Consider the following 72,089-nt stretch of genomic DNA (forward strand, 5'->3'; position numbering starts at 1 on the left):
GTGGCTAAGCTGAAAGAGCATGAATATGCCTAGGTGGTAAGTCAACTTTAAGAATGGACTTGTTGGGTTGAACTTTACAGACAATATAGGGATAGTTGTACTGCTGTATAATTAGTGTGGGTTCTTTTATCTGACAGGTTCCCTTTTAAAGGTACACATAGCTGTACTGTACAATCATACAGAAACTTGTGGTATTTTATTTTAGAAACCCAAGGGTAATTATCTCTACCACTGCAGATATAACGCCCTGTAATGTTCACAGTGGCTCTCAAATTCTTGACTGCTGTGCATTGCATTAAGGGTGTGAAAAAAAACTTTTTACATAGGTTCTACTGGGGGCATGTAATATAGTATAACATTACCTACCAACACAACCTGAAAAATGAAGAGATCTACTCAGCCAATCACTTGACAATATATAGTAGTGCTTTATACAACAGGATTTAAACTGCAACTTTTTCCCCCCTGTGTCTTAAATTAAAACCAAATTATAAACTTTTTGATTGAATGTTATGTTGTTTGTTTTTTGAATTGGATCTTATATATTTAGTCGCCATTATGTAAGTGCAGGTTACTCACATCATTGAACAAACACGTAAACAGGTGAATAGTGAGTGTTTAATGCATGGAGTGCAACTAATGTAATACTGTATTTCCCAAATGAAGGTCTTAAAGTGGCTTCTTTGTGTGCATTGTAGTCAGTTGTGTTCTTCTATGTCCGGACTCCTCAGAGATGCATTGTAGTGACTAGAATGAAAACACTCTCCAATAACTCATTAATTATTTATTACATGTACAGGACACAGAGAGATAATTCAGCCCTAGCGACAGAGTAAGAATATAGGCCTCTACCTTTAAAGTAGCACAGCTGTGAAAAGGTAGGTCATACATCTTAGAGTGTGTAATGGTGGTCTATGCCCACCATGGTCCCAAGGGAGTCCTTGCATCCTATTAATGTGTGATCATGGACTCTAGTCCTGCACATGGCGTGCAGTCCATAGGATCTGACCAACATACACGTGCAGCCGACTTATTCTTACTAATGTGGTAGCAGAGCAACCTACAATAAACCATCATAAATGATCTGTGACTCATTAATCCAAAGAATACTCCCTAATTATCTCCTTGTGTCAGCTATGTTCAATAGGCTGAGTTCACATGTCTGATGTTATGTATTACAAGGTGTGGCAATAGTCTGTTTTGCACACCTTAACTCAATGTTAAAAACTTGGGAAGAGGTACACCTCAACTTTTATATCCGTCTAGCTTTTAGAGAAAATTAAAACCAACATCTTTAACTTATCAGGTCAGGTATTAAATAAAATCCAACTTCTACACTCAAAATCAAATTTTTCTTGTCTGCTCTTATGTTGGCCAGGGGTAAGTGGGAGCCCTTCCGCCTTGAATCATTCACTTGAAAACTTAACCAGGTGTCCCTGAGCCCTTCCTCCTTTCCTTCTGTCACCAAATGTGAAGAGGAGTATGTTGATGGAATTAAATTTATGGAGAAAGGAGACTCCTCAGCTATGGCATGGTTTGGCATTGATACAGACATTGAAAAAAACAAAAATATGTCTGGGTACAAGGTCAGGAGAGTACTAAGCATGTGACTGGGAGAAAGGGCTTAAATTTGGTCGACACTTGATAAAACTGGGTGATCTGACATACCCTCATATATATCCTAGTGCTAATAGGATTTGAGGGGATGGGAGTGACACACATTACTAAAATGTTTGGAATTTTACTTTGGAATGTATGTAATTTAAAAAAAAAAATTCAAATGAACAACAACATAGAGATCCATTGGCAGTGTCATCACACAGATTCATTGGCGTTCTCTTTATGGGGAAAAAGAGAATCTGAATTGAAATGTTCAGATCCTGTATCTACAGGGATGGTAATTCTCATAATGAAACCCATGAAGTTATGCAGGACCACATAGATCCCCACATAGATAAAAAAAGAACTGAGGAACTCTAACATCCATGCCAAAGTACTTCTGTGTGCAGAATGTGACCTCATTCACACTGCCATTGTGGGGATGTATGTACGGTCTGAAGCTTGTGTCTGCCCCATAGACGGTAATAGGCACATGTAAGCGGTACGGTGCCACATGTACCGCACCGTACACGAGAAAAAGTCATAGCATGCTCTATCTTTTTCCATATGTTCACCCGTGCACCTTTAGGGTTACGTCTTCTCCTCTGCCGCGTGCCAACATGTGCTTACCCGGGCTACAATCAAGCCTTAGCTGGCGCTGATATTTGTCTTTGTGTTTCACTTCTCAGTTGCCCGTGTGGATTTGAGCTTAACTTGCTGGCTGATTTGGGGTTGATTTGAAGTCTTACTTGTCCTGAAACAGATTGTTGCTCCAATCACCTGGAGTAAACTAAAACACATATAAGTGTTTGGTTCCCATTCAGTCCTGTGCCGGTTGTAACTTTGCTAGACCTGCTTCCTGCCCTGCTAGTGACTTAGTTTTCTGCTGTTCATGTGCTCTATATCTGACATCTCTGGTTTTCTGATCTTGGCTTTCCTATATTGACTCCCCCCCCCTTTTGTATCCGCAATTTTGTACCTTATCTACCATCTCTGCTGTGACCCGGACCTCTGACCACAGCTTATTGTGTTTTTCGTTTGTTTATCTTGTGTCTACGCCTTGGCCTAAGGAGGGAATGGCTCCTAGTTGTCCCGTATCATCTTAGGAGACACTGAGGCAAGCGGGCAGGTGACAGTTTGGTGGACTCAGTGTAGGGCTCACTGTCCTTTTTGTCCTTCCCTGGTCCAGAGCCGTGATTACAAAGAAGGTGGATACTGACCTTACCTTATGTTCTCTAAACTATATTTGCACCTACAGGACACTAATACAATTTACAACTATGACAGCTTTTCTTTAAATGGACATTCATAGAAGAGCTGTGACCCACAGATATATACATGTATATATACACATATATACATAGGAAATATCTTGTGCACCCACCTATCAGTTCATGGAACCCCTCTGTCATGGGTTTCCCTACGATCCATGTCTTGGATCGCAGGCACACCCGTGTCCCTCTCTGTAGAGGCGCAATCCCCCACCCTCACTTACATCCTTCTTCCTAGGGCGCTCTCGAAGATTTAAAGGGCCAGTGCACTGGCCAGTGGCGCTGGCCACTTCTGGGTTTTATACATAAGCCAGCTGCTCCCATCAACCCCTGTCGGGTATTTGAGCCATTGCCATGCATGCAATTGAGAAAGCTTCCTGAGAGTATTCCCTGTATTCCTGTTTTGACCTCCCACCCTGACTCTGCACCTCTGCCGCCTGCCTTGAACTTCTGCCTGCTTCTGACCACGAGATTGCCTGCTGTTCCCGTACCTCGACCTTGGCTGCTACCGCGGGCTAGTCACACCTGTGGAATGACCTGGTGATACCACGCCGCAGCAAGACCAACCTGCTTTGCGGCGGGCTCTGGTAAAGACCGGGTGCCACTTAGACTCCAGTCCCAGGTGTCGGCTAGTGTCATCGTCCGCGGTGGTACAGGAGGTTCACTGACCCCGAGCCCTGACACTCTTATCATTTGCAATATGATGTTGCTGTTGATTATTTTACAATATCTTCTTCACTTTTTTTTGTACCCTAATGTTAGCACATCATTTTTTTTATTCCTATTCACATCTCTTGCGAGGATATAATATCTTGCAGCGATGTTTGATATTTCAAATTCACAAACCAGCCTTTATTGCTTCTTTTGTAGCAGATGAAGAAGCGGCACTTTGTTTTTTAGATACAAAAAAGTATGTCTATATAAAAAAATAACCCCAGGTAAGAAAAAAAACACCACATTCAGCTTTTGTATAGTAGTGTCTCCTCCTCTTCTGCTCTGAATAGCCTGTCAGGCAGTGCCACCTGCATGAGTAAGAGCTACACCCAGTGACAGACTATCATCAGTGATATTCCGTGACCCTCCCGAGCACTTCACCTCCTCAGCATCGACAAATACGGACACAAAAGATAGTTCTATACTTCACGTCCTGACAGGTTCACCCCAGACTCAAAACAGCGAGACAGTACTGATACACAGCCAACATGGTGAGTACTGATGCAAAAAAAATTGTATGCAATGTAAATTGTATTTTTAAATCATTATTTTATTTTCCTTGAAAATATACCGTATTTTAAACTGCTGACTTTTCTTGTAGTTAACATTATTTCATTTAGAAGTTTATGCATAAAATACTTACAATACATTTAAAATGGTTCGTGTTTACGATCAGTATTGATAAAAATTAAGAAATAATGTGGAATTCAAGTTCACATTTCAATACCTGCTAAGATGACCCTATTTAAAATGTGGGACATAAAACATATTGGTAGATGAGTGTCCTGATCAGGGCCCTTTACCTGTATCAAGTAACAATACATTTGATGCTCATAAAATAAATTGTTCTCACTTTAAGGCGTTTTAGAACCATACTGTAATTATCCAAATGTCCAAATATGGCAAATCGCTTTCAACATGTTTATCTCAATAAGAAAAATCTTTATTTCTAGCCTGCAGTGCTTTACATATCATGGGGTGCATATACAACAAAATAAGATATGGTCAGATGAAGCAATAGTAGCGATGGCCCTGCTTACAAGAGCAGAATAAGTTGTATGGCCAAAAAACTCATGAACTTATTGCAAAATTACGGAGCAATGGGAAACTAGTTTTGCTTAATTGCACAGAAACGCATCATCTAAGGATATATTTTTTTTAGACCATTATGCAAAATTTTATGCAAATATGACTGCCTGTTGAGATGCGAAGCATGTCGTTCTTCAAAGACAGATGACATTGAGTTACAAAGGGAAATACAGGTCATGGTCATGGTGGCCACCACAGATCTTCACTAGCCTCAGTGGTGACATGTCCACAAATGGCATGTGACTGGCTATCCTTGGATCCGTGAAACAGGACACATTTTTTTCTATGCCTGGCAGACATCCCCTTTTAGTGTTCAATGCAATATATTGCAATGGATACAATGGCCTGTCTTTCAGCTACAAAACACTTTATTTACAAGAGGTTCTCCCAAGGGAGGACACAAAATGACAGAACAAGCTACAGAAATTTCCCCTAGGCACCACGATCATGAAACGATTAACCAATTGGATTTTGATATATTTCTCTAAGTGCAAAGTCCTGTATAACATTTGTATAGCTGAACTATGTTCTATTTATTTTACTTTTGAAAATGTGGGTATAGTGGGGAGATTTATCAGTGCTTCTACACCAGTTTCTGGAAATAATCGCAAAATACTTGTGCGCTGCAAGAATTTGCAATTATTAACATGACTACGGCACCTCCATTCCATGTGGGTGTGGAGTGGGCGTGAAGGAGTGTGGCCATGTGGGGGTGGAGGGGGCATGAAGGGGCATGATCATGAGGGTGTGTAGGGAGCTCTGCCATGTGAGTATGGAGGCAGCACGTGCCTACGTACATTGTAAAAACATGCAAACTTTCATTTACAGGTTTTTATGCAAAACTATACCAAGTTAGACCTAATGTACTTTTGCCCTGCAGCCGTGCCGCTCGATGGATACATCAAGAGGCCTAAGCCTCTGAATGCATCTGCCAGAACATGAGGGGCGTATGGCCTTTATCACACAGGAGCGTATGATAAATTTCCCACATGGTTTTTTTCCAATAGGATATTTACTCCTTTGCAACCAATTGGCAGACATTGTTTGTGAATCTATTACTTTTGCAGTTAATTTCATTGGATAAAACTTGCTAAAAAATGAGAATGTGCACACGATTTCTTGTACACAATACATGTATGGTGGTGACATAGGCTATAGTGGTCTAAACTGCTGCTTTCAGCAGTTGAATGATTCTACTGTACCAAAATTAAAGTAACCTTGTACAATGTCTCTATATATTTTACACCCTTATAGTCTGATTCTGCAATCATACTCTTTTTACAACTTGAACATATACTGTAATGTGTGGGTCGTGTAAAAAAGGCTGCCGCGAAGGGGCATGGGTAGTTTTTCATAATGCAAGCTGTGTGACAATGCTGTAGGTAAAAATACAATAGAAGAGGCCCAATAAATGTAAAAAGGTGAAAAGAGGCAAATTTACAGCTAGGAATAACAGGCAGTGCACAGGTAAAGTTACTGCTGTATTTTACTTTTTGTCTTGGGTTAAGTAGGGTAGTGGGGGGGGGGCTTGTGTATAAGTAGGACGCTTGCTTTATAAAAGGAATAAACTATTATTTTAGATTAGACTATGCAGGTTTTTTGTGGTCTGTTACTATAGTGACGCAGTATAGAAGCTGTATGCATAAAGTCATAGATCAAAGCTATTCGGAATTGTTGAATTGCTGCATCTTTTCTTTTATGTTTAGTCATGAAACATATAATCAAGGAAGCCACTTGAGTGTGAATCCACGTCATTATCACACATTTTACTGTATTATATATTACATGATAATCTGTGGTATAAAGAAGCCTTGCATTCGTATGATGAGACCAATAACACGGTTCATCTGCTCTTCCTGGTTCATGAACAGTAAAGTAAATTTACAATGAACACTGACACACAGGAAAAGAATTCAGTGGAGGTGGGTGGAAGGTACCACAACAATGCAGCTATATAATGTATGACATTCAGGGCTAGTGGAAAGCTGGCAACAGCCCCAGTGATCATTGTATGGCTATACTAATGGGTGTAACTCAGTCTGTGTGAGTCTGTTCCCAGGTTTTAGTAAAACAACATTTTCATATATATATATATATATATATATATATATATATATAAAAATGGCTATTGGTGGGAGGTTTGGCTCCAGGTTTCAGTAGGCCCCTGGGTGACAGAGCCTCAGTAGGCCCCTTTGCAGTAAACTCACGGCATTAAAAATTCAGAAACTAAAACAGTTCACTGTTCACTAAAATATTCCCTAGTTTATCATTCCAAATAGCCCCCTCATAGTTATTTTATATACAGCTCCCCTCACCCCCATGGATTCTTTATGTACAGCCTTGTGTTTCCCCCCTCCCCCCCAGCAGCTCTGGGCCTAAGCACTTTCCCCCGGGCATACCCAGTGCTGGCGCCAGCCCTGAATGATAGTGTAGTATAAAGAAATTTTTTCAATGTTTTGAGTCTGCATCTGTTGCTAACTACAACACCTAGTATGTTTGTTATGCTGGCATTGAGGACTGTGGTTCTGCAATAGCTAGTAAGCCAAAGACTTCACTTTTCTTTCAATAAAACAATAAAAATGGTATAGCTTTGAATAAAAATCAATTTTTCCGCTTTGAGTATAGAGCTTCTATTCCACTTTAAGTAAATTTATGGATACAGTCTACAAGCAAACCTTACTCAGAGTATAAGCATACAAATACACCATTCACCTTGTGGCCTATATACTATTGTGTTATATTTTGGACTAAAAGTTTAACTTTTTCAGGACATTTTAAAGGCTTCCAACCTGGTACATTTATCACATGAGTGGTAAGGCGTGGACATACAGCAGAGTGAATAATTTATCAGAGTTCCAGGTGCATCATCAATGTGTTCTGCATTATTCATTAGGAAAAGTATGTATAAACTACAACAACCAATTATTGTACGTACAAAGTACATCGCCTCTAATTGTATTATATTTACTACCAGCAGTCATATGCTGTTCAGGTAGAACATATAAATGAGAATGACGGCCATCATACTAAGATCATTTTCTTATTGCTATGGTGACGTCTGTTCACAGTTTGTTTGCATGGCACAGGGATAGAGGCATCACTCCTCATATTGAGTATACTTTCCAAGCAGATCTTACAAAAAGATTGGGGGACATTTATCAGGACTTGTATTCTAGTTTTGTGATGTACAAGTGCTTAAATAATCTCAATTACAATCGAATCGCTAGTAATTGAGATTATTTTCTCCTTTACGCCAACTCAAAGCCAAATGGCCGTGAAGGTTCATGAAGGGGTGTAGCTAGTGGCGTAATGGGCCATTTGGGGTCATTCCTGTCCTGCAGTTATCCATTGCTACAGCCTCTGAACTGCCGCAGGGCCTATAATTGTTTGCGGGTGCAGATGATTTTTCGGAGCTGATGGGGCACCAGCATATGCTGTCATGCACCAGCATATGATTAATGTCCCCAAATATTTGTATATTATCAAAAACTATTCATAATGTGTATTTTGGAAATTATTCGTAATGTTTCTATACCAATAGAAAAAGAAGACGTTGACAGCAGTGACAGCAACAATTCACTATTCAAAAATAGATTCCTAGTACACATTCGATCCAAATGTATAAAACATATCAAACAATTTGTCACTTCATGGCAAGCTATTTAGATGGCACCATTTATCAGTTTTGAGGCCAAAAAAACAGAATGTGAATAAAGGGCTAAAGCTATACAATACAGCAATGTTTCCATTCTGTTCTAGGACAACATCCCCAAAGCTAAAGGTGTTTTCTTCTCACTTTCTGTTTCCCATAGGGTTACATGCACAATGCTAGCTCCCATTATTTATAACAGCGGAAATGATGGGGCCTGCAGTGCAATTTTTTCCACTGTAAATAACAAAAGGAAATCACAGCCACCCATAAATACAAGGGAGAATTTAGCCTTATTGTGGATGAGTCTGAGACTCTTTTCTACTGCGTTTAAATCTGAGGACATCGTATCTAGCTTTACTGTGCAAGTACCAGATAGTTAGTACATGCGCAGTGTGTCAGTGGCTGTGGCGCCATATAAAAATGCATGTATGACTTAAATTGAGAACTATGCAAATATGTTTTCCAGGTTGGGGTAAGGAAAACATTGCCTCTTTCGCTACCTTGTAAGGAAACCCCCTTAACATGATGTCACTGTTCGTTTAGGGACGAACAGTCGGAGTCTCTATGCGAAGAGTCTGTGGACCCTCTGGACCACCACGGGAGATGAAGATGGTACTAGCCAACACCCGGGACCGGAGTCTAAATGACACCTGGTCTTTAGCAGAGTCTGCTGCACAGCAGGGTGGTCTTGCTGCGACAGGGTGCCACCAGGTTGTTCCACGGGTGCGACTAGGCCTGCGGTGGCAGCCAAGGTAACAGGGATGGAGGACAAGATGCAGGCCACAGTCCGAGCCGGGGATTACAGCAGGAGTACGGCTTGGAAGCAGGAGTAGGCACAAAACACAGTCAGACAGGAATGGACAGGCCTTTGCTAATTAGGGACGCCTTGTAGGCATGTGGAAACTTACAGCTACTGATGCTCCAGAATGATATAGGGAAAAGATTGCCTCTTTTGTCTACCTTGTATATGGGACTAATCTCCTGTAAATTATGGAATTCATTTTCTCAAGAATCTCTTACAATTAAAAGAGAAAGCTGCATAGTCAAGCCCACCTTTCCAAAAAGCCTCAATGCACAGAACTGGAAACATTTTATCGTAAAATTAAAGAGGAGAATCTTGTCTTTTATATGACATCTTGGATGCATTTCTACGTGTTTCATGCACTGGAGTTAAAAAAAAGCTATTTTTATATTCCAAAATGTAAATTTAACAGTAAATATATTTGTTACACTTAGAAACACAATCCTGATGTGATAATAAGAAGAGGATTTAGTTTTTTAAGGTGACACCAGAACTCTGCTTCTAGGTGCCACATTTCAGAAATGTGCCCCCCTCTAGCCCACCAGCTGAAGGCAGAAAGTAAAAGGAGCTGCAGGAAGATGCAGCTTACAGTTTGCAAGAACTCTCTATAGCAGAATGTGGGGAAGGGCAATGGATTGACGGCCGTACTTATTTTTAACATATTTTGATAAAGGTTTATTCAATTTTACTACTTTATTCACATTTTTAGTTATTTGTCAGCTAAGTCATGAAAAACAAAGTAAAAAGTGCAAGTATATGTAAAGCTGTTCCTAGGATATAATCATTTGAGGGGGCCCATAAGATGTCACTTTCCCGTATGAGACGACTAGTACAATAAATCATACATTATATGGGGGCCTGGCAGAGACTTTGCATGCAGGCCCATCAGCTTACAGCCACTGAAAGGGTTATGAAAGGGTTAAAAGAAACAATTTTGGAGTCTTCTGTTTAAAATAATTTGGGCCAAATGGGTGGGGTGCTGATACTAATGTATAAACTAGAAAGTAGCCAGACTAGTTTAACAGCCTTATTAAAAGAGGTATACAAACATTTTTCAAGAAGGAACATAATGTTCTTATTAAAGCTTTGGAGTAGAGATCCTCTGTAAAGAGGAGACCATGAAGTGCCAAGTTAGCTTATACAGATCACAATGTGCACTAAGAATTGCAATGTGATAATATAATTGTCTATCCCGCGTGTTATTTGTAGTAATATTTGTGATGCTGTACACAGATAGCTCCACCATTCTTCTCTGTCACTTTATTATTGAATAATTGGGTTGCATTGCATTAGTCTCCTTTCCCACTGGCGTCACAGAGTTTCATCAGTCTGATCAGGGTGCGATTAGGGTTTGGTCTGTGAAAAACTGACAATTTTCATCAGAGTTCAATCAGTTTTCAGTCAGAATTTGTTCAGTGTCTCAGTTTTTTACGTGCACTGTGTTTTCTTGCACAGATGGTGCACTTCAAGCACATGTGAAAAACACTTATGACTATGGTTCATCTTTTCTTTGGCAATTGATCAGTTAAAAAATGTGTTGCACTTGCATGTGTCCCAGAGTGCTATGCGTTTTTGATGCCTCTCCATAGATTTGTATGGGGTCTTTTTCATGTGCTTGACTTGCAAAAGTAGAGCATGCTGAGAGTTTCATGTACGGAAAAAGTCTTACAAAACCAATGGTTCAGAGTGCAATGCAAAATCCACATGTCAAGAACATGCGCTGGAAAAACTAGTGAGAAAGGGGTCTTAAAGAGGACCTGTCACCCACATTTTCAGCACTAGGAGCTGCTTACTAAAATAAGTGCAACATCCCCCACCGGGGCCTAGCCTTTTCTTGGGGCCTGGAGTCAGCCGGGGCCCGCAGTACCTGAGTGGCTGGCGGTTGCGGCCACTTGCTTGGTATGGGGAACCGGAGGGCTGTCCTACAGCCTGGCAGGTCTCCAGCAGGGTGGTGTTGGCAAGAAATGATGAGGGAGAGGCTGCTATAGCGGTTCTCCCTGGTGTCTAGAGTATGAGTCTCTGTGTGGTGGACAGGGTGCCCGTGATGGTGACAGCCGTAGTAGCAGGGACCAGACGGAGGCAGACGTTGAACAAAAATAACTTACAGTTCTTTATTGGAACCGACAGGAACAGTAGCAACGTGCCTTGACAAATGATAGAATGCTGGAGATGCAGTTGGAGGGAGCCACCGGAATGGAACATCAGCCTGGATGCAATGGCAGGCTGGGAGATAGCTGTGTCCTAGTAGGATGCTTCAGCTTGTCCTGGGTTGCTTCAGATATCACCCTTGAAGGTAGGATGATACCCCTTTCCTCTAACTAGCTAACTCACTCCACTCAGGCAGGGAGCTGAGCTCTCCTGCTCTGGACTGGTGTGCTGGCTGCACTCACTTGCTTAGCTGTACTGAGCTGTGTCAGCTCCAGCCTAAGACTAACTCTAGAAGTTTCCTTCTCCTCCAATTACATCTCAGCTCACAGATATAAGGTATAACACATGTGATTGGTTGACACATATTACATCACATTTAATACTTTACTCCTGCCTTACCAGGCAGACTCTACCGCTGCAGTGTTCCCCTGTGTTATGTAGTGACCTGCTGTGGGGTTGATCAGACCCTACACAGGCTGCAAGCTACATGGTGGGACGTATTCACAACAACCCCTCTGCCTTGCATCGGCAGGGGTGTTGCATAAGCAGCTCCTAGTGCTTGAACAAACGCTGCAGTGTTAGAGTGATAGCGTTACCAGAAACCTCCGGTAACGCTATCTAACACTGCGACGGGGTACAATGTAATCAAAGCGGTCCCATGTATTCATGAGGGAGCGGTCTGAGGCGCTGCCTCTTCCCCGGACAACCCCACTCGCTCCAAAGGCCGGCAGTGACTGCCGCGCGCCAGGCGGCAGTCACCACCCCTAGCCACGCCCCAACCCCGCCCCCTCATGAATATGTCAGACAGCTTTGCAAGCTTTAGTAAGCAGCTCCTAGTGCCGAAAATTTGGGTGATAGGTCCTCGTTCGCTAAATTGGTCCAAATGACAAAATACTTAGAATGTTATAACATTGAGTTATAACTTATGGCTCTGGCCACATATAACAGTTTAACATGTTAAGTACAAATTCCCTAAAAGATAAACCTCTATAACCTTCCTTTTCTGTACCATAAAAGCTGCAGGTCACATGTCCCACTGACAGCCAATTTAGGGAGTTCCTGTGAAGTTCTGTATCTTGCAGACTTCTAGTGGGTAAAGTGGGAGGGCAGATTCCATTACATTGCTCTCTTACCTATAAGAAGTTCAACTTCACAGGTAGACCTCATGCACACAACAGTTTTTTTAAACGTAAATAAGGACACCGCAATTTTTTTTTTGCGTCTAAAAAAATCTCCATTGACTTTAATCAGAAATATGGCTATGTATCTATCACTTTATTTCTCACCGCAACATGAACTGGCTGCGAGACTGCAATGTAAAAAGTAGGATATGTCCTATTTTTTGCTGTTTTGTGGTACAGGTGTTGCCCACCGTATGCAGTTCGTTTTTGTGGTGGGTTGCCCAGGAGTTACAGCCAGTTGACGGAGGATAATGGGATAAATAAGGGTGACACAGTTTTTGTGGACAAAAAATGGGACCGGAAAAAGCATGTGACCTACAGGTAGAAGAAGAAAGGGGGAACATTTATCATGTTAATTACAATATCCAATAGATTCCCCCATATTGTACTAGCTCTGGTATACTTTTACCTTCTGAGACCCACCATCAACTGCTTTTAGGACCTCCTGGGAAGTTCTGCAGATTTCAGACTTCCAGGTCAGGGGCCCCCAACTGCCCCCAACAACCCAGAAATCGGCAGGAGATAGAACATCACAGGAAGTACAGAAAATTGCAGCTGGTGGATCATATTACCGACAGCACCTACGAGTAGAAGAGGAAAGTGTACCAGGGTAAGTACAATATGGGTGACCCTTTAGGATACGGTTCTTACCTTGGTAAACTTTCTTGAAAGGGGTTGGCCAACCCCTTTAAAGTTCACCATTAACAAGAGTTCATAACAAGTCCTCACTTCTCACCGCAATGATCATTTTGAAGAAGTGTCCGGAGCCCCATTCCTTCTTACAACATTTATCACGATAAATAAATGTTTATTATAAGACAATCCATTTAAATGTGGGATGCAACTAAAGATTGGACACATAGGATCGAAATGATAGGTCATCCATATCAGAGGCAGTAAGACACTTATGAATCTTAGTGATCAGGGGAGTCTGGCTTCTAGCACTGAAATAAACACAGAGCAACAAGGCACAGGAACAGCACCATTTTCTGTGTAGTGGCTGAGCTGTGTTACTGCACATCACCTGTAATTCTCTTGAATATATATTTTATGGAAGAAATTATACAATAGATGACATTTTTTTAAAGTACACTTTTTATTGATCAACTTTGAATAAGGAGCTGCAAGGAACGTCTCCCTCGAGACCCTTCTACCTGATACCATTCACTATGAAGTTTTAAAGATAAATCTACTCCCTTGTGGTGTTCTCCACTTTCTTGGAATTATCATAGGATAAAGGCACAGTCAAAGAGAGCATTTTTTAAGCTTACAATACTCAGAACATGAGTACAGCATGTGCAATCCAACCTTCAGAGGTAGTCACTGTGATACTAGAGGGATATAAAACATTGGCCCACAGCCTAGGAAACCATTCAGTCTTTTCTAGGAGAATGACCTAGTCAATTGGTTTTAAATTACCCCCTAGCCCTTTATGAAAGGGTCTCACTGTCTTAAGTTTGTGCTAAATAGCAAAACGTGATTTCAGTTCACTTTCTATTGCATTGTGATTCTGTATTTGTCGAAATGGAATATATTTTAGAAGTTCTACAAAACTGGTTACAGGATGTTTGGTAATAACAATGAGAAATTTTAAGTATTTAAAAAATATATATATATTATCCTTATAATTATTAACTAATCGAATAATTTACTTTATAAATAAAATTTTGTTTTTAAAGGGGTTGACCACTTGAATCCTTCTTTAATTTTGTGTTTTACCAATATACATTAATAGTTCTATTAATAGTTCTGTGTGGTTTTCTACTAAAGTAAAGCCCCTGACTCAGAAATGTCTTTTACCTCATTCCTGTCCATAAATTGGCTGGAATGTGATCTCTAACTATATATGTTTAATCTATCTTCTGGGACCTGATGATAATATATTAATATTCATTACTTTACAGGGGTTGTTACCCCCTGTGTACCAGCATAGGGGGTAACAATCTGATCAATGAGGCTCCTATTCCTGGGATCATCAAAGCAATCCATTCTTACTAATGTGTGGAGCGGCTTTGTCTTGCTTCTCCATTTAATAGTATGGGAGCGTCGCCCAGTGCTCTGCTATCTTTGGCATTCCTATTCACTGTCTAAGTACGTGCCAAAGATGCCCAATCAGTGTGCTCTTCAATTAGTCACACCACTAACTGCACGAAACTTCAACTTTCGTTGCTAACCCATTCTGTGTCCTCCATTCCTGTCCTCCTCAAGCAAACGGCAGATACCAAGCTCCAGTCTTCTCTGCTTTCCTATTAAACTTGGACTTTGTAAATAAGATGGTGGCTGATGGCTGGTTCAAGAAGCAGTATCTTTACTTATTATATTATTTTATTTTGTTCTATTCCCTAAAGAATTGCTGGACCATTATCCAAGCTTTTTACCTCTTGTGTCACCCCCACATCCTCATAGATTGTTAGCTCTTGTGAGCAGGACCCTCACTCCTATTGTTTCATATGAACGTTCATTTGTATATGTCCCCTGTGATATGTAAAGTGTTATGGAATATGATAGTGCTATATTAATAAAGATTATTATTATTATTTCTGACATTCTATTGATTGGAGTGGCAGGACGCATGCTCTACTTGACCCGTTACCCATTAGTAAGAGGGAGGGCTCTTACTTCCTGACCTTAGCTGTGCTCCATGAGGACAACTGAGCAGAGCTAATAATAAACAGGGGGGTAAAAAGGTTGCAAATATATGCAAAAAATATATAGATATATGCATAAACCGTATTTCCTATTTTATTCTAGTTCAGTAGTCATAAAGCACGGGAGTACATGAGCTAAGCTTCCTATATACATTTTAATACAATGATTTGTTTCTAGTGAAAGGACTCATGTGCATGAATACATTCTTTGTGTACAGTTGTCGATCATCGGTAACTGTGCTTTTCTCTCCACACAGGCATCCGGTGTCCAAGTTGATAATTCAGTCACAGTGTTGTTCGAAGAAATGAGGCTCAAGAAGTCTGGGAAGAAGGCAGCTTTCTTTGGCTTCAGTCCTGATGAGAAATTCATCGTGGTGCAAGAGGGGAAAGAGATTTTGTCATGTGAACGTTCAAATTTTTTTCAACGTCTAAAAGCGTTATTACCTGAAAACAACTGTTGTTATATCCTGATGGATTTAGAGTACGTGACTGGAGAATCAAAAAAACAAGACTTGGTTTTTGTTATGTGGTAAGTTGAAGTTTTGAAGGTTGGGGGGAAAAAATAGCTTTCTATTTAACCATCCGAAATTAAAAGTGAGGGCTGGGGGGGGGGGGCGGGGGGGAGGGGTTACGAAGTACATTCCAACTCCAACTCTGGTACATCTGAGTAGATCAAATCAAAAGACGAGGGGGCACTGTCTGCGTCTGGAGAAAACAAGGTTTAATCACCAGAGGCGACAGGGCTTACTATGACTTACTAGGACTTTACTATGAGAACTGTCAATCTGTGGAATAGCCTGCCTCAGGCTCTGGTCACAGCAGGGACAGCAGAGAGCTTTAAGAAGGGTCTAGATGCCTTTTTATACCTAAATAACATTAATGGTTATGTTATATAGAATTGTTATATAGAATTTGTTTCCTATTCTGGAATAATGGAAAATCCTAAAAAAAAAAACCTTGCGGCTGCAATTTTCACTGTGTTACTTTTAAAAATTTTGCATTTAAGAATCACTAATTGTGTCATTTTCATAGGTGTCCAGAAGAGGCACCTATCAAAAAAAAATTACTGTATGCAAGCTCAAAATCGTACATGAAACAAGCATTACCAGGTATGTACAAATGTTATGGGTTGAACATTTTATGTGTAAAAAAACATACTTTATAAAAATATGACATAAAACCTCCTACTTCACTATCATTACTAAACCTTATGAATTAGGCCCAATGGTACCATGTTGGCATCATGATGCACAAAGTGATTTAAAATAAATGTGTCCCTGAATGAATTGTAGTTTATTCATTTACTGATATGTAATACTTAACACATTTAAAGGGCATCTACCACCAGGATATAGGGTTGTATACAAATGAGCCTGAGGGGCTCCATGCTCCTGCACAGCCTGTGAAGCTACAGCACAAAAGGGTAACATCCCGGAGCCTTTTTGGGTCTTTAGCATAGATTTTAAAGTTGATTTTAGAAGGGAGGAGGGAATGGATAACACATATAAGAAGATTACCACGGTCACAGTGCCTGGATCTATGAGTAAGTGCATACCTCCCAACTTTTCAAAAATAGAAAGAGGGACATTAACCACGCCCTTAGCCACACCCCTCCCCACTATTCACAGTGATTGCTTTCTTTCAAAGCTATATTTTACAGAGGTGACCACATAATTTTTGAACGACTCAGAGTGCGGTTACACGTACCGCTAGTGCTGCAACAAACGCCACGCTAGTGTATTGGGCGCGCCTCAGCCTAATCGCATTTGTGTTTACAATGAAACGCATGCAATCGGTAAGCAATCACATGCGTTTCACTGGAAATGCAAATGGGATCGGGCCGAGGCCTGCCCCCATCTCCAGTGCTGTCGTGTGTAAATGCTGCACTACTGCCAGTGTGATCGCACCCTGATGTGTATATATGCAAAGGTGCCCTCCAGAATGCCCACACTTGCCCCTCTGCTTCTGGGCGCCATCTGAATGGTCTGCATTAGTCTAGTATGGAGTTAGTGACATTAGTTTAACCCCTTGTCACTAATGCCCTTTTTCATTTTTGCATTTTCCATGTAGAGAGCTGTGCCAGGGCTTGTTTTCTGCGCAAAAATTGTATTTCATAGTGACGGTATCTAATATTCCCAGCCGTGTATTGGGAAGTGGGGAAATAATCCAAATGTAGTGAAAATGGTGAAAAAATGCATTTATGCCTTTTTTTGTGGGCATCATTTTTACAGCTTTCACTTGTCTACTTTATTCTTTGGGTCTGTGCGATCACAAGGATATATACATTTCTAAAGTTTTAAAAATGTTTTCATACATTTACAAAAATTAATCTTCTGGCGCTAATAACTTTTTCATACTTCGGTATATGGAGCTGTGGGTGGTGTCATTTTTTGCGAGATGAGATGCCATTTTCAATGCTTCTAATTTTAGGACTGTACAACCTTTTGATCACTTTTTATTACATCTTTTATATTTAGCAAAATGGTGGAAAAGTGGCATTTTTTGACTTTGGCTGTTAGTTTCCGTTACGGAGTTAAATTCTGGGAATAACCGTTATTATATTTTGATGGATCGGGCATTTTGAGACATGGCGATACCTAAAATGTTCATGATTTTTACTGTTTATATTTATATCAGTACTAGGGAAAGGGGGATTTGAATTTTTATGGGTTTTATTTATTTATTTATTTTTTTCAATTTTTCAGCCTTTCTCTAGGTTGTCTGATTGATCCCACCACATGCTGCCATACTACAATATGGCAGTGTATGGGTATTTTCCACATCATCTATTACTGCGTGCCAATCTCACATTGTAATAGATCGGCTACAATCAGATACGTGTGGAATTGGTTAGTAACCTGCAAACTTTCAGTCATGAAAGTTCACAGGTTCTAGCAAGGGTGCAGGGAGAAGGCGTGAGGAGCAAAATAATCGCAGTGTCTGGCGGTTTGCAAGGCGTTGAGATTATTTCAGGGCTTGTACGCAGGGCCGGATTAAGGTTGGTGGGGGCCCCTGGGCGCAAAATCTGGTGGAGGCCCCCAATGAGTGCAGCGTGCACACACATCCTCCTGCTCACTATCCACTATCCCCGCAGTAACACCGCTACATGCAGCCGCCTCACCCCCAGTAACACAGCTCCATACAACCGCCTCAACCCCAGTAACACAGCTACATACAGCCGCCTCATCTCCAGTAACACTGCTACATACAGCCGCCTCATCTCCAGTAACACTGCTACATACAGCCGCCTCATCCCCAGTAACACAACTACATACAGCCGTCTCATCCCCAGTAACACAGCTACATACAGCCGCCTCGCCCCCAGTAACACAGCTACATACAGCCGCCTCGCCCCCAGTAACACATCTACATACAGCCGCCTCGCCCCCAGTAACACATCTACATACAGCCCCCTCACCCCCAGTAACACAGCTACATACAACCGCTTCACCCCCAGTACCACAGCTACATACAACCGCCTCACCCCCAGTAACACAGCTACATACAGACGCCTTGCCCCCAGTAACACAGCTACATACAGACGCCTTGCCCCCAGTAACACAGCTACATACAGACGCCTCGCCCCCAGTAACACAGCTACATACAACCGCCTTACCCCCAGTAACAAGCTACATACAGCCGCCTCATTCCCAGTAACACAGCTACATACAGCCGCCTCATTCCCAGTAACACAGCTACATACAGCCGCCTCATCCCCTGTAACACAGCTACATACAGCCGCCTCATCCCCTGTAACACAGCTACATACAGCTGCCTCATCCCCAGTAACACAGCTACATACAGCCGCCTCATCCCCTGTAACACAGCTACATACAGCCGCCTCATCCCCAGTAACACAGCTACATACAGCCGCCTCATCCCCAGTAACACAGCTACATACAGCCGCCTCATCCCCAGTAACACAGCTACATACAGCCGCCTCATCCCCAGTAACACAGCTACATACAGCCGTCTCATCCCCAGTAACACAGCTACATACAGCTGCTCGCCCCCAGTAACACAGCTACATACAGCCGTCTCATCCCCAGTAACACAGTTACACACAGCCGCCTCATCCCCAGTAACACAGCTACATATAGCCGCCTCGCCCCCAGTAACACAGCTGCATACACCCGCCTCGCCCCCAGTAACACAGCTACACACAGCCACCTCGCCCCAAGTAACACAGCTACACACAGCCGCCTCACCCCCAGTAACACAGCTACATACAGCCGGCTCATCCCTAGTAACACCGCTACATACAGCCGCCTCATCCTCAGTAACACAGCTACACACAGCCGCGTCACCCCCAGTAACACAGCTACATACAGCCGCCTCGCCCCCAGTAACACAGCTACATACAGCCGCCTCGCCCCAAGTAACACAGCTGCATACACCCGCCTCGCCCCCAGTAACACAGCTACACACAGCCACCTCGCCCCAAGTAACACAGCTACACACAGCCGCCTCACCCCCAGTAACACAGCTACATACAGCCGGCTCATCCCTAGTAACACCGCTACATACAGCCGCCTCATCCTCAGTAACACAGCTACACACAGCCGCGTCACCCCCAGTAACACAGCTACATACAGCCGCCTCGCCCCCAGTAACACAGCTACATACAGCCGCCTCGCCCCCAGTAACACAGCTGCATACACCCGCCTCGCCCCCAGTAACACAGCTACACACAGCCACCTCGCCCCAAGTAACACAGCTACACACAGCCGCCTCACCCCCAGTAACACAGCTACATACAGCCGCCTCGCCCCCAGTAACACAGCTACATACAGCCGCCTCGCCCCAAGTAACACAGCTGCATACACCCGCCTCGCCCCCAGTAACACAGCTACACACAGCCACCTCGCCCCAAGTAACACAGCTACACACAGCCGCCTCACCCCCAGTAACACAGCTACATACAGCCGGCTCATCCCTAGTAACACCGCTACATACAGCCGCCTCATCCTCAGTAACACAGCTACACACAGCCGCGTCACCCCCAGTAACACAGCTACATACAGCCGCCTCGCCCCCAGTAACACAGCTACATACAGCCGCCTCGCCCCCAGTAACACAGCTGCATACACCCGCCTCGCCCCCAGTAACACAGCTACACACAGCCACCTCGCCCCAAGTAACACAGCTACACACAGCCGCCTCACCCCCAGTAACACAGCTACATACAGCCGGCTCATCCCTAGTAACACCGCTACATACAGCCGCCTCATCCTCAGTAACACAGCTACACACAGCCGCGTCACCCCCAGGAACACAGCTACATACAGCCGCCTCGCCCCCAGTAACACAGCTACATACAGCCGCCTCGCCCCAAGTAACACAGCTACACACAGCCGTCTCACCCCCAGTAACACAGCTACATACAGCCGCCTCACCCCCAGTAACACAGCTACATACAGCCGCGTCACCCCCAGTAACACAGCTACACACAGCCTCCTCGCCCCCAGTAACACAGCTACATACAGCCGCCTCGTCCTCAGTAACACATCTTTATATCTACCTTCACCCCTACCAGATATGCAGTCCCATTTAAGATACACCTCAGCCCGCACCAGACATGCAGTCCCTCAGTTTATACAATTACACACATTTATACACTGATATATACACACCTTTATATACACACATAAAGTTCTACACTTGTATGCTTGCACCTATATATATACAAGTATACACACATTTATGTACCCATATACATTTATACACTTATACACAAACTCATAAAGTATATACACACATACAGTATATATACACATCACACATACGGCATACACTTTATATGCAATTATATATATATACACACACATACAGTATACACTGACCATACAAACACATACATGCAGTATAAAAATACCATATACACACATGCTGCATATACATACAGAATATACACACATACAGCAAATACACACACATTCAGTATATACAGCATTTTCACACACATACAGGAAATACACACACACATTCAGTATACAGAGCATATACATACATACCACATACACAGCATATAGACATACATCATATATACATATATGCATATGCATATATTTAAATGTGCACATATATATGCTTATACAAATATATGCGTGTATAAATACAGTATATGCATCTATACACAGTATATACATATATACACAGTAGATGCCTATATACACATACACAGTATATACACATACACAGTATATACACAGTATATACACAGTAGATGCCTATATACACAGTATATACACAGTAGATGCATATATACACAGTATATAAATATATAGACAGTAGATGCATATATACACATATACACAGTATATACACTGTATATACGTCATATATACACACATAAATACATATGTAATGTATACTTACCCTTTTAGGGTGACCGGCCATTGCGTCAGGTGGGTGTTCGGGGGGGTGCTTGATCCGCCGGGGTGGGGGTGGGGGGTGCGGTGGTGGGTCGAGCGGAGGACGGCTTCTTGTTCGGACGGGGGGTTTGGAGCGGAAGATGGCTGCTTGTTCAAGCGGGGGGGGGGGGGGGGAGCGGAGGACAGCTGCTTGTTCGGGTGGGGGAGGAGCGCGAGCGGGATTGCGAGCGGGCGGGGTGACCTAGCCATGCAGCCGGATGGGCGGGCAGGGAGGCGGGAACCTGTGCCGGGGGCGGACGGCTCGGCCATGCAGCTGAAGGGTGGGCGGGGAGGCGGTAACTTGTGCCGGGGGTTGGTAGGGCGGCTCAGCCATGCAGGAGGATATGCAGGGAGGCGGTCACCTATGCCGAGGTCGGGCGGACAGCTCAGGGAGACTGTGTCTCTGCATCTATAGTAGTGTGCCCGGGACCAGGAGACGGAACTTCGTCTCTTGGTCCGGGACAATGCCAGGAAAATCGTGAATATCTCTCAACAGCCCGGGGCAGTGGGACAGAGGTATAAAACCGTGACTGTCCCGCTGAATCCGGGGCGGTTGGGAATTATGGTAAGTGCTCCTGGTTTATCATGCTGGATTTTGATGGTAGATATTCTTTAAACTCAGATAAGTTTGTAAATACTTAAAAATGGATAAAATAGACATTGTACTAATATCACATTCAATTAAAGAGGCTGTCTATAAAACACATTGTAAGGTCACTTACTAGCAGATGTCCGATTATCAGATCCTTGTAGCAAATGACAATATGGACATTCAACAAAAGTTATGAATACCATGTTAGGCTCACTGAATCTTTCCTCGCTCCTCACCTCAAAGTCCAACCACCTAATAGCTCCCCTCTCCTGTTTCTGTCACATTATATTTCCTCGGATGTTGGTTCCCTCCACACAGTCGCTGCCATTATTCCCCTATCACCAGGTATCTTCTCAACCCCTCCCTCACAGAGGTTGTATCTACAAGATGTGTGTGTGTCTACACACAATGTTTAGCCATTTTGTTCTGCTCTCCTCCTAATTTTGCCACTCTCCCCATCTCTCTGCAGAGCCCCTGCCAGACTACATCCAATGCTCCTGCAACGACCTCATCTAGTGCCTTAAAGAGTACTTTAAAAAAATTAGAAATAGAAAAATAGATAGAGCAGATGAAAATAGTAAACTTTGCAATATAATTCATTGAGTAAAACAGCAATTTGGTGGCTTGTTTCGGCTTCTTTCTCCTGTAGTAAGTAGTGTGGAAGGCTTCAGAGCTCCATCCACTTCAGACAGATAAGGAGGCTAATTATTAATTCTTTCCTTAGCTACATAATATGTCCCTTCATAATTCTGCTCTGTATGGAGATTAGTCTATTGAGAGACTGTCTGTAGGGGGTAAGTCATTAGACACTTTATCATGCTCCTTTATATTGCAGCCATCAGAGATACAGTGATAAAATACAGATACAGAGATAAGTTTACTATTATACACGGCTATGGAGTCTGAGTCGGAGACCATTATGGTGGAGTCAGTCGGAATAAAATGGACTGACTTCAACTCCAAAAATATATAGTGAATTGTTAAAATGAGTTTATTACAGTATGTGCCGAATATTTTTTCATCAGAATTTGGGTAAATTATGGAATGACCTATAAATGACAGTAGTGAAGCTCCTATCCTACAGATCAGAGGGAAACCGATCTCTGCACTTATCTTAGAACTCCAAGAGTGATCAGGAAAACTAGATTAAGGCAGAACTGTCCAGTGTATGTTTAATGTTTAGTTTACTTTTCATGTTTGTAGAAGATAGTTGCTCTGATGGATTCTATACAATATGCAAAGAATATGAGGGTAAAACTGTTTTCTAACATCTCAAAATCAGAAATACAGAAACACAAACATTAAAAAGTACTATAGAAGCCAAACCTTTGTGTTATCTAGCACTTCTAGACTTTATAGCATTATATATTGAAAGTTCATCTGGAAATTGTTAGAGATGTTGCCTGTGTGGATACTCCATTGCAACTGACCCAAGTCAGTGAAGACAGCCTGTTCTCTAGCCTTAAAATAATTAGGTCAGACTTAATGTCATTTATGAAGGAGGGGTCTGATGGAGGGGGAAACGGTTTCAAAGAACAAATTCATAGACTCACTAAACAAATATTATACAGTACATTTTTGTTGAAAACTGTTTTATTTCCACAGAGTGCTTTCCATAATTACAATTTATTAAATTTATAGTTCTAAGGTTATGTTCTACCTAAATAACATGGTTATTGTATAATGGTGATAAAAAGCCTTATTATTACTGTGAATTTACCACCAAGATCCATCATGATAAACCAGGGACACTATTATGCTAGTAAACCTGAAGGGCTTTATGGGGTGTTTCCAGAGTCCCTCTTTGCTGTAGCTTCAAAGGCTGTTACAATTAGAAGAGCAGGTGTCCCCTCTTCCAGCTGCTAAATTACACAGAGGAAGCGTGTAGGGGGATGGGTGAGACAGGTCATGCTCATTGTTACAGTCAGTGGTTCTGTAGCACTGAGGGGCTCCGCTAACACCCCCAGAGCCTTTTTGTGTCTTTAGCATAGATTTTAAGGTTGAATTTAGTAGAAAGGAGGTCATGGATAACAAATATAAGAAGATTACCACAGTCGGAGTACTTGGATCTATGAGTAAGTGCCCCTGGTATGATTGTCATGATATATTTTCTTTAAACGACTCCCCAGCTCTGCTATTATCCGTACTGTTCACTTTTATGTTTTTTTCAAAAGATTAGTTATGCTTTAGTTAACCTCTTTTAAACTATATAAGCACTGCAGAATTGTTGATGCTTAAAACACCAAATTCATATTTTCTTTTTTCTAGGAGTCACTAAGCATTGGGAGATGCACAACAAAGAGGACTTCATTGTGGAACAGATAGCGAAGAAACTCTCAAGTGGCAAAGTTAAATCTCTAGAGGGTTGTAATGTATAGATGTTTAGTGCCAGTAACATACTCACTGCTTACAGAGGATCTTAACCCATTAAAGAAGAAAATAAAAGAAAATATCTTCCTTATATGTCCGATCACTTCTATACACTCTATATTAATTAAAGGTTACATATATTTTGTATTTAAAGGGGATGATCCACGTCATTCATAGTTTTTTCACAAATATGCTGTAAACCTGAATTTTGGTTGGAATTGCTGACTGTGGCAGACTGCATAAACCAAGCTGCCATAAGGACCACTATATTGGTGATGTCACATGGAAAAAGGGTCACTTAAAGGTAATCTGGCAGCAATTTATAAGATGCAATACTTCAAAGATAGTATAAACACTGGAGATCCGTGCAACCATACCTTTGTGTATAGTAATTAGCAGCAGAACAGTGAAAAATGCATTGATAATACAATATTTACATTTTAGCTTCTCCTGATGACATGTCCTAACACTGTTGTGCTCTTACCTCTCTGCATTAAACTTCTCTGCTCTGAGTAAGAGCTCCAGCAGGCTTCAGATGTCACTTGGAGCAAAAGGGAAGGGGCTGTGGAGCAGTGCAAGAGATGCTAGAGCCCAGCACTGTAAAAATACATTTCTCCAATGCTCCAAGTCCAGTTACAACCCTGGAATATGAATTCATGTTTCACATTCTTGCTGCTACTGAAAACACACACAAAGCTACGGTTACACAGATCAGCAGGAAGGCTACCTTACACCGCCTGCCGTTTTGTATGGTCAAAACAGCTAGAAAATTCCCGTCATGGAAGTGTGGCCACAGGACTTAAAAATAAGAGAACAAAGTCAGATTCAGTAATTTATTCAGATAGGATAAATGTATCTGTTTTTTGTTCAGTGTAAAAGATTTTGTTGCCCAATTCTGCAATAATATGATGTTATTAAAGTGTTATCAGCACACGTTCCTGATATTAAGCCAATTTTATTCTGGTTTTTGACCCCATTCCTGAGATCTCAACATAGCTATAGACATGCACAGCCATATAGTGTGTCTGTACAGCATTTCCACATCACATATATTCTCACTGAATGGCAAGGAGATTTGTCTTTATATACAAACCTAATACATATGGATTTAAAGGACATCTAGCACCAGGATGAAGGATTGTAAACCAAGTGCATCTACATACTCGTGTGTGCCGCCTCTGACAGGATCCGTTCTTCCTTTAGCTTCTAATGTCCTGTTTTTTTTTTTTTACAAATAGAGGCTTTTAAAATTATGCAAAAGTGCCTAAGGTGCTCCAGGCTCCATTAACATCTATGGAGCCCGGAGCCCCTCAGGCTCATTGCATAATTTTTAAAGTTTTTTTTGTCTTAAAAACAAGGGCATAGTAAACTTATAGAAGAGCAGATCCTGTCAGAGGGTGTACACACCAGTATGTCAGTGTGCTGGGTTTACAATCCTTCATCCTGGTGGAAGACTTCCTTTAATTCCACATTAGGCTTTGTGTATTATAGGGTGGTTCATATATTTTACTAAAAAATGACAGATTTTTATATATTGCAATTATTAGTAATGCAGGAAAACACTATTCTTATGTTAGCTTGTAGTATGAGATATGAATGCACATTTGTGTGGTTGTGCTATATCAAGAGAAAACTACCACTGCTTGCTATAAACAGGTATAACAATGGGGATTTATCACCTTTAAATTTCCTCTATGTCCTTCATCTGATCCTAGATAAGGGTTATACCAAGGGTTGATCCTTGATACAAGTTTGTACCTTACATGATGTTTTGTCTTGACCTCTTTCTCGCAGCTTCACTACCAGTCAATACTGTTTTTGCTTTATTTCCTATCACATCTATATGAAAGATTGTAAAAGTTAAAGTAAAATAAAATCCAGATTGAATGAAATATTGAATTCTGGGATTCTTGTCTTGATAAAAATGTCTTTGTATGTGAGTAATTATAATAAGTGAAAGAAAAACATTCCAGTCTTAAATTTCTCTTTTATTCGATTGTAGAGTAATTTACAATTTTTCCGTCCACCTTTAAGCAATGATCATAGATAGTGCTAAAGCCTCAAACAGACTCATAAATCATTAAAGGGAACCTGTCACCAGGAGACACATTTTTAGCACTCCCCAGTCTCCACAGAGTATAATACATACAATGCCAAAGTGTTTTTGTATAAAAAAATAGGTTTTACAGAAAAAAAGAAATGTTATATTGTATCTTTCAATACCATGTGCTGTGTGACTAGGCAGTTGTCACCTGGGAGTGGCTGGAAAGGAGCAGTTCCACCCCCCCGCCCCACACTTTGGAAACTGCTCTTCTGTGTGTTCTTTTCCAATATATATAAAAACGCCCATCACTCGGGATTGGCTGTAGAGGAGCAGGGGGCGTCACTAAGCCAAGTCATGGGTGTTTTCATATATTTGAAAAGGACATATGGAGGAGCCGTTTCCCCAAGTGTGGGTTGGGGTGGGGGGGGGGGGCGGCTCCTTTCCAACCACTCCCAGGTGACTAGTGCCTAGTCACATGGTATTGAAAGATACTGTATAACATATCTTTTTTTCTGTAAAACCTATTATTTATACAAAAACACTTTGGCAGTGTATGTACTATGCTCTGTGGGGACTGGGGGAGTGCTAAGAATGGGTCTCCTGGTGACAGGTTCCCTTTAAAGTCTATTTCTTTACTGGGGAAATATTGCTTCTGCTTTTGATTACAAATGTTTTACTACCTGGTTAAAGCTACCACTGAATATACAAACAAAACCATGTGCAATAAAGAGAATAGCAGAGAATGTGCTGGAAGATTCAGTTCTTCTGTGGAGTGTAATGACAAAGACATCACCTTTAAAGCTTGTAGCTCTGAATCACATTATTGAGCCTCACATTTATGTTCCTTAAGTTCATAGTGCGATTCTGGTAAGGGCAGACTCTGAAAGACTTTAAAGGTACATCGCAATACCTGTAAAAATTATAGAACAACATTAGCTACAAACAACTGCAAAACACAAGACAAAGTAGGATAAACTCCCCCCACCGATTCCCCACCAACAATTCTGATGCTTCCTAAGACCAGCGAAGGTCTTTACTTCTTAGTTCCATTTGGTTCTCAGCCAATCACCAGGAAACCTGGCAATGGGAGCAGTGACGGGGTCTGTGAGTTGGATTATAATTGATGGGATGGGAATATGAGTGTGGAAGAGGGTGAGTGCTTTAAACCCTTCGTGACCAGGCCTTAAATGACTTAAATGATTTTTTTCAGCATTTTTCGTGATACATAGGGGTAGTTAAAAATAAGAAAGTTAAGGACACTTTTTTCCAGTTTTATTTTTTGGGGGGGGGGAGCTATGCAAACTGGAGAAAAAAATGTTTTTTCTTTGTAATGTAAAGTATAGTTTTATTCAGTTTTCAAGTTAACTCAAAATGACCATTATAAATTAATTCCCTGGTGTGTGACTGTCGTTTGATATATAATATGTATAGTCTGTGTCAAACGGGTCGACTGTGGCTATATTTTATGTAGTGTAGTGTGTGATTTTTTACAATTTTATTGGGGAATATTAATGTGTATTTTAAAATATTTTTTAACATATAATGTGTGTGTGCTTTAACTTTATATGTTCCTGGGGGACATTTCCACATTCTTTCACCTGCAATTGGGGTATCTGTAAGAGATGTGTGTGTGGTGTGTGTGTCTGTGTGTCAGCTTTGATTAACCCCTACAAAACCGACTGTTGGGTCCGTATCCAGTGTCGGACTGGGGTACCTTGGGCCCACCAGAGGAATAGATTTGGAGGGCCCACTGGATCAGATTTTGATGCAAATCTTCCTGCACATCATCCGCATTAAGATGTGCATTATGTGCAGCTATCCTAATATTACCATTAAAACCACTATAAAAGGCTTACCTCACTGTGGTGAGGTGCTGTATACCGACGCCACGGTGGCGAGGCGCTGTATACCGACGCCACGGTGGCGAGGCGCTGTATACCGACGCCACGGTGGCGAGGCGCTGTATACCGACGCCACGGTGGCGAGGCTCTATACCGACGCCACGGGGCGAGGCGCTGTATACCGACGCCACGGTGGCGAGGCGCTGTATACCGACGCCACGGTGGCGAGGCGCTGTATACCGACGCCACGGTGGCGAGGCGCTGTATACCGACGCCACGGTGGCGAGGCTCTATACCGACGCCACGGGGCGAGGCGCTGTATACCGACGCCACGGTGGCGAGGCGCTGTATACCGACGCCACTGTGGTGTGAATGCGCACTCACACTGCACATACACTGGACTATAAATCCGACTGTTGGAAACCTGCCAGTCTAACACATTGACAACTGCTCAAAATTCTGCCTAATGATAAATCTCCCCCAATGTGTGAAATCCTCAGTAATAATTACTTATTTGTCGCAGCACATGGAAGAGTTTCTTCATTTAAGCAGTGTGTGTCCCGGGTCTAACTCAGACAATCCCTTTAATATTGCTCAAGCATAAGTAATCATCAATAATATAGTAAAAGCGTCCACTTTCGTGCACAAATGAATGCTACCATCTTCTATACTCCCCACAAATGAACTGTAACCAGGAAGCATAATACAACACAAAAGGCTGAGCATACATGTGATTATTATTGGTCATATAACTGTATACAATTTTCCAATATACCTTTTTTATCCGTTCCTAATAGATCTCTGCTTGCTGTCGTTCAAATGAAGTTTTCATCCCTGGCCGTGTGATATCACACAGGTGATTGGCTCTTTACAGTAATCGGAGCTGTGTATTACAACAAGTCGTGCACCTGTGTGACATCACATGACCAGGGATATAATGAACCGTGCACATGTGTGACATCATATAACCAGTGATATAATGAGCTATGCACCTGTGTGACATCACATGACCAGGGATATAACAAGCTGTGCACCTGTGTGACATCACATGATCAAGGATATAATGAGCCGCGCACCTGAGATATCACATGACCAGGTATATAATGAGCCTCGCACCTGTGATATCACATGACCAGGTATATAATGAGCCTCGCACCTGTGATATCACATGAGCAGGTATATAATGAGCCTCGCACCTGTGATATCACATGAGCAGGTATATAATGAGCCTCGCACCTGTGATATCACATGAGCAGGTATATAATGAGCCTCGCACCTGTGATATCACATGAGCAGGGAACAGGAAATAAACCATAAAGTTTCCTATAAAATGACAGCAAACAGAGCAAAACTTTGAGAAATTACTAGAGAAAGTATATTGGAATAGTGTATAACATTTCATTATCCCAAACAATTGCTAAAACTAGACAAACCCTTTAACATGCCCCTACCCTTTTCCAAAAAAAAAAGACAAATACCTACACCATAATAGTATTATAAATTGAGTAGGTATTTTACTACAAAATACCAAACCTAACTGTGGAGTGACACCAGTGTGGTCGACACGGCACTTGCTGTGAAATGTAAGGCCGGTTCCCCACTTGCGAGTGTAATGCCATTACCTCGCATCACACTCACAAGGCATGCTGCGTCCCGGCCCGAATGCTGTAAATCGGAACTGAAATGACATGCTGAGTTCAGTCCCGGTGTGCAGCGTCCGGGCCCGGCAGCATGCGTTGCGAGTGTGATGCGAGGTAATGGCATCACACTCGCAAGTGGGGAACGGGCCTTAACCCTGCCGCTTACACTTCCAGCTTTGGAGAAAAACGCTTTCAAAGCAGGCAAATGCATAATAGCATGTAAAATGCATCCCCAAAATTGCGGTGTATGAGCACACTCTAAAACTCGGTACAAAGGGTTGTAATTATGTAAAACATTATCAGGGGTATTTAAAGGCGAGATTCACAAGATGCACTAGTTTTGAAATGCATTACTAACACATCAAGCAAAAATACATCTGAAAACATTCATATGAGTTGTGGTATAAAATGCATATATTTTTTTCCTGATGCATTTTTTAATGTTTTGCAAATGTATCTTTTTTTTCCAGCCTGAAAAGGTAATTCAATATAATAATCAGGAAATAACAGTATAATAATAGATATAGATGCTTTCTTAGGACTATGGAGCCACATGTATACATACGAAAATGCACATATACACACAGTTTATACAAGTATATTTCATGTATAAGGTGTACATTATGGTGTCCAAAACTTCACACAGACCTCACTTACTGTTTCTGGGGGAAGACTGTGATGTGGGAAATCTGCAGCTTTGCTACAGTGTGTTGCTGGCAGGGACAGAGGCTGCTGCCATCCCTTGTGGAGCCCACTGCTTTATCTTACCAGTGCCCTGCTCCTGTGACTGGCATTTGAGGTAGAAGCAAGGTGGGTGAGGACCTTGGTGTTTTCTATACCATTTTCAGGCAGAACGAGAAGCTGCAGAGGCTGACAGAAAGTCTCAGAAGTTATTATGCGGGCACATAATAACTACTGTACCAGTTGTAGCAATGTTCCTCCACAGAAGGTGGGGGGGGGGGGGGCATTTGAGGATGGAGGGCCCAGGAATCTTCCATGCTCCTCTTTTCTAACCTTTGAGGCCAGCTCTGCTGACCTGCAGTTCCTCAAGAAGGGGGATGGTCCGCCGAGCACAGGAAACAGCTTGTTTCTGCTCAGGAGCTGTTTACAACTACATGTGCTTCTCACACAAGCATTGAGGTATCAGGAGGCGGGGCCCCCGGAGGATTCTCCGGTCCTCCGCTGTGCCAGTCCGACACTGTCGGTATCGCTGGCCCACTTCTGTGCATCGTGCTGCTTCAGCGCAATGCTGTGAGGATTGGAGAAGGGAGATACCCAGCTCCCTGTCCACAGGCCCCCGCCACAGGTAACATTCCCCTACTTGATTTTTGGATTGGCCTTCCGATTCTGGCTTTACTTAGTAATACTGTTTCTATTTGATGGTTTATCCACAACCTGCGTGTTTTGTTATACTTATATTGTTATATCAGTAAGTGGCCTGGAGGTGTAGCTGTTGTCCTCGGGAGGTTCTAATTGGTGTTTTTATTTTGTTTTATCGTGTGGTGAAATTATATTAAATAAAGAATTAAATATTTTTTGACCTTTTTTGCATGCTTCGGTTTTTCCTACATTACAATATGTATCTTGTATAGGTGACATTCACTATAAGAAGGCAAGGGCAGGGCAGCAGTAGTACAGCACAGAATTGTGTGTCTCTGCTGATTATGATGAGAAAGAAATCAACAAAATGATTGGTTATGGTGGAGTCCTACCTCAGGCTGATCCACATTTCTTTTTTGGTATTAAGGTCTGGCCAAATAAATGCTACGTGTGGCAATTTTACAGGATACATTACAGTGCCTAATGGTAAGCAGAGTGATTTTGGGTGACTTTGTCTTCTGGATATAATCAGTGAATCAACAAAGAATGGTGTCCATGAGACCATAAAATCATGTACAGGTTTTGAACCACAATATTTATGTCCTTCAGTGTCCTAAAGCTATTTAGCATCATGGCTACATAAAAAGATGAAGCGCCCCCACCCAATGACTATTTAAGGTAGATTTTTATCAAGCTATGGTTTAAAAGCTTCTAAATTGAATATTCAGCAACAGAAAACTTAGTGAAGAGCAGTATAAGAAAGGATATAAGAAAGAAATCTCTTGATGTTACTTGGTATTGAACCATATTGGGTTTGAAAACCACCACCAACAGGTTACCTTTCACATAAGAATCCTATAAATTACAACCCCCTGATACAGAATTTACCTCTGACACTTTAGAATTTTCCACATCGCAGGCATCACCGGCATGATTTTTTCTGCATTCCGTCTGACCAATGTCCACAACTACCATGTAGTTAGTTCCTGCAACAACCTACAGAAAAATGATTTAAATATTTAGAATAATATATGGAAAGTTATTATACCAGTTATACATATGATAACTCCACAAATCTATGCTTTAGGATTACAAAATGGCGGAAAAGTTAGTATATGTACAAAATGATGAAACACTCTACTATATGTCCCATACAGATATCTGGTCATACCCTTCAATATGCATCTTCCCCAACATAATTAGATTGACTCTTTTCTACTTTTTGCTTTACAAGGTTTATAAGGTTTATTATCTTCTGACAGTGGAAAAGAGGTCATGTCTGAGTCTTAATGCAGAGAGCAGGATAGAATCAAAGTGATAGCGACCTGTGGAACAACCCTGGCTTTCAAGCCCAATCAAAACAGTGAATACTTCAAAAGCTTTAACAATACTAATGATTGGTATAACTATAGTAATTATATGACATTTACATGTATTATCGATACATTGACCTCTTGTAGTTACCTGACTTTTAGCCAACACTATGTTGATGGGTTTGAAGAGGTTTGCATAATTTGCCATTTTATTGAACTCCGTAACAGCAAACTTAACTGCATCATGAACATCATTTCTAGATGTTTCAATATCTATATAGCCACCGACAAGACTTCCATGGCAAATTACGGCAAAAGAAAGACACGAGATGAGAAATAGATAAAGGTTCAAGTTCCAAACCATGGTTCAACCTGAAAGAAATAGAGTAAATCTAAAAATATTAACTACTAGACAGATATTTGTTGCCATTGTCTAATAAGAACATAATACTTCATCATCCGCATTTTCTTGGTAACAAAAATATTCTAATATAATATAATAAAGTAGTACTTACTAGGAGCGGTCTTAAAATCTATGCTCACAAATGGATACTTAAAAGTAATGTTTCAGCTTGTAAGTTCTTTTGGTTTACTTATCAGCTCCTCCTCTAGAGAATGGGTGTACTCTCATAGACAAAACCACTTATTGTACATTACAAAACCTGATTGACAACCAATTATATCATTGCATAATATATTTGCCCGAGACATTCTTCATGAAGTACATGTAATGTTAGGCGGATTAAAAATGTTTTGGGGCAAGACTTGTGGGATCGGCATGAAAAGAAGCAAGATTTTCTTTAAAAAAAAAGGCTTCAGTTCTACATATTCTTTAATGATAAAGGATGGGGTAAGAACATAAAAAAAATTAAAAGGGTTATCCAAGCTTCTTCTACCACGTATTAATCAGACATGCCACCTCCAGCAAATATTTAAAGGAAACCTACCACCACAAATCTACCTATAAAGGTAGATCGGGTGGTAGGTGAATCAATGGGACGTGAGGATAGCCCTTTTAAGGGCTAATCCTCACGTCCCCACACTTTTTTGTAAACTTTTATTACCCTAATATGTTAATTTTGTTATGTGGCTACTTGGGCGTTGAGTAGCCGCATCTGAGGTTACACGAGGCGGCTACTCCACGCCCAAGTAGCTGCATAACAAAATGTCTGACACATAGATTAGGCCTATACATTTTTACTATGTATAGGATAGGGGAAAATATAGGGTTATTCCAGTAATTTTACAAGTCATAGGACAGCTTCCCACGTGGCGTTTTTGTGGGAGGGGGTTTGGCCAAAACGCATGAAGCACATGGGAACGCACATATTTTGCAAGCTACTTCAAAGTATATCTTACACCAGGAGGGGACTGGAATGGTTTGGTGATAACTTTTTGAATAGTCGCACAACATACATTAGGCTTAAACATCTGGATTCTCTTAAAAAAATAAAGCACAAGCTAGGAGAATTGAAAAGTAGCAAAAGTTGCAAAAATAAATTATACAGATTGACAGATTTGGCAATTTATAAACGGTATGCCAGAAAACAGGCGCAACTGCAAAGATAAAACCCCCACAAGTATAAGAATATTAAGAAATCTAAATAATTGATCAACTAACTAAGGCACATGACTAAGGGTACATTCACACAGCCGTATGTCCGCCATATGGCTGCAGCCGGACGGGCATACCACTGTGCGCTGGAGAGGAGGTGACCCTTCCCCCTCCATAGAGAACAGCGGCGCACGGCCACACATGGGGAAAGATAGAGCATGCTTTATCTTTTCCCCGTGTATGGCACAGATCGGTGCCACACAGGTGCATTTACATCCCCCCAGACAGCGGTGTGAATGTACCCTTACTTTAAGGGCCATAACTTTTTTTGTGTGCTACCTTATATTCTCTGCTTTGTTTTTTTTTCCGGGGACACATAGAGCTAGCTAAAACGTAATAAAAGTTTAACTCCTTAAGGACGCAGGGTATTTTCGCTCATTTCTCGCTCTTCATCTTCAAAAATCCATAACTTTTTCATTTTTCCGTGTACAGAGCTGTGTGAGGGCTTATTTTGTGCATAACAAATTTTACTTTCCTGTGATGTTATTTATTATTCCCTGCCGTGTACTGGGAAGCCAGAAAAAAATTCCAAATGTGTAAAAATTAAAAAAAAAAACGCATGTGTGTCACGTTCTTGTGGGCTCAGTTTTTACTACTTTCACTCTTCGCTCCAAATAACACCTCTACTTTATTCTTGGTTCTGTACGATCGCAGTGATACCGCATTTATACAGCTTTTATGGCGTTTTCATACATTTTCAAAAATTAAACAAATGTGTACAAAAAAGAAAAAAAAAATTTGCCATCTTCTGGCGCTAATAACTGTGTGATGTGGCATTTTTTGCGAAAAGAGCCGACATTTTCATTGCTACCATTTTGAGGTCTGTGCGACATTTTGATAAATCTTTTTTACATTTTTTATGTCATATAAAAAGGTGTAAAAGTCGCATTTCAGTCACCGCCGGTTATAACCGTTTTTATATTTTGATAGATCGGGCATTTTGGGACGCGGTGATACCTAATGTGTCTGTGATTTTTACTATTTTATATCAGTTCTAGGGAAAAGGGGGTGATTTCGGGGGAGCGGCGATTGGAGGTAAGATGGCGGGGCCCATGCGCCGCCATACTTACAGTGCCGCCGCCAGCATAGAAAAGGTTAACACCCGCGATCGGTGGAAGCACCAACCGCGGGTGATGGCGAGGGGTCTTTACCCCATGAGCCCCCTTCATACACCCTTCACAGCTCCGTGGCGGATATATCCGTCACGGAGCGTGAAGGGGTTAAATTTATTTTCTTTCTTTTTTTTGTTTTATTTGTGGTTAAAAGTAAAAGTAGTCATTTATAGTTTTTTTTTTTTGATTTTCAAATTAACTCAAAATGAACATAATTTTGTTTCGGTCATTTTGATACATAATATGTATAGTCTTGGGCAAACCGGGAGACTATGGTGGTGTTTTTTGTAGTGTAGCCTGAGTGTTTTTTTTTTTTTTTATTACATGGGTAAATATGAATGTATGTTTATGAATATTTATTAATATTTTTGTGTATCTGTGTGTTTACTTTATATGTCCCCATTTGGGTCATAAAAGACCTCTTTTTTTTTCTGTAGTTGGGGCATCTGTAAGAGCCCTAGTTAGGGCGCAGTTACACGTTCAGTTTTTCAGATGCACTTTTTGATGCCCAAACCTGGAATGGAGTAAAAGTAGGAGGATGAGCAGCACCTTTTAATTATTTGTCTCTGCCCATTATCACCCACATCTGCTCTTGGCTTCAAAAACTGCATCTGAAAAACTAAACATGTGACTGCACCCTGAGTGCACGTTCACATGTTGCGTTTTGTCCTGCGTTTTCATTGCGTTTGAAACGCAATTGTTAACACATGCATTAACATCACGTTTACAATGTGTTTTGGAAACGGAAACGTTAACAGTAATGTAATTAGGCAAATCACCTCACCTGTTGTAATGCGTTTTAAAACGCAATGAAAATGCAACCAAAGCGCAATCCGTTAAAAAACGCATCCGTGTTTGACCGTTTCTGTTCGTTTTGCAATTATCCTAATTAAGATAATTGGGATAAAAGGTCAAAAGCGGATGTGCTTTTGTGCCACCACCCTGAGGGCGCGTTCCCATGTTCCGCTAGCGTCGGGTTATGAACAGGGGGTGGGGCTTGTGTCGATCGCATGTGGGTTTCCCAGAAAACTAATGCAATTGATAACCTGATCGCATATGTTTCTCTGGAAACACATATGCAACCGGCCCGAGCCCAGCCCCGTCCCCTGTGCGCTAGCGCCGTGTCATGAACATGGCTCTAGCGGAACGTGTGACCGCGCCCTCACAGAGGAAAACCACAACCTGCCACTGGTGATGCTGATCAGAGCTGGACTGGGTCTATTTAGACCAAGCAGCTCTGATTAACCCCCACAGATCCGGCAGTCATGTGACTGCCGGCTCTGCACCTCTCTGAAGTAGTGCGATGCTGTGAGGAGCGGATAGATGCTAATAAACCGCATCTCCTTTCTCCCTAGGGTCTCACGACGGGCCCCATACACTTTCTTACAGGAGTCTATGTACCTCCTTGGATATGTCAGTTGATCTGTTATGATGTGCGCCATCATTATTTTCTCCTTTAGGCCTCGACAATAATATTATACACAGTCATGATCACATGATTACATTACGTTCTTTGTCCAGTATCCATGTCTAATATCCCCTGTAGTTAAGGCCTAAAATATAGTGACATTTTTTGTTGCTTTATTGCTTCAATCGAACAATAGGGAAATAAATTCTTACTTACTGATCAAACAAGACCACGACACCTCCTCCTTATACGTGCTGTGTTTGTGTCTGGTCTGCAGGTAACATGTGAATCAGCTGCTGAAGGCGGATATGGAACAGGTTTCTCGGGAATAGAAGCTGCTGGCCACACCTCAGATACTGAGAGGAACACAACATTGGGAGTAGTCAGCTCCCAGCAATCCAGGCCACAGGAGGGGGGAGGGGGAGCAGCTGCGCACTGACTCCCGGGCCTAGCACATAGCAAGACATAGGAAAGAGAATAATGCAACATCCTACAGCAGACACAGGCATTTCTTCTTTTGTGTTTCTTTCTTTTAAGCATAAAACAGCCGAGATATAAACATTTCTCAATACACAGATTATATCCTTCAGTGCGGATTTCCACTTAATGTTTTGGTTGTGTTTTTAACCCCTTAAGGACGCAGCTTGATTTTCTTGGATTCTGACCTGCGTCTCTTTATATGGTTTATATAACTTTTGAACACTGTTACTTATCAAAACGATTCTGAGATTGTTTTTTCCCCACATGTTGCACTTCATTTTAGTGGTAAATGTTGGATGATAAGTTTTGTGTTTATTTACAAAAAAAAAAGAAAAAAACTTGCCATCAGTATGACGTGACAGTGTCTTGGCCATGTGCCGTTATATTGTATGCTCTGCAGAAGACGGAGCCGCAAGGAGAAGACAGAACTGCGGGACCGCATGTTGTTCATGTTGGAGTTAATATTGCCAAAAACACATATAATTAGGGTGATGCCACACATGGGGTTTTGAACCTGTTTTTGGTCCGTTTTTAAGCAGTCCATTAAGCAGTCCATGAAAACGCATCCGTTTTTAACAGGTTTGAATTAAGATAATTGGTCAATCCTGTCAAAAAAGGATGTGTTTTTTAACGGACTGCTTTAGAATGGGCCAAAAACACGTTCAAAACGCCATGTGTGCCATCACAGTGAAGGGTAGTCTAGTTTTCGGCCACATTTACACACATCGTTTGTATTGCGTTTTGAAGTGCTACGAAAAAACTGCCATGGAGGGGCTCAGCCCGATCACAAATGTGATTCCATTGACATGTTTGTAATAGGCAACGGGGACCAGGTGTTTTACATTGATTACAGGAAGTGGTTCGGCATCCTCCCTCCCCACAAACGCTGTATGTGCACCTGGCCTCAGGGTTGACATTTAGAGATAGAACTGGGGAACAATTTTTGGAAAGTCAGGATCAGTTTTTAACCCTTTGTTTATTCATATTTTCACGAGATTGTCCCTATCTAGTTAGCTCCACTTGTTTCATCATTTTAGCACCATTATTCCATTAGAGATCTCTATAGTGTAGTAACTAATTTCTTGCATTTTTGTAACATACTAACAGACATATTAAACATTTTTTGCCTATTTCACTCTCTTGTTGTATAACTGGGTCCTTCTGTAAATCCTACAGATAAGTGCGTACCAGAAAACTTTGTTAGGAACTGGGAAAGGCATTTATACTGCTATAGGCAGTAGTGGCTTACAATATAGGCGGTTTGGGCGGTAGCCTGGGGCCCAGACCCCACCAACCAAATTTTATACTCAGAAGGACCTTCACCCATGAAATCCTCTTACATTTCTTTCTGCTTTCAATACACATGTACACAAGAACCATTTTCGGCCCTTTAGAGGTCCTTCAAAGGTCCTAAAACTACATATTGAAAGCAGGCAGAAGGGACACCTCCTCTATTACCCAAAAAGCATAATTCTAGTAGGAAGTGAATTCCAAACTTGTAGAAGCTACAATATTCCTACAGCCCAGGGCCCATGGCAGTCTTAATCTGCCCCTGGCTATAGCCCAGTGCTGCCATGTTGGTTCTGTCACTGCCATTATGATGGGCGATCTTTTACTGAAATAAACACCAATTAAACAGCATAATTATGTGGCTGCTTTTTTACAATTTTACAGCAATTCATATACCGTAAATGCTTGTGTATAAGCCGAGTCTTTCAGCACATAAAATGTGCTGAAAAATCTCACCTCGGCTCATAGACAAGTCAATAAGCCAGAGCATACTATGATGTGGCTGCTAGTGACGTCATAGTAGGTGCGGTAGGACACTGGAAGGTGAGTATGTAAGGTTATTTTTTTATGTGGGCTAGCTATATACTAAAGGGGGCTCTCTGGCTGTATACTAAAGGGGGCTGTCTGGCTGTATACTAAAGGGGGCTTTCTGGCTGTATACTAAAGGGGGCTGTCTGGCTGTACACTAAAGGGGGCTGTCTGGCTGTATACTTAAGGGGGCTGTCTGGCTGTATACTTAAGGGGGCTGGCTGTATACTTAAGGGGGCTTGCTGGCTGTATACTTAAGGGGGCTGGCTGACTGTATATTTAAAAGGGCTGGCTGTATATTTAAGGGGGTGGCTGGCTTTATACTTAAGGGGGCTGGCTGTATACTTAAGGGGGCTGGCTGTATACTTAAGGGTGCTGGCTGGCTGTATACTTAAGGGGGCTCGCTGGCTTTATATTTAAAGGGTCTGGCTGGCTGTATATTTAAGGGGGCGCGGCTGGCTGTATACTTAAGGGGGCTGGCTGGCTGTATACTTAAGGGGGCTGGCTGGCTGTATACTTAAAGGGGCTGGCTGGCTGTATATTTAAGGGGGCTGGCTGTATACTTAAAGGGGGTGCCTGGCTGTATATTTAAAGGGGCTGGCTGGCTGTATATTTAAGGGGGCTGGCTGACTGTATACTTAAGGTGGGTGGCTGTATACTTAAGGGGGCTAGCTGGATGGCTATTTACTTAAGGGGGCTAGCTGGATGGCTTTATACTTAAGGGGGCTGGCTATATACTACTGGGGGCTGGCTATATACTACTGGGGGCTGGCTATATACTACAGGGGGCTGGCAGGCTATATACTACTGGGGCTGGCAGGCTATATACTACTGGGGGCTGGCAGGCTATTTACTACTGGGGGCAGGCTATATACTACTGGGGGCTGACAGGCTATATACTACTGGTGGCTTGCTGGCTATATACTGGGAGGCTGTGACCAATGCATTTCCCACCCTCGGTTTATACTCGAGTCAATAGGTTTTCTCAGTTTTTGGTGGTAAAATTAATGGCCTTGGCTTATACTCGAGTATATATGGTAAATAAATACTGCATATCACAGAACACAACTTTTACCCCTGGTCTTCTTCTATCCATCATATCTTCCCCTCAGTTACAGTCATCTGATTAACAGAATCTTGTTATATTGTGTGCTAGAATTGAACACAACAGTTAAGCACATGGGTTGCTACAGTTTATTCCATAATTGTTGTTTTATAGACAGAAAAATATAAGAGAGTGAATACAGATTGTAGATTGTCTACTGTTGTACTTTGCAGGATGATGACAGAAGGGTCTTTGAACTCTCCCATGGCACCTCCAGGACACTAAATGTGCAAAAGAAGGTCTGCAAAGTAACAGAAATGCATTAGATATATGTCTAAGTCCTTACCTCATGCTAAAACAATTTCTAAATGGTATTTTCTATATTTTTGAAGTATTCTTCACCATGTTTAACACATAGCATAACTCATTTTAAAGTGCTGTTCAAATAGAAATGGGGGTTTAAGATTCCTAATAGAGTGTTGTGAGTGCAATAGTTATCCAGTGTTAAGTGAGTCTAAAAGAATCCCCTCCCTCCAATTCTATCTAGAAATATTTCATTTTATTATCTTAATGCATTGTAGGCTAGGTGTGTAGCTGGTTGCACCTGTTAAAGGGCAGAGAATTTACAATATAAGGCCTCATTCACATGAATGAGAGCATCCAGCCATGAGGGGTGAGCGCTCCCCTCTCTATAGAAAGACTAGTATCCAGAACCCTAATACTGCTAAATATACCGTAGTACGTGGCCTATAATTGTCTGTTCACAGTCACGGTGCGGTGAGACAACGGCATACATCAATTATGGCACAGGGTGGCACAGGAAACGTGCTATAATTTTCAGTTGGATGTAAGATTGTGGCTCATGGGATTAATGATTAGGCACACAATTTGCACCAGAAAACGAGTCGGAAATTTAGAAGTGCCTAAAAAGAATCAGATTCATAAGCAGTGCCACAATTTTGCACCCATAAAAAGAAAGAACCTGAACCCAATAGAGATGGTTTGGGGTGAGTTGGCCTGCAGAGCGAAGGAAAAAGGGCCAACAAATGCTAAACATCTCTGGGAATCCCTTCAATAATGTTGGAAAACCATTTCAGGTGACTACCTCTTGAAGCTCATCAAGAGAAGGCCAAGAGTGTGCAAAGCAGTAATCAAAGCAATAGGTGGCTACTATGAAGAACCTAGAACAGTGGTGGCGAATCTATGGCACGGGTGCCAGAGGTGGCACTCAGAGCCCTTTTTGTGGGCACCCGGACCATCGCCCCAGCACACCAGACAAGACTCAAAGAATCTTCTTGCAGTTCCAAGAAACTTAAAAGATGCTGCTTTCATTCATATTTTGATACTGACTTCGCTACTTGGGACTGTAGGAAGAGGGAGAATTTGACAGGGTCTAATTTTTGGAGGACCTCATGCTGGCCCCACGATTCTGTGTACAGAGGGAAACTGGAAAGAACCTAAAATGATGAAAATTTTCTATTGTGTTGCAGTCCTCAGGAGGCCAATATGATTGAAAGTTGTTGAACAGGGAGCAATAAGTTACTGCTTTAATTTTCGGTTGGGACCTCGCGATAAATAAGCAGGGTTTGCAGAGTTGCAGTTTGGGCACACATACTCTAAAAGGTTCGCCATCACTGACCTAGAATATAAGACTTATTTTCAGTTGTTTCACACATTTTTGTTAAGTATATAATTCCACATGTGTTAATTCATAGTTTTGATGCCTTCAATATAAATCTACAATTTTTATAGTCATAAAAATACAGAAAACTCTTTGAATGAGAAGCTGCATCCAAACTTTTGGTATGTACTGTACATATTATGCTGTACAATATGGAGTATAATAAATATATATAATGGTACACATGCGCCCTTCTTTATTGTGGCAGGTTGTGTGACCGGGCTCCCTGACACTGCGGTCCCTGTAGCAGTTGTTGTGTCCTCAGTACATAGATTACTGCTACCCCTGCGTAAATCTATTTGGGGGCATTCATCAATTGTGGAGCGGGGTCAGTTTTTTTGTAGGATGAACAGTGTGGTTAGTTAGACTGGGATTTTAGATTTTGGCACAAGGGCTTAATGAATATGCGCACAACCAAAAAGGGTCTAATCTAAGTCCACATTCATGAATGTGAAATAGCACTTCATAGACCATCTTAACTGTCGGGATTCTATAAGAAAGTGGGGCGACCAAAAATGAATATAAGGCTTGAGTATCGGAAAAGGACAAATATTGTAGTGCCGACACTTCCTAAATATGGCACACGAGGTGCAGCACTTAAAAAAAAAATCAGCGGAAAGCCATTTCAAAATACCCCCATTTGTCTTGTGTTCTGGTGTCTCCCTAAGCTTCTAAGAAGACAAATCTCCTAATTATCAGATACCGAGGGTAGTGTTCCTGGGACAATCTACCATCATCGACAGAATAGATATTATATAGGAAGTACTTGTCTCTAAAACTATTTCAGAAATAAAATAAATGACCTTGGTCAGTTCTGAGTCGTGACAGGAACTCTCCTCAATTGTTGAGGCTTTCTTACAGTCTGTTCTTCCGACCTCTACATTCAAAACATATCGTATACCAGCGACCACCTACAATATAAAAAGACAAGTTTTAAAAGCTTGAACAAAAATGAAATGGTGACGCGGTAAATGGAGACGCGGTAAATGGAGAGGGCTCACATTACTTACTGGGGGCTGTGTGGGGACATTACTTACTGGGGGGCTGTGTGGGCACATTACTTACTGGGGGGCTGTGTGGGCACATTACTTACTGGGGGGCTGTGTGGGCACATTACTTACTGGGGGGCTGTGTGAGGCACATTACTTACTGGGGGGCTGTGTGAGGCACATTACTTACTGCGAGGCTGTGTGGACACATTACTTACTGGGGGGCTGTGTGAGGCACATTACTTACTGGGGGGGCTGTGTGTGGGCACATTACTTACTGTGGGTCTGTGTGTGGGCACATTACTTACTGCGGGGGCCGTGTGTGGGCACATTACTTACTGTAGGGCTGTGTGTGGGCACATTACTTACTGTGGGTCTGTGTGTGGGCACATTACTTACTGGGGGGCTGTGTGTGAGGCACATTACTTACTGGGGGGCTGTGTGTGAGGCACATTACTTACTGCGGGGGCTGTGTGGGGCACATTACTTACTGGGGGGGCTGTGTGGGGCACATTACTTACTGGGGGTGCTGTGTGGGCACATTACTTACTGGGGGGCTGTGTGAGGACATTACTTACTGCGGGGGCTGTGTGGGGCACATTACTTACTGGGGGGGCTGTGTGGGGCACATTACTTACTGGGGGGGCTGTGTGAGGACATTACTTACTGGGGGGCTGTGTGAGGACATTACTTACTGGGGGGCAGTGTGAGGCACATTACTTACTGGGGGGCTGTGTGTGAGGCACATTACTTACTGGGGGGTTGTGTGGTCACATTACTTACTGGGGGGCTGTGTGGGCACCTTACTTACTGGGGCTGTGTGGGCACATTACTTACTGGGGGGCTGTGTGAGGACATTACTTACTGGGGGGCTGTGTGGGCACATTACTTACTGGGGGGCTGTGTGGCCACATTACTTACTGGGGGGCTGTGTGGGCACATTACTTACTGGGGGGGCGTGTTCACACATTTCTTGGAGCGTGTTCACACATGTCACTAGGACAGGCCTCGGTTTGATCACATATATTTTCCAGTAATATACATGTGATGGGTAACACGCACCTGGTTTTGTTTAAATGCAAGACAAAGTGTGAGCGCAGCCTTCCAGTATTTGGGGGGATTGTTAGGGGCGGCAGCAGGATAACACTGCCAGGGAGCAAAGATGTAGGAACGATGAGGAACATAAGATGTGGTGATGTATAATGGAGAAGATATAGGACGCGTCACCTACAGGCACTGGATGTAACACGTAGGGATTTCTCCTGTGTTGTCTGTAGCTGTATATGCCAGAAGTAACCTTGTTATTGGCACAACCACATGTGAGGGGGTTATGTACAGGAGGGGGCATTACTGAAAGTGCAATACATATGCATTGGGGCCCGTGCCCCGAATCTTTTACCACCATAGCAACGCCCCTGGTCAGCTGTATTACACCTCTGACGACTGCCAGTAAGTGCCGAGGTTGGTGCTGGCGTTGGACGCGGCACCTAACAGTACACTGTCACGGGTAGTCCTGCGACCCATATCACAGGTCGCGGGCTCACCCGTGTCCCTCGGGGCTCACAGGCACGGGGCCAGAGCAACTCACCTCTCTTCTTTCTGGAACCACGGCTGAGCCCTGCGCATGACCCCGTCTCCTAGGGTGCGCGCACAGCATCTTTGCGAAATTTTTAGGGCATCTCCACCTTTAAAAAATCCTGCCTTGCCGGATCTTTGTGCCTTCAGCCTGGGAGAAAGCTGTTTTGATGCCTTGCGCTGTTTCAGAGAATTTCCGGTGTGACCCTGGTTCCGTTTCTGACTTCACTCCTCTGCTGACTGCCCTGACCTGTTGCTACGACTCTGACTCCGATCCTCTGCTGCCGGTCCTGACCTCCTGCCTGTCCCTGACCATGAGATTGCCTGCCGTTTTTTTACCTTGACCTTGGCTGCCACTGCGGACAATTTACACCTGTGGAACGACTTGGTGGTACCACGCTGCAGCAAGTCCAACTCGCTTTGCGGCGGGCTCTGGTGAAAAACGGGTACCAATTAGACTCCTGTCCCAGGTAGTGACTTGTGTCATTGTCCGCAGTGGTTCAGAGGATCCACAACCTCTGAGCCTGACATCCTGCACATGGATGGCACTATTTTTAAATGCCAATCACTGGCGATTGTGACATAATCAGAGGACGTCAATAGGTTGCAATGACAGGGCCTGTTAGAGGCTCCAGTAGCTCTTTTTAGGCAATATTGTATAAGTGGTGAAACCCCCTAAGGTTCATAACCTGGTTTTAAAAAATAGTTAAAACGTTTCCCCTTTCCTTAGAACAATGCTTTGATGTTCTTCCAGTAAACTACAGTACAGCTCTCATTGGGGAAACACATGTTCTTCTTGATTGCTGCAGGTCTCGTTCACGCGATAGGTTGGGGTCCCAGGAGTTTGACCCACAACGATCAGCTTGTTGTACAACTTTGATACTTAGTACAATAAGAATAGTCTGACACTTGCCAATTCTGCTGGAGCAAATTAGAAATTTCATCAGTAACTACTAAGTAACTACTAAGAATAGGAGATGTCACAGCTTATTTACACCTCCTGTAGCTGAAGGGTGAGTGTCACTACAGATGCCATTATCTTGAGTTCTATAGGACGTATAAACTAAATTTGCTGTTGCATATTAAATATAAAAATCTCATCTTTCTAATTGCAATGGGATTGTAGTTCTTTTAGCCACGGTACCAGAGAAACAGTTATTTAAATAAATCAATGGGAACTGGATTTAATTTTCTGCTATGCCTTTAACTGTATCTCATGTTTGCAGCTTGCAGAATCACAAACCTGATGTGATCAGATGAGATTCTTATCTATAATACAATACCCAAAGTTTCTAAGTACTATAGAGCCCAAGATAAGAGTATCAGAAATTATGCTCTCCCTCCAACCTCCAAAAGTAAATTAAATAAAGGAAAAAGTGACTCTCCTCTGCTCATTTGTATATGACTATGGAGGCAATTTATTAGTAAAGTATATGGCAAATTTTAAAATATAAGAGGGAATTCTACAAAATAAAATTCATAACCTCCCCAAAAGGTAGTATTACCCAAGTATTAGGAGCTCACTTTGGTTCCACTAATAAACCTGTGAGGTTAAAGCAGAATATTTCAAGATTCCATATGTCACTGACCTGATATTGAGCAGATACAATCTTCAATAACTTGTAATAATATTCCCCATTGGATCGCTGATTAAACTCATTGATTGCAAAATTGACATTCTGTACAACTTCTGGGTCACTAGGATCCTCATCATGAAGACCTCCGACAAGGATGGCACCATACACGTAAAACGACAGGAGGGACAGAGCCACCAATACTCTGGAGCATAACCCTGCAGGCATCATGTTTCCTGGGAAAGGGAATGAAGGAAAGAGAAGAGGTTGAGGAGCAGCAGAGTCACATTTATAGTCACCACAGATGGACATGGGCACAGGTAATGTTTAATCACAGATAAGACTAATGCATTTCCACTAATGTTATATTTAATAAAGGATAACTATAATAATGCCAGGTATTTACTCAGATTACATTTCTGTATAGTTGGCAGCACATTATGGAAAAATGTTTACGCTATACAACATTTTATCATAGAAAAAAAATCTATTATTATCTTATCCGGGATGACGTTTGAATAAACTAATATTGAGCAAATAGATTAAAACCAGAATGACATTTCACTATAATACATCTTACTGCCTTCTTCCATTCATGTGTAAAGTCAGTAAATATGAGGCCAGAACCCCACAGACACAAACACCATTAAATCAGAAACCTAAGACCGCAAAATCAATAGCTGTATGTCTCTGTTATAAGCACGGAATTACTCGGTATTTACCAATATGTCCAACCCACAAAAAAAGGAGTATTCCATCACAGAATACATAAATCAATTCATCTTTATTGTATAATAATGAAAAAACACACAATTAAAAACATGTAACAGGCTTAATTGGGTATTCAGGGAGCCATCCTGACACAATATATAATAATAATAATTCTTTATTTAAATAGCGCACACAGATTACGCAGCGCTGCACATAGCATGGAAAATTGGTCCCTGTACCCAATGGGGCTCACAATCTAAACAACCTACCAGTATGTTTTGGAGTGTGGGAGGAAACCGGAGGACCCGGAGGAAACCCACGCAAACACGGAGAGAACATAAAAACTCTTTGCAGATGTTGACCTGGGTGGGATTTGAATCCAGGAATCCAGCGCTGCAAGACAGAAGTGCTACCCACCTATTGGTGCTATCGTCACCTATTCGGGGACTTCCTCAGGTTACGATACGCGTGGGGTCTGCCTACGTCCCTCTCTCTCTGTCTACACCTGCCTGCCTTGCTTTATTGTCTCATTCTACGACAACATGGTATTGTATATGTTGGGCATGTAGGGATCAATACCTCAGAGCTTTGTTACATTGTTCAAATTGCACTTTTCATGCATCATTTTTTGCACTTTAGCTCTATATGGTTATTCATATTCTGGTCCTTATTCTACTCTTGGCAGGCTGTAGTAAGGGGTTTCTAGGGCAACTTGGCCCTTGGCAGCTTTGTACACCCCTCTGGTGTACTTTTTAAGTGTTTTTATAGTTATTGTTGTCCCGTCTTCATTGTGTTTAAAATTGTTACTTATCCAATAAACATTTTTTGTTATTTCTGTCTAGCCTTGTGTACGCATTCCACCTTTTTCTTGTTTTGTTTGGATTGTATAGCTATTGGGGTGCGTTGGCTTACATACATTCGTATACCTTGGTAGTGCGTGTCCCACACAATTTACATTCCCAATACATTGTATACACAATTTACCTTCCCATTCAAATACACAATTCCCATTCAAATACACAATTTACATTCCCAATACATTGGGAGGAGTTTTGTTTGGATTGTATAGCTATTGGGGTGCGTTGGCTTACATACATTCGTATACCTTGGTAGTGCGTGTCCTACACAATTTCGGTCCAAATGCAAATATTTCATTACTGACACAGTAGTCACAGTAAATGATCAATACATAAAGTATATGTTAGAATTAGAAGCATCTTTCCATGTGTGCCTTGTGTGTCTTGAAACCATCACCCCTACACACGTTTCAGTGGGTCACGCCTTAATCTGGGGGTGATGCAAGAGCGGTCCTGCCAAGTTTATATAAGAAAAATCCACCAATCAGTGACTATGTTTACCTCCCTTCATAATGTATTAAGCTGCTGCCACCTGCTGGCGCATACACAAAAGATCGGAGCACTGACATCAAGTGATAGGCGCACCTCAGCAACGTCTTATCATAAGGACGCATTTCCATGGTAAGGGACACAAGCAGAAATAATGGCACCACCATGAGAATGCCAGAGTAACCAAACCGCGCATTCGTGTGTGGTAATCACAACAAATGGAGAGGAAACATCGGACTATGAACCGGACTATATAAGAATACTGTATGTATATGGACCAATGATTCTTTTATGCAGATAAATAAATAAATTAATGCATTGTTGAAATCATGACAAATCAAAAATACATATATTTTTAAGTATTTTATAACTATGTAATGGTCTATATAACATGAAATGAAGATATGTAAACACCTTACTGTAGAATGTGCAAATATGCAGATGATCTGAACATGTAAATTGACCCTAAAATCATAATAATAATAAAATACTAATAATTACTTTATTTATATAGCGCACACAGATAACGCAGCGCTGCCCAGAGCTGCCAAATCAGTCCCTGTCCCCATTGGGCTCACAATCTAATCAACCTAGCAGTATGTTTTTGGAGTGTGAGAGGAAACCGGAGGAAACCCACGCAAACACGGAGAGAACATAAAAACTCTTTGCAGGTGTTGATTATAAATATTAAAATATAATGTGCAAATATGCAAAAACATATTTAAATATTTAAACACATTGAATAAATGAACAAATGAATAAATAAAGTGTCAACTGCAACAAAAAGATTTTTTTTAAAGATTTTAAAATAATAATCAGGTAGCTTTAGTCAGTACAATTGATAAGTGACATAGAAAAATAGGGATAGTGAGAAGTGCAAAAAAAGAAACCCCAAAAGAGTTGCTGAAGTGCATAAGAAAATAGTGTAATCAAAATCTAATAATGCCTATCCACATATCGACAGCGACAATAAATGTGTTAAAAAATGACCCAGTATTGTGGAATACTAGACCCCACGATAAGTGCGTTCTAAAGAAAAAGCCACGAGGTCTGTAATTATTAGCTGCATAGAACCGGATGTATAGGTGTCCAAAGATGTAAGACCCTGTTAATAAAAGTACACCGCTGAATTTTCGAGTTGTTAGACCCACATCAATTTTAGGACATGGGCAGACTGCATAGTAAATCACGCCTTTTACGGTACACGTGATTGGCCAAGTTATATCATATGATAAGTTTTGAAGCCCCAAAAATTGGGGTTATAGCTTTGGGAGTGTAATAGCTGTGAACCAAAAGGTCCCTTAAATTCCTGGCTTTCCAAATAAAGAGAGCAGGATATGTTGGTAAAATTTTTGCCAAAATGTAGTTATATCGCAGAATCGGTCAATATTTATTCAAAGCGGATTTCAGTCGCGTTATTATGAAAAATTGTGACATACCTAATTTGATTATTGTTGCATAACTTTTTCTCTGGTTGAAGTAGTTCTGCCCTAGATGTCTTTTTTGCCTTGTTGATAGAACGGTTAGAATATCCCCTTTCTTTAAAACGTTGTCGGAGATCTGAAGCTTGTCGGTAGAAATCATCATCAATTGAACATATCCTTTTAATCCTCAGAAATAAGGCCATAGGTATTGCATGTCTCGGGTCGCAGACTCACCCGTGCCTCCCCGTGTGCCCCCACACCACGCCACAGCTACTCACCCATTCTCGCTCCTGCTTCCAGGTCCTCGGCTTCAGAAGATTTAAAGCAGGGGTCCCCAAACTATGGCCAGTCGGGGCAGGAAGCTCCTGCCTGTCACTGTATAGTGCTATATGCGGCCGGAAACGTCCCCTCGAGCACTGTTACTGGAGCGATGTGGTCAAGAGACAACCCCGGCGCACATCACTCCATGAACTAGGCTGCGCACCCGCGTGACGACCTCATCAGGCGGGGGACTGAGGTGAGTACAACGTTTTTTTTTAAACGGCAGCAGAAAGATTGTGGCGGGCGGGGGACCTAATATATAACATAATTAATTATGAGGGGCAGCATTGGAAATAATTCATTATGAGGGGCAGCATAGGAAATAATTAATGGTGGGGGGCAGCATAGGAAATAATTAATGGTGGGGGGCAGCATAGGAAATAATTAATGGTGGAGGGGCAGCATAGGAAATAATTAATGGTGGAGGGGCAGCATTGGAAATAATTCATTATGAGGGGCAGCATAGGAAATAATTAATGGTGGGGGGCAGCATAGGAAATAATTAATGGAGAGGGGTCCCAGTTAGAGATGAGCGAACATGCTCGTCCGAGCTTGATGCTCGTTCGAGCATTAGCGTACTCGAAACTGCTCGTTGCTCGGACGAATACTTCGCCCGCTCGAGAAAATGGCAGCTCCCGCCGTTTTGCTTTTTGGCGGCCAGAAACAGAGCCAATCACAAGCCAGGAGACTCTGCACTCCACCCAGCATGACGTGGTACCCTTACACGTCGATAGCAGTGGTTGGCTGGCCAGATCAGGTGACCCTGGGATAGACTAGCCGCTGCCCGCGCTGCTCGGATCATTCTGTGTCTGGATGCCGCTAGGGAGAGAGCTGCTGCTGGTCAGGGAAAGCGTTAGGCTGTTCTATTAGAATAGTGTTAGGCAGGAGTGATTCTCCAAGAACCCAACAGCCCTTCTTAGGGCTACAATAACGTTCTACTTTTTTTTTTTTTTATTTGCATCTAGTACCATTTTGTGAGGAATTAGCAGGGGGACTTGCTACCGTTGTGTTTAGCTCTTAGTGGCACACATATCCACCTCAAACACCAAAGTGGGAAAATTTAGTAGGGGTTGGATTTCAATTAGGCACAGTCTGCCATTTTTCCTTTTTTATTTTACGTTTATTTTGTTTAATAACTCAGTGTCATCTCATCTGGCATAGTAGTGTGCTTTCATACTTGGCTAGAAAATAGCCATAGGAGAATCCAAGCGGCTTACTTACGCCTACAGTAGCGTTATATATTTGATTTCTGGTTGATCTGCTGGTGGCTGTACTTGCTGCAGTGCATCTACTAGCCAATTGTGAGCAATTTGTAGTGAGACTTGCGACCGCTGTGTTTTGCGCTTAGTGACGCACATATCCATTGCAAAGACCGAAGTGGGAAAATTTAGTAGGGGTTGGATTTCAATTAGGCACAGTCTGCCATTTGTCCTTTTTTATTTTACGTTTATTTTGTTTAATAACTCAGTGTCATCTCATCTGGCATAGTAGTGTGCTTTCATACTTGGCTAGAAAATAGCCAAAGGAGAATCCAAGCGGCTTACTTACGCCTACAGTAGCGTTATATATTTGATTTCTGGTTGATCTGCTGGTGGCTGTACTTGCTGCAGTGCATCTACTAGCCAATTGTGAGCAATTTGTAGTGAGACTTGCGACCGCTGTGTTTTGCGCTTAGTGACGCACATATCCATTGCAAAGACCGAAGTGGGAAAATTTAGTAGGGGTTGGATTTCAATTAGGCACAGTCTGCCATTTGTCCTTTTTTATTTTACGTTTATTTTGTTTAATAACTCAGCGTCATCTCATCTGGCATAGTAGTGTGCTTTCATACTTGGCTAGAAAATAGCCATAGGAGAATCCAAGCGGCTTACTTACGCCTACAGTAGCGTTATATATTTGATTTCTGGTTGATCTGCTGGTGGCTGTACTTGCTGCAGTGCATCTACTAGCCAATTGTGAGCAATTTGTAGTGAGACTTGTGACCGCTGTGTTTTGCGCTTAGTGACGCACATATCCATTGCAAAGACCGAAGTGGGAAAATTTAGTAGGGGTTGGATTTCAATTAGGCACAGTCTGCCATTTGTCCTTTTTTATTTTACGTTTATTTTGTTTAATAACTCAGCGTCATCTCATCTGGCATAGTAGTGTGCTTTCATACTTGGCTAGAAAATAGCCATAGGAGAATCCAAACGGCTTACTTACGCCTACAGTAGCGTTATATATTTGATTTCTGGTTGATCTGCTGGTGGCTGTACTTGCTGCAGTGCATCTACTAGCCAATTGTGAGCAATTTGTAGTGAGACTTGCGACCGCTGTGTTTTGCGCTTAGTGACGCACATATCCATTGCAAAGACCGAAGTGGGAAAATTTAGTAGGGGTTGGATTTCAATTAGGCACAGTCTGCCATTTGTCCTTTTTTATTTTACGTTTATTTTGTTTAATAACTCAGTGTCATCTCATCTGGCATAGGAGTGTGCTTTCATACTTGGCTAGAAAATAGCCATAGCAATAGGATAGCATCGTTTGGTTTTAAAAACTCAAAAACACAAAAAAAAAAAAAAAAACACAAAAAAAAGTAAAAAAAAAATTAAAGCTATAACTCTCATTTTAAAAATGTTTAACCCGAGGGCTAGGGGTAGAGGACGAGGGCGGGGACGTGGGCGTCCAACTACTGCAGGGGTCAGAGGCCGTGGTCCTGGCCGGGGTGAGACACCACCTGCTTATGAGGGAGCAGGGGAACGCCGCAGAGCTACACTCCCTAGGTTCATGTCTGAAGTTACTGGGACTCGTGGTAGAGCACTGTTGAGGCCAGAACAGTGCGAACAGGTGATGTCGTGGATTGCTGACAATGCTTCGAGCAATTTGTCCACCAGTCAGTCTTCCACGCAGTCCACCCATGTCACCGAAATCGGCACTCCTCCAGCTCCTGCACCTCAGCCTCCTCCCCTCCAGTCTGCCCCCTCCCAGGAAAATTTGGCATTTGAACCGGCATACTCTGAGGAACTGTTTTCTGGACCCTTCCCACAGTCACAAACCACTTGTCCGGTTGCTGCTGAGCAATTTTCCGATGCCCAGGTTTTCCACCAGTCACAGTCTGTGGGTGATGATGACCTTCTTGACGTAGTGGAAGTGTGTAAAGAGGTGTCCGACGATGAGGAGACACTGTTGTCAGACAGTGGGGAAGTTGTTGTCAGGGCAGGAAGTCCGAGGGGGGAGCAGACTGAGGGATCGGAGGATGATGAGGTGACAGACCCAAGCTGGGTTGAGAGGCCGGGTGAACACAGTGCTTCTGAGACGGAGGAGAGTCCTCGCCCAGAACAGGTTGGAAGAGGCAGTGGTGGGGCCAGACGGAGAGGCAGGGCCAGAGCTGGTGCATCAGCGCCAAATGTGTCAACTAGTGAAGCTCCCGTGGCGAGGGCTCTTGCGGCGAGGGCTAGATCTTCAGAAGTCTGGAGGTTCTTTAAGGAAACACCGGATGACCGACGGACTGTGGTGTGCAACATTTGCCAAACCAGGCTCAGCAGGGGTTCCACCACTACTAGCTTAACTACCACCAGTATGCGCAGGCATATGAATGCTAAACACCCCACTCAGTGGCAACAAGCCCGTTCACCTCCGGCCGTGCACACCACTGCTCCTTCCCCTGTGTCAGCTGATAGTCAGCCCCCTGCCCAGGACCCTGCCACAAAAACCCCATCGTCGCCTCCACGATCCTCCACAGCATCCACCAGCGTTCAGCTCTCCATACCCCAGACGCTGGAGCGGAAACGCAAATATAGTGCAACCCACCCGCACGCCCAAGCCCTTAATGTGCACATCTCCAGATTGCTTAGCCTGGAGATGCTGCCCTATAGGCTAGTAGAGACCGAGGCCTTTCGCAACCTCATGGCGGCGGCCGCCCCTCGGTATTCGGTCCCCAGCCGCCACTACTTTTCCCGATGTGCCGTCCCAGCCCTGCACCAGCACGTGTCAGACAACATCATCCGTGCCCTGACCAACGCCGTTTCTGACAAGGTCCACCTGACCACGGACACGTGGACGAGTGCTGCCGGGCAGGGCCACTATATATCGCTGACGGCACATTGGGTTAACTTGGTGGAGGCTGGGAGCGAGTCTGACCCTGCGGCTGGTCATATACTGCCGACGCCGAGGATTGCGGGGCCTACCTCGGTCCAGGTGTTTCAGGCCTACTATGCCTCCTCCTCCTCCCACCCCTCCTCCACCTCCTCCTCCGAACTACCATCCGTGGGCACGGCGCCATCAGTCGGTAGCTCTAGGCACAGCAGCAGTGCCGTCGCTAAGCGACAGCAGGCGGTGCTCAAACTGCTGAGCCTAGGCGATAAAAGGCACACCGCCCAAGAGCTATTACAGGGCATCACGGCGCAGACTGATCTGTGGCTGGCACCGCTGAACCTGAAGCCAGGCATGGTTGTGTGTGACAACGGCCGTAACCTGGTGGCGGCTCTGCAACTCGGCAGACTGACACATGTGCCATGCCTGGCCCATGTGTTAAATCTGATAGTTCAGCGTTTCCTCAAGATATACCCCAATCTGTCAGATTTGCTCACGAAGGTGCGCCGCATCTGTGCGCATTTCAGGAAGTCCAGCACAGATGCTGCCACTCTCAGGGCAGCGCAGCGCCGCCTCCAACTGCCCGCTCACCGACTGTTGTGCGACGTGCCCACGAGGTGGAATTCAACACTGACCATGTTATCCAGAGTTTACCAGCAGCGCCGAGCGATTGTAGACTGCCAGATGTCAACTTCCACCAGAACTGGTAGTCAGGTCAGTCAGCTTCCTCAAGTCTACAATGAGGAGTGGACGTGGATGTCTGATATCTGTCAGGTGCTGAGTAACTTTGAGGAGTCAACACAGATGGTCAGTGGCGATGCCGCCATCATCAGCCTCACCATCCCGCTGCTTGGCCTGTTGAAAAACTCTCTGATCAGCATGAAGTCGGAAGCTTTGCGCTCGTCACAAGAGACGGAGGAAGAAGATTCCCTTGTTGATAGCCAAAGCACCCTCAGGTCTGTTTCTCAGCGCATATCGGAGGAGGTGGAGGTGGAGGAGGATGAGGAGGAAGAGGAGGAGAATGTTGGCGAGACACAAGAGGGGACCATTGTTGAGTCCTTCACTGTTCAGCGTGTATGGGCAGAAGAAGAGGAGTTGGAGGAGTTGGAGGAGGAGGAAATGGACAGTCAGGCCAGTGAGGGGAGTGAATTCTTACGCGTTGGTACTCTGGCGCATATGGCAGATTTCATGCTAGGCTGCCTATCCCGTGACCCTCGCGTTCAAAGAATTTATTCCAGCACCGATTACTGGGTGTTCACTCTCCTGGACCCACGGTACAAGCAAAATCTTTCCACTCTCATCCCTGCAGAGGAAAGGAGTGTGAGAATGCATGAATACCAGCAGGCCCTGGTGCACAAGCTGAAACAGTATTTCCCTTCTGACAGCGCTAGCGGCAGAGTGCGTAGTTCTGCGGGACAAGTAGCGAGGGAGAGTAGGCGAGCAGGCAGCTTGTCCAGCACTGGCAAGGCTACGCTTTACAAGGCTTTTGCCAGCTTTATGTCACCCCAGCAAGACACTGTCACCTGTCCCCAGTCTCGGCAGAGTAGGGCTGATCTTTACAGAAAGATGGTGAGGGAGTACGTAGCTGACCATACCATCGTCCTAAATGATCACACAGCTCCCTACAACTACTGGGTTTCAAAGCTGGACATGTGGCACGAACTGGCGCTGTACGCCTTGGAGGTTCTTGCCTGCCCTGCCGCTAGCGTCTTGTCCGAGCGGGTTTTCAGTGCAGCTGGTGGCATCATCACCGATAAGCGTACACGCCTGTCGACTGGCAGCGCTGACAGGCTGACGCTTATTAAGATGAATAAAGCCTGGATTTCTCATAATTTCCAATCTCCACCAGGTGAAGGAAGCTCAACCTGAATAATTGATCCACTCCTCCTCCTCCTCATTTTCCTCCTTCTCCTCCTCTTTGTACAGTAAAGCAGAGGAAACTGGCTATTTTTTGACAGGGCCCACTGGCTCTAGCTATAGTACTTTATGCATTTAATTTTTCTGGAGGGCCACCTACCCGGTCCTCTGTTTTAAACAATTTTTGGGAGTGCCACATACAGGCACTCAATCTATTCAATTTTTCTGGAGGGCCACCTACCCGGTCCTCTGTTTTAAACAATTTTTGGGAGTGCCACATACAGGCACTCAATCTATTCCATTTTACTGGAGGGCCACCTACCTGCTCCTCTGGTTTGAAAAATTTTTGGGACTGCCACATACAGGCACTATCCAAATTAAATTGTCTCCATAGCAGCCTCCACACGTTGTCTCCATTGCTACCTCCAAAAGTCGTCCATATAGCTGCCTCCATACATCGTCCCTTTATCAAACGAGGTGTGTCAGGCAGAAATTTGGGTTGTTTTCATGGATTCCACATCAAAGTTGTTAACTTTGTCGCCACCCTGCTGTGTTATCCACAAAATATACTGGCAAACTTTTATCATTTACCAATATTATTTCAGCGCTTCTTGCGCATCTGTTTACATTCCCCTCACCCGGCATATCCTAAACTTATAAGAACGCTACTACACTTGATCTTATACAAAAGGTTCTTAGAAGTGCTGTTTGGGGAGTAGCCTAGAGACAGGGGCTTGGATTGGCGAAAGCTCGCCTGGCAGCGGAGCGCCAGCTCCATGCGCATCAGCCGCTTCTTGCGCATCTGTTTACATTCCCCTCACCCGCCATATCCCAAACTTATAAGAACGCTACTACACTTAACTTGGTGCAGGCTGGGACAGAGTCTGACCCTGGGGCTGGTCATATACTGCCGACGCAGAGAATTGCGGGGCCTACCTCGGTCCAGGTCTCAAAGGCCTACTATACCTCCTTCCAACCCTCCTCCACCTCCTCCTCCTCCGAATTACCATCCGTGGGCATGGCGCCATCAGTCGGTAGCTCTAGGCACAGCAGCAGTGCCGTCGCTAAGCGACAGCAGGCGGTGCTCAAACTGCTGAGCCTAGGCGATAAAAGGCACACCGCCCAAGAGCTATTACAGGGCATTCCACATCAAACTTGTTAACTTTGTCGCCACCCTGCTGTGTAATCCACAAAATATACTTGCAAACTTTTATCATTTACCGATATTATTTCAGCGCTTCTTGCGCATCTGTTTACATTCCCCTCACCCGGCATATCCTAAACTTATAAGAACGCTACTACACTTGATCTTATACAAAAGGTTCTTAGAAGTGCTGTTTGGGGAGTAGCCTAGAGACAGGGGCTTGGATTGGCGAAAGCTCGCCTGGCAGCGGAGCGCCAGCTCCATGCCAAGATCCAACTAACATAGTTTTAACTGCAGCACCTTTAATCTACTACTAGTTCACTGCCTCCATACATGGTCCCCTTATCAAACGAGCTGTGTCAGGCAGAATTTTGGGTTGTTTTCATGGCTTCCATGTTAACTTTGTCGCCACCCTGCTGTGTAATCCACAAAATATACTGGCAAACTTTTATCATGTACCGATATTATTTGAGCGCTTCTTGCTCACCTCCTTTGGTTCCTCTCTGCCACCCATTGGTTTGAAGCCTTAGTCCATTTAGGGTATGTCGCCATGCCACTCTCTAGCCTGCTGCCGCTGCCTCTGCATGCCGTCCCCTATAGTGTCAGGGTCAATTATTGCATGTTTTAGATGCTATCTAGCTTCATTCTGTCACTCTGTCATGGCCATGCTGTTGCCCATAATTTTGGCATAATGGTGCGATTATGCAGCCTCAGAGGCATCCATGCATGCTGCCCCTGCTGTTTCCTGTCAATTTCCGTGGTGTTTCCATCCTTTTCTGAGGTTCCCAGGTGTTTGGCCAAGCTTCCCTGTGCAGAGCCTTGGTCCCCTTGAAAAATGCTCGAGTCTCCCATTGACTTCAATGGGGTTCGTTATTCGAGACGAGCACTCGAGCATCGGGAAAAGTTCGTCTCGAATAACGAGTACCCGAGCATTTTAGTGCTCGCTCATCTCTAGTCCCAGTATATTTAATAATTGACCCAATTAATTAATTAATTGGGCCAATATATTAAATAGTTCACAAGGGGGTGCAGTATATTAAATAATCAATTGAGGGGGGGTGCAGTGCATTGTGGATGCGGTCACATGTACCGCTATTTATTTTTAAACTTTAGTCTGGCCCTCCAACGGTCTGAGAGACAGTGAATGGCCCCCTATGCAAAAAGTTTGGGGACCCCTGATTTAAAGGGTCAGCACACCGTTAATTGGAGCTGGCCTTACCCAGAATCCTATTTAACCCAGACTCTCCCCACACACCCTGCCGGATCTTTGTGCTATATGCCTTTGAGAAAGCCTGTATTGTTGTCCTGTCTGTGTGTTGGCTGCCACCGCGGAAAAAGTTGCACCTGTTGAATGGCCTGGTGGTTCCACGCCGCAGCTTTGCGGTGGGCTCTGGTGAAAACCGGGTGCCACTTAGACTGCGGTCCCAGGTGTCGGCTTATGTCACCGTCCGCTGTGGTCCAGTGGGTCCACTACCCCTGAAGCCTGACATTGCATTAATAGTGCGCTGAGGATGAGAAGAGGTGGCTAATAAGTATGAATTTGCTGAGGTATCTTTTCTGTATACACAGGGCATATATGTAGGGGGTTGGTGGGAACTTTGCATCTTAACTGATCCCATTATTTTCCGGGAAAGAAACCAAAAAATGTATGGAAACGCAAACGATCGGTAAGCAGAACCCATTGTCTTGCGTTGTTTTCATGCAAGGCACCGGGTTCTTGTTACTGATCATCCACATTTCCATAGAAACACTAACATCTTACATGCTAAGAAGCCAAATCCATTCTATGCCAGGGCCTGCCTGGTGTAGAATTTCTCTATAACTTACATAAGAACTGGTACAGGTGTTAGCTCATGTTGTGTTGCAGGGCTTGGCATGTCTCACTTCTTGCCTCTCCCTGTCCACTTCATGCTCCTCCCTGCCCATGCCGCACCCCTCCCTCCTTACTTGGCCTGCAAGTTTTTTAAACCCTATTTGTTGCCATATGCTGGAACCATTCCATACATTTAATTTTTTTCACTAGAACTCTTGGCTCTGACCCAGCTCATTACCCTGCAAGTAGCATTTTCACGCTAACTGCACAAGAAAAAGGTTGGTTGTCTCAAGTTTCGTTCTTGTATATGCAAGGGTTTTTTCTTCCTTTCCAGCACACAAAGACATTCATATTTTTCTAGTCATAAGTTCCTCCTGTCTTTAGAGACTCCTGAGTGACATTGTATTGCATTTTACACATTGGCCCATTAATGGATTAAGGATTATTGGATACGGGTACACCCAACAAGTTTATGATTTTGTTTATTTATTAAAGGGGGTGTGATGATCCTCTACGCTCCAGATCAATCATGGGGTACACTTATGCTGGGGAGTCCTCACAATTTAGCCCATAAGCTCCGCCCACCTATGCATGATGGTGTCTTTATGCCAAATATATTCCCAAATGCTCATTACACCCAGACAACACACTGCCACCATGTGCCCATCCATCCATTTCCCAAAAGACTGAAAAAGGCGTTATCTTGGATTCACTAATTTAAATCCAATGGGTTTTTGGCTCCCATCCGTTGACTGTGATGTCACTGAGAGGGGGAGGTCCTCCAGAAAGGCATCCTCTGTACATGCTCTTAATTAAAACTCCATAACATTTAATTAAAAGATGTCACAACCATGTCATTGCTTCCAATCATTGGGGTACCTCACTACCTTTTATCTCATACCAAATTTGGGATGGCTAGACTTAAAATCAGGGGTTAAACTGGGTTCCCACCCAGCTAGGTTTTTATATTTTGTGATATAGGCACAACTCAACCCCTTAAAGAGGTATTCTCATTTCAGCAAAATATTCTTATTGTTTGCTTCATGAAAAATTATACATTTCTGGATTAATTCCTTGTGTTTTTCTAGATCTCTGCTTGCTGTCATTCTATAGAAAGCTTCTATGTTTACTTCCATTGGGCAGAAATCTGACCATGGTCGCACAGGTGCACGGCTCGTTATATCACAGACAGTAATCAGAGCACAGGGTTATAATGGGCCATGCACCTGTGTGACCATGGTTAGATTTCTGTGCACGGGTAATAAACAATAAGGCTTCCTATAGAGAAATAGCAAACAGATATCTAGAAAAATGTGAGGAATTGATACAGAAAGTATATTTTTCAAAATTGTATAACTTTTCATTATACAACCAATAACACTTATTTACTGATATGGGACCACCCCTTTAACCTTCTCCTGTAAATGAGTACTCATAGTCATAAGTTATTTCTGAGTAATGGGGCAAATATAATTTCCCTTTATATGTTTCTAGGCAGAAAATCCTCCCCCCATACACTGCTCAAGGCACCTCTGGAAATTATGAATACTAATGAGGTCATCTTTGTTCCTGAAGTGTGAACATAGATGCCAGCTGAATAAACGCAGATCTGTTTGAAGTCCCGTACTCCACCTTTTTACCCCCTGTGGAGGAAAGGCTTCTAAGAGCACATAGACAAGTTCATTTCTGTAAATGCAATTTGGTTGGGTAATAAATTACAGCATGTGGGCTCCAATCAGAGCTCAGCTTTCATTTTACCACAGCTGTTTATAAAATTAAAGCTGAGCTCTGCTTGGTTTCCATGGGCAACTAGAACAGTTTTGCCTCAGAAACTTGATGATAACCCCCCCCCCCCCCCTGTACAACTTGTGTAATATTATCACATGGGGTGATTATATATTTTTTTTACTGTTTGAAGCCTAAAGGGTCTCATCTCCCATACAATATGCTACAATATTGCAGTACAGGCAGTCCCTGGGTTACGTACGAGGTTTGTTCTTAAGTTGAATTTGATTGTAAATTGAAACTGTATATTTTATAATTGTAGTTCCAGAAAAAAAAATTTTTTGCTCCAGTGACAATTGGAGTTTCAAATTTTTTTGCTCTAATGGGACCAAGGATTATCCTTAAAGCTTCATTACAGACACTTTACAAGTGATCATTGCAGTCTGGGACTAAAGTAACATCCAGAGAGCTTCACCAGAGGTCACAGTGGGTATAGAGGTGCATCAGTAACTAAGGGTCGTCTGTAAGTCGAGTGTGTTAAGTAGGGGATTTGAAGATCTGCACCAGCTGAATCCTGAAAACCAACGATGCTCCACCTGCGTTACATACAGAGCTATTCTTCGGTTTTATATATAAAAAGTCATTTACACGAAGCAATATTTGAAATTCTAAAAGTCAAACATGGGCTGGTTATCAACAGGTTAAAGCATAAAAATCATGATCCTAAATGGTAAATGCTGTAACAGAAAAAACTCCAGATCTCCACTTTTTACCATTTTAAATAAAAAGTGATTAAAAGGCCACACAGTTCCCAAAATGGTGTTATGGTGTTTTGGTAATTGGCTAACCATTGCAATATTATTTGTGTGTGGTTATTTTAGTTCTGTCTGATAATGTATAATGTTTCTAGGTTATAGTAGCGATGTTTTTAGGGTGGTGGTGCCCCCCAATAAAGTAATAATATATGAGAATGGGGAAGACAGCCCAAAATAGGTTATGTGCTTTCCCCTGCATTATTACCTCTGGAACTTTAGAATTTCACCTTTGGATGTTGATATGAATTTACTGCATGAGTATAATTACATAAAATTAGAATAATATCTTCCCAATAAGAACAACGGACGGTCTGTCTGTAAATCTACATTTTTATTTAAGGCTGGGTTCACATCATGTTTTTTCCATACATTGTAAGGATACTTTGGGCTGATGCCCAACGTATCCTTACAACCTATGGCACAGACATTTCCACTGTATACTTATACAGTGGGATATGTCGCCATGGGACCGCTACTCCACCCTGAATACAAGGGGAGGCGTGAACAGCGGCATTAGACGGCGATTGGCTGCTATCGATGTTGTTGCATGGCTGGAGCTCTAGTCCTCTTCACTTCGCAGCCCACAGTGCATATGAAATGGTCCGTGGCCCGTAACGTGCTGTGCAGGGACGACTCGTAGTCTACACCACACACTGTTCCCAGAAATGACAAAGGGAATGCAGGTGCTACAGAGACTGGAGGTGCTACAGGCTCGTCATGTCACGGGCATCTTTTGGGGTGTTTCCCAAGTGATGTCACTGTTCTTATATGTAACCAAAAACAAAACCATGTGTCAAGTAGCTGAAAAACAGTAAATCCTTTATTTGAAAATATACACATAGGAAAATCAAATGGACAGACAATGTAAAACCAATTAAAAAACGAAAAGCAGATCAACTACTTTCGTAATGAAACCATAGCAGGTGCAGTCATGCAATAGTGACTGACAACCTACAAAAGGACCCCCCTAGGACCTGCCCTAAGATAAAGAAATCACTGGTATGCTACAGTAGCAGCAGCCGCTGTACATATAATACATGAAATGCAATGGAACGGACAAAAGTCCCAAGTGGGAGTAAACAATGAACTACAAGCTGCTGTAAAAAACTGCGAAGCATGAAATTACCCAAATAAGGTGAGGTCCAGAGGGAGTCCAGTAAATGCCCCACGCGTATCGCCGCAAGAAGCGGCTTCCTCAGGGGTGCCCATATGATGTGGTGTCCATGTATAAATACCTGTTTGTAATGAAGGGGATAGCGCTACCGGTGTGAGGCCCTAGTGTCACACCGGTAGCGCTATCCCCTTCATTACAAACAGGTATTTATACATGGACACCACATCATATGGGCACCCCTGAGGAAGCCGCTTCTTGCGACGATACGCGTGGGGCATTTACTGGACTCCCTCTGGACCTCACCTTATTTGGGTAATTTCATGCTTCGCAGTTTTTTACAGCAGCTTGTAGTTCATTGTTTACTCCCACTTGGGACTTTTGTCCGTTCCATTGCATTTCATGTATTATATGTACAGCGGCTGCTGCTACTGTAGCATACCAGTGATTTCTTTATCTTAGGGCAGGTCCTAGGGGGGTCCTTTTGTAGGTTGTCAGTCACTATTACATGACTGCACCTGCTATGGTTTCATTACGAAAGCAGTTGATCTGCTTTTCGTTTTTTAATTGGTTTTACATTGTCTGTCCATTTGATTTTCCTATGTGTATATTTTCAAATAAAGGATTTACTGTTTTTCAGCTACTTGACACATGGTTTTGTTTTTGGTTAGGTGCTATTTTCTCATGTGTGTAGTATCATTTGATTGAGTTATCTCATATGGATTTGATTCCGTTCTGGACAAACTGTTCTTATATGGACAGTACAAACGGAAGAGAAAAATATATATATATAACCAGAAAGGGTGGCGCTGACTCTAAGTACTATATCTTTTACTGGAGTGTCTACATCAATGATGCATCAATTGACTCTTCTCCAAAGCAATTTTATAATTTCTTTGGAGAAGAGTCAATTGATGCATCATTGATGTAGACACTCCAGTAAAAGATATACAGGCAGTCCCCGGGTTACGTACAAGATAGGGACTGGAGGGTCGTCCTTAAGTTGAATTTGTATGTAAGTCGGGTTGCTGGTAACTAAGGATGCATTAGCTGGTGCGATCTCACGCTTCCTTAGTTACCTGGAATCTCCGGCTTCTAGTGCACTGGCTGGTAACTAAGGAAGCGTGAGAGCGCACCAGCTAATGCATCCTTAGTTACCTGAACCCCCGATACTGCCGGCAATTACTTACTTTATACATCGGCAACGGATTGTGCTCCCCGTCACCTCCATGGCCCGCTCCAGCCTCTCGCTCCGCCCAACGATCCCCCGTCACCTCCATGGCCCCCTCCAGCCTCTCGCTCCGCCCAACGATCCCCGTCACCTCCACGGCCCGCTCCAGCCTCTCGCTCCGCCCAACGATCCCCGTCACCTCCACAGCCCGCCAAATGAGGAGGCGCAGCGCTATTGAAACCCGGAAGTGGACTGCGCATGCGCGGGGTGCCGAGTGCCCAGTTTGTATCTATGGGTTGTCCGTAACTCGAAACACCGTAAGTCGGGGACTGCCTGTAGTACTTAGAGTCAGCGCCACCCTTTCTGGTTATATATATATACCGTATATACTTGTGTATAAGCCGAGTTTTTCAGCACAAAAAATGTGCTGAAAAACATCCCCTCGGCTTATACACAAGTCAATACATAACATGCATACTTAAAAAATATTTAAAAAATAATAAACGTATATACTCACCCTCCGGTGGCCCCGACGTGCAGCGCTGCTCCCCCGATGTCCGCGCAGGTCCTCTTCAGGCTTCCGCGCCCGTCTTCTTTCTTCTGCTGGGCGCCGCCATTGTTTTTCTCCCAGTCGGCACCTAGTATGACGTCAGCAGCAGCGCGTCATACTAGGCGCCGCCTGGGAGAAAAACAATGGCGGTGCCCCGCAGAAGAAAGAAGACGGGCGTGGAAGCCTGAAGAGGACCCGCGCGGACATCGGGGGAGGAGCACTACGCATCGGGCCACCGGAGGGTGAGTATATAAGTTTATTATTTTTTTTTAATGCTGGGCTCACTGTATATTACTGGGGGCAGGCTGTATATAACTGGGGGCAAGCTGTATACTACTGGGGCAGGCTGTATATTACTGGGGGCAAGCTGTATACTACTGAGGGCAAGCTGTATACTACTGGGGCAAGCTGTATACTACTGGGGGCAGGCTGTATAGTACTGGGGGCAAGCTGTATACTACTGGGGGCAAGCTGTAAACTACTGGGGGCAGGCTGTATACTACTGGGGGCAGGCTGTATACTACTGGGGCAAGCTGTATACTACTGGGGGCAGGCTGTATACTACTGGGGCAAGCTGTATACTACTGGGGGCAAGCTGTAAACTACTGGGGGCAGGCTGTATACTACTGGGGCAAGCTGTATACTACTGGGGCAAGCTGTATACTACTGGGGGCAAGCTGTAAACTACTGGGGGCAGGCTGTACACTACTGGGGCAAGCTGTATACTACTGGGGGCAGGCTGTATACTACTGGGGCAAGCTGTATACTACTGGGGGGCAAGCTGTAAACTACTGGGGGCAGGCTGTATACTACTGGGGCAAGCTGTATACTACTGGGGCAGGCTGTATACTACTGGGGCAAGCTGTATACTACTGGGGGCAAGCTGTATACTACTGGGGGCAAGCTGTATACTACTGGGGGCAAGCTGTAAACTACTGGGGGCAAGCTGTATACTACTGGGGGCAGGCTGTATACTACTGGGGGCAGGCTGTATACTACTGGGGGCAGGCTGGCTATATACTGGGGGGGTCTGTGACCAATGCATTTCCCACCCTCGGCTTATACTCGAGTCAATAGGTTTTCCCAGTTTTTGATGGTAAAATTAGGGGTCTCGGCTTATAACCGGGTCGGCTTATACTCGAGTATATAAGGTATTTTTCTCTTCCGTTTGTTCATTCCACTGGACCGCCGAGGTATTTGTTAGGGTTCCGGCCTTTATCTAAATACCAGAGGCAGCGACCCTAGTACAATTAGAGCCAAGACGTTGAAACCTGAACGCCAGGAACTTGTGGTGTACGAATGGATTCCCTGTGTGGGATATTTCGCCTATACCCAAGTGGCAAAAAGGTGAGCAGCCCCGCTGTGGACCCCCTCTCCCCTTTTTTCCTCACTCCTTATCTACTGTGAAGGTATCACCTGAGGCGCCGTCCTTTTGTCTGTTGTTTTGTTTTACTTATATGGACAGTGACATCAACAGAGTCCCCTATCAGTAGCAGAGGTACCGCACTCGTTCAGGTAATTATGTGGTGCTCAAAAATTGGGATTCTCAGTTCACTTATTCCAATTGTAGATACATTTTTGGCACACACAGAGGTTTCTTTGCTTAAATCAATTTTTTATTTTTTTGATGAAAAATTCATAATATTCGGCCTCCACCTTGTAACAACTTTGTTATTATGACATAATAAATGATTTGATCAATTGTACGACGTTTCGGTCATCTCGACCTAAACTACAGATGTCTCCATGATATAATTAGATCTTAGTTGAAAAAGGTCGAGATGACCGAAACGTCGTACAATTGAACAAAACATTTATTATGTCATAATAACAAAGTTGTTACAAGGTGGAGGCTGAATGTTATGAATTTTTCATCAATAAAATTAAAAATTGATTTAAGCAAAGAAACCTCTGTGCGTGCCAAAAATTGATCTACTATCAACAGAGCCCCCCCTCTTGCAGAGCGACGTATCTGGAGGATGGAAAGACGTAGCTTGCTTTTACAACAGATACATCATATACTGAGCAGACCAAGGCAACAACCATGCCTCCGCCTGCCAGTATATGTCAATGGGTATGTTGGGATATGTCAGCGGATATGTTGGGAGCGTTTCTGAGGTGTACGCTAAGTGTATACCATTAGTGTGATGTGAACCCAGCCTTATCTGTATTGTAAATTATTACATTTTATGTTTGTTTTTTACTCTTTACTTGAGTATTTATTTATAAAGCCAAAAGTCCTTCAGCCAACTTTCTCATTGTTTTGATGAAAAACAGCAAGACTCAGCAACAAATGTCAAAAGTACATAACCCGGATTGGAATCTGAGGAAAAAATGACATGTGTTTTGGATTTAGACATCACTTTTTCTTTTTCTATTTTAGAACTTTGCTTTACTTACCACTTTCATTTAGGTCTACTAATATTCTCTTTAAAAGTTACTAAACTTAACGTCTCCTGAAGGCTAGTTATTATTACATCAGATTTCCAAATTATTGTGATAGAACCCACAAATAGCTAACCTCACAATGAAGACAATAAAGGAGCATGGTAATAACTCATAAGGGCACACTTACAAAGAACAGTGCAGTGTGCACTATGTGCAGTTTGCCTATGTATAGCGCAGATTGGGACACAATCACTGAGGCTTTGCGCCGCTTTGTGGCCCACTTTAGTTGGACTGTGCACTATCTTCAATGCGGAAATGAATTGCACAGGTATTTATGTAGCGGGTGCGATTGTGTCCTTGTACCCTATTTTGGCGCAGCTGCGCTGGCTTACATGTGACACAATTTAGGGGGGTGGGGGGTGCTATCAGTCGCTCCGACTGATTCAGACTGAGCGTGGGATTTACTTTTAAATTGTGTCACAAGCCCAAGCACTTAGATGCACCACTAAAAAGATGGTGAACTCTGTCAGACCTGAGCGGGAAAGCAACACATTCATGATATTGGTTGCACAATCTTAGTGAATCGCGGCACTGTGCATTAGAGTTGGACAATGCACTTTCTGTGCACTCCGGTGACGGGGTAAATAAATGTGCCCCATTTCGTCAGATTTAGCATTTCTGGCGCACGTTCTGCATGAATCTGGTGTCCTCTGCACTGCCCGGACAGGGTGCACCTTTAACATAGGGCATAGGGCAATTCTGATGGACTTTGCATGTTAAATCTGGCACACGGATCAGTGAACAGTGTCCTATGTAATGACCATTTGAGACTGTAATATGCTTTTTCAAACTTTACTTCGTTATCATATATACAAGTATTTACATATATTCAAAGTCATCTTTCATCTTCAATACATTTTCATGGCATGCAATACGTTTTTGTTTGCGGCTAGCAAGAATGGGTAATCATGTGAGTGTGCTAACATGTAGAAAAGTCAGGAGGTTCACCTCTCTTGGCGTTCAGCGGTATCTTCACACTACTCACTTGTTCGAAGACCCCAGGGCTGAGCCATAACTCTAACTGATGGACAGCGTGGTATCGTCCACCTGTTGTGACGTTTCGAGGGACACGTCCTCTTCCTCAGACCATCTGGCACATCTAGCACAATCTGGCACACGGTACAACTGAGCACCGGAACGCACCTTTCCGTACAGAAATTTGTGTCGTATGAAGACTAGTGCAGCTGTGTCACAAAACGGTTGTGTGTGACAAACTTGTGGTGCAAACTGAGACTAAACAGGCAACTCATCACATGTATCATAAAGGGAAAAGATACATTAAAAAATCTTAAGATACATTGCAATGATTAAGTAGGCCAACTTCAGGAAACCGAAAAATTATGATACATGTTCCCCTAGGAGTCTCTATGACAAGCAGCAGCCTCCACTCAGGTTTCATTCACACGTGGTGTTTTAGCAAATGCATTTTAAATGCATGTGCAACACCCCTGCCAATGTATAGGCAACGGGGCAGTTTCAAATAACGCCCTCTACCTGTTAGGACCCATCTAGTGAGTCTGATCAACTCATTAAGGGCGAATGCGGGAAGACTCAGGTAATTAGCAGCTGTAGATTCTGCCTGGAAAGGCAATGGTTAATTGGGTGTGGATTTCCAACCAATTGTATCTCATCATGTACACTGGGGTGCGATTGGAGAGTCAGCCACCACCTGACCAGCATAATAAAACCCCTGGACAGGAAGGGGCTAGGTTCTTAGGTCCAGACCTCATGATCAGTCCAGTCAGACAGTGATCAAATACAAAGGGAAGAGACAGACAGTGTCAGTCCACCATCAGGGCTGACACTTAGCTAATCCCAGGACCAGAGTCAGGAGACTCAGAAATGCAGCTTCCCCAACGGGACACAGCTCCATCCCAGCCTTCATCTACTACCAGGCTGGTGCACTATTCCTGAGGACACTCTCCATGACCACTCCAGTACCAGAATCTGCTGTGAGATCGTTTAGGCCCATTGCCTGCTGTTGTTCAATAAAGAACCGTGAATTATTTTGCACAACGTTGCCTCCATCTGATCCCTGGATACGGCTGTCTACCACCACGGGCTCCCCATCCATCACCCAGGGACTCATCATACAGACACTCAGGGGTTGCCCCAGAGAGAACCAGTACTTCAGCCTCTCCTTCCATATTTCTTGCACACACACCACCTGCTGGAGACCTGCCAGGCTGTAGGACATCCCTACGGTCCCCATACCAAGCACCGTGACATCAGTGGGCCTAGGCCCCAACCACAAGCCACTCCGGTATTCCCGGGCCCCGGCTTGATGTCATTAGGTTCATCTGGAATCACCATTTATTGTGTTTACGGGCCTGCAATTAGAAACTCTTTTACAATGGAACAGGAGTACAATAGATGGAGGAATGTGCCCAATCTCTCAGTTCACTTAGGGCAGATTTTGCTAACTCTGGCTGTGGTCAGATAGGCCTAGTGGAGTATATACATCTATCACATGCAGTCCCCCAGGCAAGTGGAGTTCTGTTTAGGTGTGTCCTTGCTGGAGCTGGGGCTTGTTTAATGTCAGCAATGAGCAGTTCTCGGTAATAATAATAATTCTTTATATAGCGCACACAGATTACGCAGCGCTGTACAAAGCATGTCAAAATAATTAATAAATTAATTGGGGCTCACAATCTAAACAACCTACCAGTATATTTTGGAGTGTGGGAGGAAACCGGAGGACCCGGAGAAAATCCACGTAAACATGTAGAGAACATACAAAGCCAGGACCCAGGACCCTAGCGCTGTAAGGCAGAAGTGCTATTCATTCCGCCACCGTGCCACGCTAGAGATGGGATATCAGGACTCTTCCAGGAGAAGTTATACAAAGGGGAATGCAAAAGGTATTGTTTAAGTAATGGTCTCCTGCAAACTGTGTAATAATGGCGTGTTGGAGGTATGACAGGTAAAAGGCATTAGTGCATATGCATCCTTCAGTTGTTGAAAGTAGAAAATTATCCTCGCAGATTTCACCTATATAAAATATATCCCTAGGAAAGTTCAGGGGGAGACTGATTTTACCGGAGGTGTAGTAATGGGAGCAGACCCTAGAGGGGGGCTGGCAAGGAGTGCCATGAAATGTGCCTTTTCAAGGTGAACCATCCACAGGAATTGGGACAAATGCTGACAACATTTTAATAAGTTTCCTCCCTTCTTTATGCCTTCAGATGCCATGGTCAATAGCAACCTCCAGTGCTTTGGGCATTAATAGCAGATGTCCAGGACTAAGACATGTGGTGGGCTCTAAAATGTCATATGTACAGGGATAAAAAATAGGTGATTGCCTTTTAGTTTTTTTTCCGGGATAAAATAATCATGTGCACTGTTTTCAAGGTCGTGCTACAAGCAGTGCTACAGTATTTTAAGTGTAGCTTTTGTTAATAATTTTAAATAATCGAGTATGGTAGACAATGACATCCTTCTATTCTCCCAGATTGACTAATCAAAAATCTACTGTGACATGAGTACCTAAGATGCAATGTTAAATGGTTCCATCACTTAGCCATTATGCCTACGAGTACAGAATGACACTGCTTAGCAGGTGATTAGGTAAGAACTGGAGTCCACTTGAGCTACAACACTGTATTTGTATCGTTTGAAGGAAAAACAAGGAATTTAAAGGGATCCTATCAACTGAATTTCACCTAAGAAATCACTACAGGTTTGTTGTCAAACATTTTAACACCATCCGGATCCATGAGGGTATAAGTTCCGGGGGTGGAGAGCGCACCACTGAAGTCAAACTCTCCCTGCCTCAGAACTCCCCTTTCATGGCAAATGATGGTCCCTCATCCAGGGATATAGGCAACCCCCTCTCTAAAAGTCTGGTGAGATGTGGAGAGCTTGACTTCAGTGCTAAACTATCTGCCTCCACTATGACTTTATACAACTAGTTTACAACTCACTTCAAAGTTGATTTTTTGGATAATGCCACCAAACTGGGACATTATAGAAACATGATCTGGAAGGTGTTTATCTACTTGACAACATACTGGTAGTGGTTTATTTGGTCAAATTCTGCTGTCGAGACTCAGGAACCAGAAAACCCCTTTAAGCAAATGTAGATTAAGGATGGACACATCTGCATAATAAACAGAATCCAACAAAGTAACAAATGCACAGCAGGAAGGGAGCTGTTACTAAGGAAAAATTTGAAAAGAATCTAATAATCGACTAGAAACATAAAATTTGCTGTTCTGTGTTTGTTTTTCTTTGCTTGAGGCCAGTGTAAGGAAATGTTTACTTTGCAAAAAATACATCATGACTTTCCTTCCAGTAAGAGTTCATGTCCCCGTTTGTTTGTGAGACTACGTGATTCATGATTCCAGCATTTCTCAAGTAATAAAAAATAAAAAGAAGTTGCATAACACAGGATAATGTGTTTGTGCTGTACATTCTGTGCATACACTGGCCTTGGAGGAGAAGTTCATGGAAAAAAATGTAATTGTTGAGCAATTGAAGAAGGTGTGATAAGAGTTTTATAAGACAAGTTCTGCCAGGGCCTGTCACATGAAGTTACAACAGCCACAGAATTCTGATTTAAGCTGTTATAATAGGACATACCATAAGATACATGGGTAAGCAATTTAAAGAAACAATAGAATGTAATCAATCATATACTATCATAGACATACCTTTAGACATATTAATAGAAAAGCTGAAATAAGTATTAAACAAGTCACCAAATATATAATTAAGTAAATACATTTTCTAAATCCAATCTACTCTGGCAAAGAAATCAAGCCAAATATCTTCATAAATAAAGTTATGTTTAATTTTAAGAAAGACATAGAGAAAAACTACTGAACACTTGAAGAAAGAAAAGTGCAAAAATCCATGGAAAGTCATGACACCAGCTGAGATCTATAATAATTATAATAATAATAATTAGCTGGTTCAACTAACGGCCTATAAAAAGGTATCTCATCAGCAAGGTGCCGCACAAGAGACATCTCATGATGGGTAAAACCAGTGATCTGTCTCAAGAACTTTGCAACCTTATAGTTGCAAAAACATACTGATGGCATTAGTTGCAGAAGAATTTCTAACCATCAGGTTCCAGTGAGCAGTGTTAGGTCCATAATGGGAAGAGGAAAGAACATAATATCACCAGAAGATGGCCACGACCAGGTGCTCTTTCAAGATTTCAGACAGGCAAAATAATTCTAATAAGACTCTTCTAAGAGCCAAGGAACAAAACAAAAAGTATGTTCAAAGGAGTTGAACTTTGGCTCAACAACATTTATACAAGCTTGTAGACTACAGAAAGAATAAAGTCTGGGAAGTGATTTGTTTGTGCTTCCCCCCCCCCCCCCTCAGCCACCTCCAGGCCAAGTGGGTGGTGATAGGCAAAGGGAAGGTTGAAACGGTGATATCCGACCTAGCACATTAAAGGGGTAATCCCACTTTGGCAAACTAATGTTATTGTTTGTATGATGAATAATAATACAATTTTCCAATATACTTTGCATATTAATTCCTCTTTTCTAGATCTCTGTTTGCTGACATTCTATAGAAAGCTTCATTGTTTATTTCCATTGGACAGAAATCTGACCATGGTCACACAGGTGCACGGCTCATTATATCACAGAAAATAATCAGAGCTGTGTTATATAACGAGCCGTGCACCT

The 72,089-nt window shown here is 43.0% G+C and overlaps 3 protein-coding genes across 4 annotated transcripts; 1 reads left to right on the plus strand and 2 right to left on the minus strand.

Moving 5' to 3' along the window:
* The first annotated feature begins 3,917 nt into the window (after positions 1 to 3,917).
* On the plus strand, positions 3,918 to 26,371 carry DSTN (destrin, actin depolymerizing factor). The gene is made up of 4 exons (XM_072140669.1): positions 3,918 to 4,075; positions 15,362 to 15,633; positions 16,137 to 16,213; positions 24,378 to 26,371. The coding sequence occupies exons 1-4, from the start codon at positions 4,073 to 4,075 to the stop codon at positions 24,485 to 24,487; spliced, it is 462 nt and encodes a 153-aa protein (XP_071996770.1). The 5' UTR covers positions 3,918 to 4,072; the 3' UTR covers positions 24,488 to 26,371.
* A 696-nt stretch (positions 26,372 to 27,067) lies between these two features.
* Positions 27,068 to 37,184, minus strand: LOC140121287 (cystatin-C-like). Of its 2 annotated transcripts, none has more exons than XM_072140671.1 (4): positions 33,153 to 33,294; positions 32,789 to 33,009; positions 32,213 to 32,320; positions 27,068 to 27,433 (listed from the first exon to the last, which is right to left on the minus strand). In XM_072140671.1, exons 2-4 carry the CDS (start codon positions 32,999 to 33,001, stop codon positions 27,344 to 27,346), a joined length of 411 nt encoding a protein of 136 aa, XP_071996772.1. In that variant the 5' UTR covers positions 33,002 to 33,009; positions 33,153 to 33,294; the 3' UTR covers positions 27,068 to 27,343. The 2 variants fall into 2 exon arrangements, with proteins under 2 accessions (XP_071996772.1, XP_071996771.1); XM_072140670.1 differs by lacking the exon at positions 33,153 to 33,294 and adding an exon at positions 36,989 to 37,184 and having other exon boundaries at positions 27,069 to 27,433.
* A 3,066-nt stretch (positions 37,185 to 40,250) lies between these two features.
* Positions 40,251 to 46,209, minus strand: LOC140120462 (cystatin-2-like). The gene is made up of 3 exons (XM_072139494.1): positions 45,950 to 46,209; positions 42,600 to 42,707; positions 40,251 to 40,416 (listed from the first exon to the last, which is right to left on the minus strand). The coding sequence occupies exons 1-3, from the start codon at positions 46,163 to 46,165 to the stop codon at positions 40,330 to 40,332; spliced, it is 411 nt and encodes a 136-aa protein (XP_071995595.1). The 5' UTR covers positions 46,166 to 46,209; the 3' UTR covers positions 40,251 to 40,329.
* Positions 46,210 to 72,089: the final 25,880 nt, after the last annotated feature.

Source organism: Engystomops pustulosus, chromosome 3 (assembly GCF_040894005.1).
Source record: "Engystomops pustulosus chromosome 3, aEngPut4.maternal, whole genome shotgun sequence".
Lineage (NCBI taxonomy): Eukaryota > Metazoa > Chordata > Amphibia > Anura > Leptodactylidae > Engystomops > Engystomops pustulosus.

Coding starts and splice junctions, on each gene's coding strand:
- LOC140120462 (XM_072139494.1), bottom strand. CDS start 46,165: ATGATGCCTGCAGGGTTATGCTCCAGAGTATTGGTGGCTCTGTCCCTC. Junction 42,708..45,949: donor TTGTATCTGCTCAATATCAG/GTCAGTGACATA, acceptor TTTATATTGTAG/GTGGTCGCTGGTATACGATA. Junction 40,417..42,599: donor ACGACTCAGAACTGACCAAG/GTCATTTATTTT, acceptor GTTACTTTGCAG/ACCTTCTTTTGCACATTTAG.
- DSTN (XM_072140669.1), top strand. Junction 15,634..16,136: donor GACTTGGTTTTTGTTATGTG/GTAAGTTGAAGT, acceptor TCATTTTCATAG/GTGTCCAGAAGAGGCACCTA. Junction 16,214..24,377: donor CATGAAACAAGCATTACCAG/GTATGTACAAAT, acceptor TCTTTTTTCTAG/GAGTCACTAAGCATTGGGAG.
- LOC140121287 (XM_072140671.1), bottom strand. CDS start 33,001: ATGGTTTGGAACTTGAACCTTTATCTATTTCTCATCTCGTGTCTTTCT. Junction 32,321..32,788: donor TAGTGTTGGCTAAAAGTCAG/GTAACTACAAGA, acceptor ATTTTTCTGTAG/GTTGTTGCAGGAACTAACTA. Junction 27,434..32,212: donor AAAATTCTAAAGTGTCAGAG/GTAAATTCTGTA, acceptor TAATTTTTACAG/GTATTGCGATGTACCTTTAA.